Below are 70,541 nucleotides of genomic sequence, written 5' to 3'. Positions count from 1 at the left end.
TTTTCTCAGAGTCCAAGCATCCAGAACTCTCTGGTAAAGGGATGTGGCTTTACCAGAGGAAGAGGCCCGGGAAGAGGCTGCTCACAGGCAATGACCAAGGCACGGAGAGGAGGATTTCGTACTCAGGACTTCTGGGCTCAGTGCAGACCATCCTGAACACCATGAGGTCCATGGTGCTACCACGGCAGAACCACACCATCTACCAAATCGCATGAGGAGTCCAATATGTTTGTACAAACCCATACATAGTAGGACATTTTCAACAATGGGTGGTGACTCAGAGGGGTTCTGTGGTCACAATGCTACCCTGAACCCCGTCTGGCAGACACTGCTCTGGGTGCTATCTGCTGCACAGGCCTTCTCCACCTCTGCTCCAGAATTCACACGCTCCTCCATATCTAGAAGGCACTTTCAAGAAGCTTGGCATGTGTGGAGAGAAGGACCAGCAGCCAAAGAAGGTAGAAGAGGGGTTCAAAAAATCTGTGTTGTGGTTTTATGCAAACCTTGACAGGGAGCTGATGGACGAGCTGCTGGAGACACAGACTGGCTAATCAAGGTTCTTTAGAGGGACAGAGTTCCCCACCCCAGGTGAAAGCTGAGCTCCACACAAGTAGGTCCAGTTTCATATCAGGATTACCCACATTCCTCTTGAGCACACTCAGCCTGAGGAATCCCTAATGCCTTCTACTCAGAAGCCAGCCCTCTCCTGGACAGTGGAGTGAGTTGTTTCTTCTTTCATCTTCTCTCCTTTGGCCCTGGTGTTTTGAAGAGGTCTAGAACGGACACAGTCCCTCCTCCACACTTTGGAACTACAAACACTGAATTTCCTCTACATCTCTCCTTTAGCTCTTTCTGAGTGAAACCCCTCCCCCACTTGCCCTTTGCACTGGTCCCACCTCTGAGTTCATGGAGGCATGAATAAAGTGAGCCACAGATTTCACAGACCTGAGGGGGAACAGATGTCCACCATGAATGATACTTGAGTCTACTAATTTGAGAGGCGTGTTGTTTTTGCTTCTGCATCTGGAACTCTTAGTTTAATATTTTGCCACCATGAAACAACAAAGAAAAGGGAGGAATGAGCAGTTTCTGCTCCAAGAACTGGGAACTCAGAGACTCCAGATTCACTAAGAATAAATCTTCCCAGCTGGTTTGCTTATTTTTGCAGATTTATGAAAGTGTACCCGTCACCAATATCTCTTGTTGTACAAACAAAATTTAAAACAGCATTTGCCTACTGTGTAAGCTAGTATTAAATGTCATTAGAGGACCATCAAGTAATGGGTTTGTGCATGCTCCTGAGTTAGGAATGGTGTCAGCATACATGTCCCATGCAATGACATATATACTATAATTTACTGCTAATGGCAAAGCATTACTGATGGGAAATACTAAATCCTAACCACATGTTCTGAATGAGTCCATAGAGGAGATGACACAAATGACCCACAGAGTTTGACAGTTCCCTTCTTGAGTAACATGGTGCATTTCTAGTTGTGAATTCCAGAAGAAAATGATACGTTCTCTTGGCTCAGAGTAACTATAACATGGTTAGTTTAAGTCTGGCTATGAAACAGATGACCATTGGAGGAAAACCAGGGGCTGGAAGGGCAAGTGTGGCAGACAATGTTGGTTTAGCTTATTCCTCTACTTCCAAGCATGTAAGGAAAATGTGTAAGAAGCACGATCTCCCTTTTCTTTGAAATCCCTAATGCCCTTCCCAAATTTTGATGTGGGGACCCCTCTTGCAGGTCATGAACCAGCTTTAGGACGCTTTCCATTGTTTCCTGTGATAGGCATCTCTTACTTCTGCCTTTACTTACCTCTCACACTATATCTAATTCTGGCTGCTCTAAGTAAAAACCAACGTGATCCAAGTTTGGCCGGTGTTACTGCTGTGTTGCCAGGGAACCACAGTTGACGAGAGAGTTCACAGCCTCACTAGTAAAGAATTCTCATGTCTCTAAGAGCCAGCAGAAATTCCTTCTGATTTCCTAGCTACATTAGTCATGGTAAGATAAGTTTGAACCTTAGATAATGGCAGCTATATCTTCTAACCTATAGGGCTGACTCCATTGGACTAGTGTCTATTATATTGGTCTCTGTCTCCTGGATTGGAGAAGTTGAGGAAGTGGAGTGACTGCTTCACTGTGAGAGGCTAAGAACTTGGGAATCCTCAGTCCTTCCTACACCCCACACTCATGCTTGAACACCCAGAGCTCCCCAGCAGCCACCTAGGTAACCTGAGTTCTTTTGCTGGTCACCGAAGCTCTTTGCATCAGGACCACCCCACTGACTCCCTCTCACCAAATTCCTTCTGCCTTCTTTCACTCCCTTTTCTCTCACTGCCCCATGAATTGGAATGCCTTCACTAGATTTCCAGTTAGCCACATTTTAGCCCAAATCCTCAACAGATTCCACCTGGAATCCCATGACCTCTGTGAAACCATTTCCAGTCAACTTGATTCATCATTTATTGAAGATCTATTCTGTGCTTGGCAGATGCTGTGGTTTGAGGGGGTAAAAAGATGAATGTGGTAGAAATATGTACTCATATATGAAAATGGAAAAATGAGACCCACTGAAAATATTCAAGGAAAGGGGGAGATAAGGGAGAATGATGAAAGTGGTGAATTCAACTATGATATATTGTAAGAACTTTTGTAAATGTCACAATGTATTCCCAGTACAATGATAATAGGATAATAAAAAATGTAAAAAGAAAGTTTATATTGAAGTAGGAACAATAGATTACATAAAAGGAGAAGGGTGAGAAATTCCTCAGTGTGGGATGTCGCTGGGCCCAGTGGTTAGTGTATCAGATGCTGGGGCCTCCACACTCTGACACAGGATCCTAGAGGGCCAGTGGAAGGACCTGGAGTCCCATACTTTGGGAAGGGCCTGCCATAGGTCATCTCAGCTTGCTAAGGGCTCCTGTGGGGCTTCACACAGTTGCAAATGATCTCATTACTGAAGTTGATTGCTCTCTATGAATTCTGGGAAGAGATGTGCTATATGGACCTCAGCCCTAGCAAGGTTATAAGCATCATATGACAGGAAAGTGTCTCTGTGGGACTTGTTTTGTTATGTAAATGTGGCCCACAAGCATGTCTACAGGTTGGATGAAGGTCTGTGAAGGAGCTGATACCCCAGAAGAAACCAAATTGCTACTTTATTTTAAAACACCTCTTTTCAACCCAGAGATAAAATGACTTGGAGTCTCTGTTATAGCAGGCACAGGAAGTCAGGTGTGGATGATGGGAGCCTCCTGGAGTGCACCACTTGTCAACACCCACTGCCCAGAGCCCTGCTTCGGTGGGTCCATGCTTCAGGGCATTTGTGTCTCTGCTTCCTCAGTGGTGTTTTCCTGAGAGATCTCAAATTCTGTTACAAAGTCATCTTGGCAACTGGGCACCTTGTGTTCTGTCATTTCAGATCTCTTTCCCTCCTTGTCCCACCTTGTCCCAACTCAACAGCCCAAGACTGGCCATCAGCCCCTTAAAAGCAAAGGCTGGGGCTGTTTCAAGGCACATGAGCACCATAGCTCAACTAGTCAGGATTGGTGCATCAATGCCATGCATAGAAATGACTCCAGCGAGAAGGTTCATCTTCCTTGGCCCTGTTGTCTGTGCTTTATATCCTGAATATCACATTCTACATTGTGCCTCACTCTGAAGTGTTAGTGTCCTGAATGCCAGGGTCTCTTCACATTCCTAGATGAGAGTGAGGAAACCTGAGTGAAATGAGGATGACAAGGACATTGTAACATGTTTGTCTTGAGGCAGTTTTATGTCCTCTGAAATAGACAAACACCAGCATGATAAAAATTACTCAAATGGTAGTACTCTGTGTCCTATGACTGTTTTTAGTTTCATGTTTCCCCAAAATCAGTTCTTTGTTTTGTAAATAAACATGCAGCCAGACAGCTATTATGGAAGACAACTTCTCAAGAAAACAAAGTCATTAAAACATTTCCACAGGAGATTTTGCCACAGGACATCCTAGAAGCCAGCTGCAGACAAGCACATGGATGGGTGCATTAGCCTCTCAGTGCAGCCTAGGGCTCCCTGACTCTGCCCCCTGGCTTGCCCCTTAATGTAAAAAAGCAAAAGCAGTTGGTAACTTGATTTACATTTTAGAACAGAAGGCAGAGGTTCAGGACTTACACTACTGTATTAATATAAATCTGAGCCAACCTACCAGTTTACAAGGTGGGCATCAAAGCGGTCAATTCCATTGTGGAATTGAAAGCTCACTAACATTAGGCTATCATCTACTCAGATTTAAGGTTGTAAAATGCTAAGATAAGTAAAAATTCACTAATTCAAAGCATTTACCAAATGATCAGAAGAAAAATCTGAAAGTCAACAAATAGGCTGATGGCTTCCTGGGTGAAATGAACCTGTGTTCTGATGGGGCTTAGATTTCATGGAATAGCAGGGTAGCAGTCCTGGGGCTGCCTCCATGGTGAGTTCTGTGAGGCAGGTGGGGATCACTTGACCCTCATGAAAGATGCCGTGCCAGTATCAGGAATTGCCTCTGCTCCAAATCTGCCTTTCCTGGCCTTGCTTTATGGATTTGGACCTTGTACGCATCTCACCATCTGGCAATTCCAGATTTCAATAGTGGTGCTTCGGGGAACTGAAAGGCCATCACAGAAGGAAAGAGGATGAGGGTGGTGGTGCCCTGGGTCTCCAGCAAGGGGCCCAGGCCTGGCGCTTTGTGCTCTTGGAGAAGCCTGTCCCCTAGAGACCAGGATATCTGCTGCAGTGGGGGTACATTTCTGAGTTAATAGTGTCCTCACTCTTCATTCCCTTCTATCTCTACCACTTGCACGTGACTTTTCAGCCCTTAAAGACTGCAAGTTTAAGTAACCAAGCACCTTTACTAGGACAGAACCATAAGAAAAATTTAAATTTCCCTTTACAGATCAGTTTCCAGAATGGTGGAGTAAGGACCTTAAAAATCTGTTCTTCCATAAAAGCACAGATTTTTATCTGTTGCAAAAGTAAACTTTTTTGAGACTCTAGAAATTAAGGCCAGCCTTTTGTCAACTTCAGGACAATTTATTTAGGAAAAACGTCTCAATTGTCACAGAGCTTTGTGACATTTTAACTTTTCCTGTTCCAACTCTCCTCTATCAGCTCTGCATAGTATAGAAAACCAGCAGCTCACAGACATGGCTGATGCTATGAAAACCAGAAGCTCACAGTCATGATTGACCACTGTGAAAACCAGCAGCTCACAGTTATAATGGACCACTGTCAAGACCAGCATCTCACAGACATGACTTACTACTGTGAAAATCAGCAACCTAGAAGACACTAGAGGAGTAAGATAGGTTTGGGGTTCCCAAGGTCCTGTCTCCAGACAACTGTGATAGCTCTGTTCTTAGGACCCTCAGCCCCATCCTCCTGTCTTTCTGTGGCAGCAGCTCTCTGCATGAAACCCTAACCCTACCATGTGCGGGGGCAGGTACTTGAACTGCACAGTCAGAACAGATGCTGCATGACAGAGTTCATTTACCTCAAGCTGGCTTGGAACTTGTATCACTGTAGTTTCTGCTCTGTCCTTGGACTGGGGTGAATGGCTCAGTGATAGAACACTTGCCTAGTTTAAACTCCAGTGCTGCCAAATATAAATAACTAAATAAAAAAGAAAAGCTTTTTACTCTGCCTGTGAATGTTTACCCATGTGCTCCTGTCTGTCTTGATTTGTTTTAATGCACATTGTATATATCAGATTTTAGCATTTTTTTCATTACCACCACATGAATTTACTATCCCTCATCAGTTAAAATAATTGAAATAGAAGTGAAAACAAAACTTATTATAAATGATACTGTATTGTTGTGAAAATAGCTTTCTAGGGGCCTCAACTAACATTAATTCTATCATTGCTTTATATAATTAAATCTAAGAATTTTATTCCTTTAAAAATACCCCATAATTCATACATTAGCTTCATTAAGTGGGACTTTTCCTAGTTACTGCAAATTAAAAATTTAATCATCCTCACCCAGGGAGTCTTTCAGAATTCAGAACATCACAATGCTATTGAGGAAGAAAACACTTCCTTATATTTGAACTATTTGGCTGTAAATTGAATATTTCTCTTTGCACTACATTGTGAATAGTTTTTGGCACCCAAACAAAAACACTTCTGAATGAAAAACTGCCAGGCCATTGTGCCAGAGAGCTACAAGACATTTAGGACAAGATCTCACACCATTTCTTTAAAAGTAATTTTCTATGGAGTAGCTCATAAAGTTATATTTGAATATAAACACATTTATAATTCTCAGGAGCTTACCTTGGAGAAATAATAGCAAATTTGTATGAGTTTTCGAAATCTTGGGGTGGGTGAGGCGAGCTCCTGGTGATCGGCACCAGAGCCAGTGCATCCCCATCTGGAGCACCTGCACTTATTCAGGACCACTGCCCCTGCCTTCTGCACCTGGGGACTGCTGTATCCCAGGACTGCTGCAACCAGGACCATGTAACATACTAGACTACTGCACCTGGGATCTCTGTACCTGGGGCAGGGATTGATGCATCCCTGGATCATAGCATCCAGGACCACTACATTCCAGGACCATTGCATCCCAGGAGCCCAGCATCCAGGATTATTGCATCTCAGGACTATCTGGCATCCTGAACCACTGCACCCGGGACTCTGCACCTGATGACCATTGCATCCTAGGACTGTTGCATCCCAGAACCTCTGTACTTAGGAAATGCTGCATTCTGGGACCTCAGAATTTGGGTCAGGGGCCGCTGTGCCCAGGGACTGTTGCATCCCAGGATTGTTGCTCTCAAGGATCACTGTGTCCCAGGACTGTTGAACCTGAGGACCATTGCTTCCTGGAGAGTAGGGACAACTAGGACTTGTGGTGGCTGTTCTGGAGGTTCAGATGGAAATGGCCTTGAGAAGAGAGTTTAAAAGTATTCTTTCCATTACAAAAAAATTCCAGCTAATTCATGTGTTTAGGAAAGCCCAGTGGCCTAGGAAAACAAACACAATAAACTCCTTTAATTTAGCCAATGTTGACAGTAATGCTCTTTCAAAGAACTCACTCATGTCCAAACTAAATTAATTTCCAAAATTCATTTTGATAACCAACCAAACTCACTGAGGCCCTAAGCACAGGAAAAACAAGTGAAATGAACACCTAGCAGAACCCTGTGTGTGCTCATTAATCCCACAGAGGCAGCCACCTGTGACACTTCCTCAGCAGAGCCCCTGGAGGAGCTGCAGTGCAGTCTTGCAGACGGGATTCAGGAAAAGGAAGTACTTAATCTGAGTAAGGACTCCTTTGAAAGTGGGGTGTTGCCCCCTTCTCTTCACTTGACTAAGGGCTTCCGGCCTTGCCCATACAGATGCACAAGAAAGAGATGACCTGTTAGCAAGATGCTAGTGGAGGGGTTAATTCCACCAGAGTTCAGATCTGAGCAAAGAATAGATCTGACCAGAACTGTCAAAGGGAACTGAAAAAATTCTGAACATTTCTCAGCACTTTTAATTTCTACCACTAACAAATTATGGTTAATTGTGAGCCTCCTATTAAATTATTCCTGTGAGTTCCACTTCCTACTCAAAACTCTCGAAGTCTTTTACAAATTATAAATGTCCTTTGTGGTCTGACTTATAATCAGTAAGGTTTCTAAGGGTTTTAAAAAGCTGAGTGCTTGTTGCACTGTCAAACTGTGGTTCTGTGTGGCTGGGTTGATCTTTTAGCTCTAAGACTGTTTGCACCCACACCTAAGTTTCAAAGCCAAAGCAAGACCCAGCCTGGCTGACGGTCACCAGAACCACGTGATGGCGCAGTCAGAACAAGCGATGCTCTTCCACCCTGACAACCTATTCCAGTCAGTCAAGAACAGGTCAGATGGGTCTTTAAGTTTTGTTTTTACTTGTTGGAAATTCCTCCCTGGTATTGAAGCAAGCACTAAGGTAAATGCAGAATTAGAAATTAAATTTGGGGTGGGGGTGTAGCTCAATGTAGCGAACTTGCCTAGCATGCACAGGCATGTGTTCCATCCTCAACACTGCAAAAAATGTTTTGAAATGCATAGTGGGTTAGGACTTGTAAAGACCTATTTAGAATAATTCAAATATGGTAAGCTAACATTTTCATATTAACCAGAGAATGCATTACTAGTCTGGGAGATATTGAATAGGAAAATCTTCATGTATAGATTTATGTATATATTTTTTGTAAGCAAGTACAATTATTTAATTATTTTTAGATATTTATGTGTACAGACTTTTTTTTAGTAATGTTTCCTTTTCATTCTTATTTAATTGCAAATACACAAATAACAGTAAAAATTATGTTTTATAAAATGTTGTAGATACAATATGAAAAACATAATCCATTGGGCCCTGAGCTTTTCTTTGATAGGACTCTTATTACTGATCCAGTCGCCTTGCCCATTACTGTCTATTCAGATTTTTTATTTCTTCCTGATTAAATCTTGGAAAGGTGAATGTGTTCAGGGATTTGTCCTCTTCTTCTAAGCTGTCAGATATGTTAGCAGGTATTTGTTGATATAGAAATACAAAATCCTTTGTATTTCTGTGGTATCAGTTGTACTGTCTCCTTTCCATGTCTATTTTTGAGTCTTTTCTCTTTTTTCTTAGTCTAGCTAATTAAAAAATGAGTAAGTCTCCCACAGTGAGAAAAAACATAGCTTCCCACTCCTGGACCTTCTCACACATTTATACTGTTTTTTTCTGTCCTTCAATTTACAGGTACTGAAATATCCTGGAGAATAAATCCAGGTGCTCACTGGCAGTTGGAAACTGTGAGAAGCAGGGCCCAGAGCTTCATTTCGTGTGGAACCATTCTACCTCACCTGCCTCTCTTTCGTGCTGACATTCAGCCCCACCTGTGCCCATGGCAAGCTGGCTTCTAAGGCTGCATCCATGTCTGAGGTGAGGCCACTGGCAGAAGTATTCCTAGAAAAGCAACCTGGGGCCTCCTCCAAACATACCTACTCATGATGCATCTGAAGTTACCATTATAGATGGTTATGAATACATTCCATTTGAATTTTAAGGTATTTTATGTTCAAATATTTTAAACCCATACCTGCTCCATTCCCCATGTTCCATTTTAACTGGATTGGTTGGAAGTAGGTAGCTGGGAGACCAAGGAATGGGAGTAGAGATAGGTCCATCAGTGAGGGTCTCAGGCAAGCAGAAGCAGCCCAGAGAAATGTCCTATGCTTTCACTGACCAAGAATGACCCCTGTCTGTAAGAGTTCAAGAGAATCAGGTTGAATCATAGCTATTCTGGCTTCCATTACTACTTATAGCCTGCACTGCACTCCACAGACCTCATTTCCTCAGCATTCTAGGGAGTCTCTCTGGTCTCACATAACTCGCCTTCAGGGCACTTGCCAGGAGCACCCTGCTGGCCCATGTGGCTCTCATTCATTCCTGTAACCTCAGCACTTGGTCCTATGCCTGAAACATGGTGTGATAATGGACACAAGGCACATGGTACAACTGTGCCTTCCAATTGCTCACACAGCTATCCATTGGTCAGTCATCTCAACTTCTTCATCTTACGCTCACCTTCATCATATTGCAAGCTCTACATCTTAACAGTGACCGCGTGGAGCAAACACACCAGCTTTCCACAAGGAAAGGGGCCTTCTCTCCCAAGGACAGCTGTGACTACAGTTCTCCTGCCAGTTCTAAGCCACAGAACTCCATGTGGCAGTTGTGAGATTCAGAGAGCATCACTAGTGGCTTAGGCCCTTCAGTGTTACTTTTAGAATCACAAGGGATGGCGGTGGCTTACGAGCCCTGCCCATGACCTGCGTGGGTGTGCTGCGTGAACCTGACTAAGAGCGGCGGGGGAATGAGAAATAAGACACACACAGACATATAGACATAAAACAGAAAAGCTGGGGATGGGAGACTGCATGTTCCTGAAGGAAAATGTGAGCACCTACCTGAGCCAGAGTGTTTATTTTATAGGTCAGTACAAGGAAAAGACTCAGGTAAAAATCAAGCTTCAACAATTCTTTGATTTCAGGTAAAAGGAATGAGGTTTGGTGGGTTAATTTTCCTAAGGCTAATGAAGCTTAATTGCAACACATCTGTTCTGAAATAATCAAGCACACAGGACACCTTACCTAAGGTATTGATTAATCTGGTATCAGGGAGTCTCCTAACAGTTCTGGTACTTTATCTAGTTTTGCATCAGGGGGCTGGTATGCAGACACAGCAGGTTGTATTCTTCAAGGAGATATGAGAACAAAGGTCAAGACACCAGGTACTGGGAAAAATATGGTGGGAGAGGCTGTGCAAACTTCTACCATGGAGAGGCTGTGCAAACTCCATTATATCCCAGTCCAGGATTCATGCTTATTCTCCAACATCTCCCCCTACTCTATTTCTTAAAAGCTTCTGATACATTTCTATGTTTAATCTGAGGAGTCACCTTTTGATCTTTTGAGTTCCGACAAGCATTTTATTTGACCCCAAGTTGGGGGAGTAGATCCCCAGGTTGTTTTACTGTGTTTGTCAAGGTGATGATGTTGCCCCTTGTAGGACCTGGTAAGGGTGGTTCCTTATTGCTTTCAGTGACAGGATCTCCGTTGGTTTGGTTTTCAGCGGGCTTGGGCTCCTGTCCTCCTCCATCAGGTGGAGCTTCTGCATCTGATGGCTGATGGGTTCCATGCATCTTCACAAACCATGAGGGTACCCAAATTGGGCTTTCTGCACCTTAAGGAAAAGCACAAGCATGGCCTCGGCCCCATAACAAGACTGGGCTAGGGCCTTGCCAGGCCCCAGTCATTACATCTTTCCACAATTCCTGCGGCAAATGTTGTTTATTACTATGTTCCCAGTGTTTTTCAGCTGGAGTAAAGCCAGATTCAGAGCAATTTAAAAAATTTAAAGTAAAAAGAGCTTGGTTAATTTGAGTGGCTGGGGAGCTGTCTCCCCCTTCTTGTCTTTGTAATTGAACTTTAAAATTTGGTGCGCTCGTTTCACTATAGGTTGGCCTTGTGGATTGTAGAGCATGCCTGTGGTATGAAAAATTTGTAGGAGGAACAAAAGCCTTGAAGGTAGTAGATGTATAGCCTGGGCCATTATCACTTTTAATATGGAGTGGCTTGCCTATCTCAGCAAAGGCGGCTAAACAGTCATCTATGACATGGCCTGTTGCTTCCCCTGATCTTGGAGAGGCAAAAACAAAACCAGAGTAAGTATCAATGACAACATGCACATAATACTGTCATCCAAAAGACGGAATGTAGTAACATCCATCTGCCATAATGATAGAGGATGAAGACCATGAGGGTTAACTCCCTTTCTGGGCACAGGCAAATGAAGAGCACATTTTGAACATGACAACAATTTGACGAGCTTGTTCTGGGGTGATATGAAAATGTTTATGAAGAGCTCTGGAGTTTTGGTGGAACTGAGAATGACTTTGTATGGCCTGGTTTACTGGTGATGAGGTATCCACCTGTAAAATTAATGGAGAAACCAAGGCATCGGCCTGGCAATTGCTTTCTGGCCAATGGCCCAGGAAGGCCAGAGTGGGATGGGAGATGGCCACAAAATAGGGATGTTGGCGTTGTTGTAATAAAGCCCTTAACTCATGGAAGAGATGAAAAATCTGTTCATCATTAGTAGGTCCTATATAAGCAGTTTCAGTAGAGTTAAGTACACCATAAACATATGTACTATCTGGATACAAATTAAAAGGAACATGAGCAAAGTCCTGACAAGCCAATATAACTGCCTGAAGCTCAGCACATTGAACAGTGGAAAAACCTGTTTGTATAACCTTTTGTCCTTGAGAGGAAAAGTAAGCAGTGTTTCCAGAACCTGAAGCATCAGTAAAAATCACAAGAGCCTGAGGCATGGGATCCTCTTGGATATTGTGAGGAAATATAAAAGCATGTTGAAAAGCAAAATTAAGAAGTTTAGAGGAAGGCAAATGTTCTCCAAGCTGTCCCGTAAAGTTTGCCAAGGCATTTGCCACATGGTATCAGTAGGCCATAACCAAGCCTGTTGTTCCTTGGTAAATGGAACAATAATAAGGGATGGTTCTAGTCCTAGCAATTGTACAGTGCAAAAACGTCCCATGGCTATTAATTTTGCTACCATATTATGGTAAAGAGTGATGACTCTAGCAGGGGAGTGAGGTAAATGTAGCCACTCTAGTACTCCTTGAGTCTGCCAAAGAGCTCCTGTGGGTAGACTTGCAGTAGGTAAAATAAGAGGTTGTTCTGGTTGAAAATAATCAACACAAGTTGTCTGAGAATTATGAATAGCTCGTTCAACCTTAGCCAGTGCCATACAACCTTCCGGTATAAGATATCTAGGAAATGATGGTTGAGTGTCTCCCTGTAAAATTTTAAAGAGAGGAGACAGTTCATGGGTGGTAAGTTTTAAGGCAGGACGTAGCCAATTTCTATCACCTAATAATTTTTAAAAATTATTTAAAGTTTTTAAGTTATCTTTATGGATTTCTATTTTTGGGGGGCAGATAGTACATCCCTCAATAAGCTGTCCCAAATATGAAAAGGGGATTGCTTTTGTACCTTATCTGGAGCTACAATAAGGCCCATTTGGCCAAATTATAAACAAGAAAAGAAGTTTAGAAGAAGTGGGCTTACCTGGCATCCATTTTTAGTTCTGTCTGGACTATAGATGATATCCTGACAACTTAAAAATGCTGCAGAATGTCAACAGACAACAGTTAAAGGTTTTGAAAACAGTAAATATTTAGAAGGCCGACTCAATTGAAAATAGGTGTTGGGTAATTGTAAATGCTCTGAAGAAGGACCAAGACTGAGAATGAAAAGACTTAGAATAGCCATGGTTAAAATACTGAAAAGTAGTTTGGGAATTGTTAGACATTTGGTTATTTCCATTGCAGACTGTATTTTTAGGAAAATAATTATGACTGGTAGTATTAAAATAGCAGCACTAAATGCTCTTTGTTACAATTAGGAACACGTGCACACAAGCTTGTAAAAGTCTAGCATTGTTAACTTTAGATGTCTTTAAGTTATGAGGCCAATGCCTGTGATCCCAAATAGCTTCATTTTTGATGTACGATTACATTTTATACATATACAATAACACTTATTTGACTAAAACTAACATAGGTCAGGTTTTAAGTAGCAAGATTGCCCAAATGGCAAGGTTTTACTGAATGTTACTGATTATAAACAGCACATTTGCCAAAAGTTTCATTAAGCATTTTATATGTCAAAGGCTTAGATGTAATGCTTTTGGATAAAGAACTTTAGCTGGTCAAGTTAAATGTAATGCTTTTGGATAAAAGAGAGCTTTAGCTCATCATTTTACATATACTAACACGTTTAACTTTGTAAATGTTTGTATCATATTTAGATAAAGTATAGACACAGAGCACAGTTAAAAGGTGGTCATTTAAGAGACCTTTGCATGAGCAAATAGGTAAATGAACTCTGATTTAGTAGTATTTAAAGCTTGACAAAATCAACAGAAAACACAAGTAATTACTTTGATAAAATCTTCCCTATAACATTTTTTTTGCAGATGTTACTCAGGGCAAAATAATATTAAGATAGCCTTGTTATTTTATGGACATAGAGAATTAGATTTTAGTTTGACATGACCCTAAAAAATCTTTTAGGCAATTCTTAGGTTATAGTCCACTCTAACCGAAGCTTTTATTATACACTTATACAACTTACTCAGACCTTCATACAACATTCCGAACCCTCTGGTGGTTTTACCTTAACCCTCTTCTCCATATTTGGAACAATCTTTAGGACAAATCCTTCTTTACAAAGTACTTTCTCATCCAAAACATTCCTTTTTCCTCTAACTTTTCCTCAAAAAATACATTCAATACCTATCTATATCCTTTCTACTTGTTCATTTTGTAACTTGTACTTTTAAAATAACTTTTAAAAGAAATGTAAATTTAAATAAAATTGGTTTTTCAGTTAGCCTTATTTTTAAAGACATCTTTTGTTAATAGATCTAATTATAAAATAATTCAATGTAAATTACTCCTATGACAAAATGAAACAGATTAAGGTTACTGTCCATAAAATAATGCCTGTAATTTAGTTAGACCTGATTGTGACATAACCTTTGAAAAACTGGTTTTTCTCAAAAGTAGCAGCAGAAGAGGTAGAGGAGAGAAGAGAACAGAAGCCTTGTATTTCCTTACATTAATTTTATTATAAAAATCCTCCTAAAGATGTTTAAATATACACGCATATAAAAAAGGTTCTACATTAGGCATGCCATAAATGTCAATTTAAGTGCACATAGATTCAAGAGCTCAAGAACATGTAAAAATTTACTAAGTGGCCACAGTACATTGATAAGTTATTTTTAAAAATTTTTAGGAGCAGATTGAGAAGTGTCCCATTCTGTTCTTTTAGGATTCGTTTTAACAGCTGAGGCAAGAGTTGATTTTAGGAATAGTGTTTTGAGTCAGTCTCAGTTTTAAATAAGATTGTTACCATAACTATTAGATTTTTGTCTCTAATAAGTTAATCATACAATAGACATACACAAAACTCACACAATAAAACACAAAACAAATACATTAATATACACAAAATTTACACAATGAAACACAAAACAATTACATTAATTTTGAGTGCATTGTTAGACATTGAAGACTTTAGATTTACCTTTAGTCTTAAGCATACATACACAGAGATCTCTTTCCTTAGATCCAGTTTGTCCCATATTTATTACTCCCCACTATATTCAGAATTGCGCTCTGCCTTTACCTTATTTTCCTTATGGATGCATCCTTCAGAGAGCATTCCCTCGCCTTATGCAATGAGTTCTCCTGTAGTCAGGCCACAAGAATGGGCGCCACTTGCCCACGACCTGCGTGGGTGTGCTGCGTGAACCTGACTAAGAGTGGTGGGGAATGAGAAATAAGACACACACAGACATACAGACATAAAACAGAAAAGCTGGGGATGGGAGGACTGCACGTTCCTAAAGGGAACATATATAGGTCAGTACAAGGAAAAGACTCAGGTAAAAATCAAGCTTCAACAATTCTTTGATTTCAGGTAAAAGGAATGAGGTTTGGTGGGCTAATTTTCCTAAGGCTAATGAAGCTTAATTGCAACACATCTGTTCTGAAATAATCAAGCACACAGGACACCTTACCTAAGGTATTGATTAATCTGGTATCAGGGAGTCTCCTAACAGTTCTGGTACTTTATCTAGTTTTGCATCAGGGGGCTGGTATGCGGACACAGCAGGTTGTATTCTTCAAGGAGATGTGAGAACAAAGGTCAAGACACCAGGTACTGGGAAAAATATGGTGGGAGAGGCTGTGCAAACTTCTACCATGGAGAGGCTGTGCAAACTCCATTATATCCCAGTCCAGGGTTCATGCCTGGTCTCCAACAAGGCTCTGCATGTGCTCTTCACCTCCCTTCTGCTCCTGCCCCTTATCCATAAGCTCCAACCACACAGATCTCTCCTTTCCTGAGAACCTCTGATCCACTCCTTCCTCACAGGTGTTCTCTCCTTAGAGCAGAAACTTTCCCACCTCCAGAAGGAATGGTGTCCTCCTGCTTCAGTTTCAGCAGAGGTACTTTCCCCAGAACACCCTCATGCTCCCTGTTCTGTGGTTTTTATTGAGAGACTTTCCACACCGATTCTGAAACTCCTTCTCCGTAACTGTGTGTTGGCTATACATATACACAATTAGAAGATGTTCTCAGTGTGTTTTTATTTCTTTGTTTAATGATTCTTCCTTGCATGAGTGAATGTGGGCTACAAGTCTGTTTTGTTCATCCATGTATCTCCATGGGCTAACACTGCCTGCAGTGTTGCTCAATGTTTGTTGAATGGGCAAGTAGTGAATAAGTGGGTGGTAGAGGCTGCCAGTGGCAGGCAGCCTTCTTATGCACACAGAGCCTTTAGCTGTGCAAGATGAAGGTTGAGCAACTCTCCTAGCTCCCAGATGTGACTGGAATGGTGCCCTTTGCTCCTTGCAGACCTCCTCTTGCATGCAGCAACTTTTACACAATCAGCCTTCACACTGCTGAGTGATAGCTGCCCACAGGGTCCCAGTTACCTCACAAGGTAAGTGGAAACAGAATAAAGACTACAATAGCTGGGGCTTCTGGAAGAGGGACTGATGGTATTTGGACCAAATTCCTGGTGGCTGACTCTGCAAGTTCAGGACACATACATATCGAGGCTTTTCTGAGGACTTGGCATGACAGTTAAAAGCAACTCTCTTGCATGGTGGGATTATTATTTTTGTTACTGGGGGGTTGAACTCAGGGTTTCATGCTTATTAGGCAAATACTCACCCCTTGAGCCACTCTGCCAGTCTTTTTTAAAAAAATTATTGTACTGGGGGTACATTGTGACACTTACATAAGTTTTATAATACATCATAGCTGAATTCACCCCTTCCACCATTCTGTATCCCTCCTCCCCTATTCTTGGAATAGTTTCAACAGGTCTCATTTTTCCATTTTCATATATGAGTACATGATATTTCCACTATATTCACCCTCCCACACCCTTTCCTTATATCTTTTCCCCTCCCACTGGTGGCAACTTCCAGACAGGACTTATTTTATCCTCCTGTTCTCCATTTTTGAAAAGACATTTTTATTTGTTTAAGATAGCTATACTGGGAGTTTCATTGCAATATTTCCATGTATGTATGTATTATATCCCTAATCGGTTCATCCCCTCTATTTTTCTCCTTTCTACCCTAGTCCCCTTCTTATGGTGATTTCAACAGGTTTTAAAATTCTATATTCATTTTAGTCTAGAAAGCACATCAAATTTGAAAAGACAAAGCAAAGCAAATAAAAAACTGGACCCCAACAAATAGAACCCCTGGTGAATACCAAGCAGCATCTTCATATTTACTGCCATGAAGAAATCTGTGGACAATGATGTGAAAAATCCAGAACAAGGAGAAGCCAGACAGAAAGGCTCCTGGAAGCCAGGGAGGAGGAAGAGGGTGATGGGGAGGGAAGGCTTAGGGACTGAGATTTGAGAAAAATGTCCTCAAGAGGATGGTGGAGATGGCCACCCAATCTGGAGAGTACCTTTGTGTCACTAAAGTGAACATTTGAAGAGAGGAAAACCTGAAGTTGTCTGAACAAATGGGAAGTGGAGTTTATTTTATGACACATGGATAGGGGTGGAGTAGGGTGTCAGAGCCAGGGTCTGTAATGACCTTTCTTATATTCTGGACTATTGGAAGACAAAAACAGATTGTGATGAAGAAGTTGCTCAAGATGGAGAATTTCATATGGACTTGTGAGCACTGGTTTTTCCATAAAAACTTTTATTTTCACCAGCCTTTTATTGTGATGGTTTTTTTGAGATTAGGTCTCCACAACTAATTGTCAAGGGTTGCCTTTGAGTTGCTAACCCCCTGATCCCTGCCTCCCGAATAGCCAGGATTATAAGTGTGAGCCACCAGTGCTCAGCCTCCTTCAAATTTTTTGGCCACGTACAGCACGGATGAATAAGTAATGATAGGGGTAACGAGTATGAAAATGCTGTTTGGTAATTGCCAGGGGTTCTATTGGTTGGAGTCCAGTTTTTTTCTTTTCTTTGTTTAGTTTTTTTTTTTAATTTAAAGAAGGGGGGAGGGCTGGCAAGTGACTCAAGTGGTAAAGTGCCTGCCTCGCAAGTGTGAGGCCCTAAGTTCAAACCCCAGTATCAGCATATAAATAAATAAATGAATAAATAAATAAAAGAAAAAAAGGAAAGTACATCAACCATATTCACTTTCTTAACTTCTTTCTTTTAACCTTTTTGCCTGAGATTGCCAGAAGGACTGCCATCCTTCTGTTTGTGCCTCCCCAGGTAGCTGGGATGACAGACACAAGCCATCACACCCAGCCATTGGTTGAGATGGGGTCTTTCAAACTTGTTTTCCTGGCTTGCTTTTGAGCCATGATTCTCCTAATCTCTCCCTTCCAAGAAGCTTGGATTACAGGTTTCAGCCATGGCACTCAGCCATGTGGTGGGATTTTTAACCCAACATGGCCTTGTCTTGCTCACACTGGGTTTCCTTGCTTTATAGCCATGTTCAAGCCAGCATAGTCGAATCTTATCAAAGCATTCCCTGGGGATTTTGATTGGGACTGAGTTGAATGTCCTTGGGGGTCCAGCTCACAGGAGTCCTGAATCTCAGAATTTCCCTCTGGGTTGCTGTTTGCTCTTTTTGGAGTGTGACTTCTTAGTGGCAAGCTCTTGCTTTCTTTTATTTTTTATTGTATACGTATAAGGTGTACGATGTGATGTCGTGATATATGGGTACGTGGTGAGAGGACCACTTACATTCAGCCAGTGAACTCGCCATTGCCTCACTTACTGTGTTTGTGTGTTGTGGGTGCCTAGAAGCTGCTGAGGCACATTTCCCATACCAAAGCACTCTTAGCCACAGCCATGCTGACTACAGGCTCTAAAAATGCCTTCTGCCTGCCTTCATTTCAGAAGGGCAATTGCTCTGGGTTTATGGTTCTAGGCTGAAGTTACCTTCTCTCAGTTAATTGAGGTTCTTGTCAGCGTCCCTTAATTCCAGTGTCACCATCAACATCTGCCAGAAGCTGAGTTCATTCCTGTGTGCACCACCCCCTTTCATTCTTCAGCTGCTCTTAATATCTTAATACAGCACTACCCATCCCAGTATGACTCTCTCTCTCTCTCTCTCTCTCTCTCTCTGTCTTTCAAGTCTTGCTAGACATTCAGTGTGCTTCCTAAAGACAGAGCTGAGTACACTCTGTAACTCATGTTGCTCATTGTGTGTGACATGCTTTTGGGGGCGTCTCCTCCCACCCACTTCTTTGTACTCTCATCTGCCAGAATCCAGTCATCCAAATGCTGGGCCCTCTCCTAGTCTTTGTGCTTCTTAACTTCACTATGCTTTCTGTCCATTTCTTTTTGTGGCAAATTCTGGATAGCTTCTTCAGATGTATCTCATACTTTACCAATTTATGTTCTTTTCAATTCTTGTAAAACTTGCTCAGTCTGTTCATATCTTTTTATTTTATTCTAGCTATTAATTTCTGGAAGTTTTTTTTAAAAACAGAACTATTTGGATCTTCATAGTTTTTATAGTCCTTCATTTATTGGTCATGTTTTCAATTATTTTAGTCTTCAAATACTTTTGAGCATTTTAATTATATATCCTGAACTGATTCTAATATCTTAAATTTTAGGTGACTGACTGATTTGTTTTGTTTCTTACCTCATCCATAGTTTTTTTTTTTCCCTTGTATATTTGATGGTTCTTCATTAAAAATCTATATTTAGCTAACTTGACCTGGAGAGTTTTCAGGTGCCTGAACTGAGAATCTAGTTCTAAAGAGGCTGGGTGTTTTTCTTCCAAGCTTCTTTTGGGCATACACGAGCAGTGGAATTGCTAACTCACATGTAAACCTATGCTTAATGCTTTGAGGAACCATTGTGCCATTCACACAGCAGCTACACTATTTTATATTCTCACAAGCAATGCAGAAGTTTGAATTTCTCTACATCCTTGTCTGTGCTTGTATTTTGTTTTGCTGACAAAAGCCATGCTGACATGTGTGAGGTGGTATCTCAGTGATTTTAATTTGTATGTTTCCTAAGAATAAGTGACATGAAACATCTTTTCCTACACCTATTAGCCATTTGAATATCTTTCAAGAAATGTTTTTTCAAGTCATTTGCTCATTTTTAAATTAGGTTTTTTGCTTATTGTTGTTAACTTCGAAGAGTTATTTATGTATTCTGAATATGAATTCCTAATTAGATACATAGTTTGCAAACATTTTCTCCCATTCTGCAGGTTGCCTTTCACTGTTAATAGTATCCTTTGATACACAGAAAATTCTAAATTTTGACAAAGCCTCTTTCTGTTTGTCTATTTTTGTTGTTGCTCTCTGTGCCTTGGATGTCACACTTAAGAAATTATTGTCAAATCCAATGTCATGAAGCTTCTCCCTATACTTTCTTCTAAGAGTTTTTAAATTTTTGGTCTTACATTTAGGTTTTTGATCCATTTTGAGTTAAGTTCTACATGGTGTAAAGCAGGAATTCAACTTTACCTTTTTTGCATATATATATATCCACCTTTCTCAGCACTGTTGAATACTGCCCTTTCCACAATGAATGATCTTGGCACCCTGTCAAGCATCACATATATAAAATAGCTACTTCCCACCCCCACACCTTCAGTTTTAGACTCAGCATTGCCTTGTAACCAGCTCCCACTGAATGCTGAGGGCTGCAAGTCTCCACCATGGACTGCAAGTGCCACACCATGTCTGTGCACATGTCTGCTTCTGTTGCACATCTTCACCCCCTCATCCTCCAGCTCTTCTGAATTTCCTGTTGTGTTGTGTCTTTGTCACCTTGGGCCCATGCTTGACCTTCCCACCTGATCCACCATGCCAATTTAAAAGATCAACTGTGAAAGGTAAGTAGGGCTGAAAAGCTCCCACCACAGCAATTTAGTTTTGTTGTTAGGAAACTCCTTCAAAAGAGAATATTGGGTATAATCTTTTGTCCACAAACAGCACTTGGCAGAACTCAGTTGTGCAGGAAGGTAACTGTCTTGTTAGTATCTTGGGTAATGCCAAACCATTCAGTCCATTCTATCTATCAAATGTGTACTGCATGTTGGGCAATGTTTCAGGGATAGAGTAGGAGAACAAAGTGGGCAAAACCCTTGTTCACAGGGGTCTGATGTGCTGGGAGCAAGGTTTAATAAAAGAAGAAAATCCCATTTGTCTTCAACAGGACAGACTTAATACTTCAAAATATGAGCACTTCATTCTGCCCAGAATCAAGGGTCTCAGTCATGCACCTTTGTCACACACTTAGTGAGTTTCTTGGTGATAAATGATCAAATGTCAGTGTTTTCTTATGTCCTTGAAGCTGTTCTAGAAACCCATCAAACTGGAGGGTGGTCATGGAACCCAGAGCTGTAGCTGGTTTGTCAGAGGCATAGCTCACAGCCTGCACTTGCCATTGGCATCCGAGGTTGGGTCTGAGGAGGGGCGAGTCTTGTGGGACTGAGCCATCTCCAGGCAGAGTCAGAACTGGATCAAGCTAGAGGACACCAAGGTGGATGCAGAGTGGAAAGCCACTCAGGGGTGCAGGAGGCAATCCTCCTCATTGCTGTCTGAAGCCCTGAGTGTGGGTGTGAGATCAAGAAAAACACTTAGGTTTTCTTGCAGGTGTCTCACAGAGATTGTGTGAGTAAGCACAAGTGGAAACACTGGAAGAGAAAATTTTTACTCTTCCCCAACAATGTTCGAAGTTGTTGAAAAGTTTTTTTCCATTCTTAACTAAGATTTACAGTCATCAGCATATTTCAATCCTTGCCTTTTCCCCACATTTTCTCCTCCTTTCCTCCCCCAACACATTCACATTGTGTCTTGGATGCTTCTAGGAGGTGCACACAGGTCACTCTGGGCACAGGTGACTTAAAGCAAGAACTGGAGGCCAGAGTGACCTAGGGAGGAGTGGATTGGTTTCAGCAGGATCAGGGCCCAAGGATCAAACAAGAAGCAAAGAACATGGTTCTGCTCAGGGCTTTCTTGAGATCAGTCTTCTAACTTGGGAGTACACACACTCCTGCTTCTCATGACAGGGACAGCAATTCAACTCCTAAACAGGCCTCACGTGGGATCTGAATGCTTTCCGTGCACATTGCCAGGAGTCTCAGCTGCTTAAAGTTTTGTTTACAGATTTTCTTTATATTTCTAAGCATAGTTCTGAGAAAGAAAATCCAGGTCTTTACGGAAACTTATTATCATCCTCTCAAACATAAATTGATTGCTGGCTACCATCACAATGGATCAATTCTCTCCTTTTTGAAAAGAATGTTTCTTATTATACATGGTAGAAAGTGTGAGCCACCAAGTTCCTTCATTAACCTGAATTATTTGTGGAAAATAAAGAATGTAACAAAAAAGGCAGGGGAAGAAATTTTTATTTTAAGACTGAGAAGATGTTTCCAGGAGACATAGCGGGGTGACCACATCATGTTAGTGGGAGAGGTCATCTAGCTCCATAACACTTGCCTTGAATTGTCAGGAACCTAGTGCTGGGCCAGGACCTTATAAACTTGGGTCCCTCTCCCAGGCAGCTCTTGAGCGAATTTGTGGTCTGTTTAAGTTCTTCCTGTTCTTCATTTGATTTGTGGAAATAAAGTCACCTCTACAGTGTAGTGTGCAGGCTTGCTATAAGGTCAAGTCATATAATGCAGAGACTTCCCAACGGAGAAAAGAGAAGGACTTTATGGGGGAAACACAGGACACTTTGTATCTGCTTTGATTTGGTTTTTGTCATTTATTTGGAAATTAGAAGATCATTCGGAGCATTCATAAGTTGTGTTTTTCAAAGTCCTCTGTATAAAATGTTTTAATGTGAAAAACATTTTAAGCATTCTCTTAAACAAATGAAATGATTTTTTCTCAATGATCAGAGTGAGACTCAAGTACATTACACTTTATAATGAAGACTGCTCGGTTGGGAAGCCATTGATGACCAAGTGCACCTGTGCCTGAGGCTCTTCTTGTCTTGCTGTGCTGTGAACTATGCTGACCTGAAGTCTGGGCAACTTGGAGTGATCAGAGGAGGCTGGCCACACTGGTCGGGCCAGGAAGGTCCCTCACTCCAGGAGGCCACCTTTCTTTCACCTCCCATCAGTCGTACCTTTCCAGACTTCTGCCTCACCTCCCAGGCCAAGGTCTCTCTCCCTCTTGTAATTAGATAAAGTGCTACTGGCTCACCTGGTACTCTCTAGGAAGGGCTCAGTTGAAGGGGAGCACAGGACCTGGTAGAGGACTTTATCTTCCTGCTCCCTTTTCCCTGACCATATTCAGCTCTTCCACCTGGCATTGCCCCTGGGCATCATGCTCTGAACATTCTTGAGTGTGGAGTTGCTCCCTGCAGAAGTGTTCAGAGGTACAACTACATCCCAGGGGCTGTGCCAGGCCTGAGAATACAATACCAACAAAAACCTATGAAGTTTCTTGTCCACGACAATGTGCGAGTTAGTGGAAAACACACTAAAAAAGAAAGTTTAAAGTGGAACATGATGTGGATTTATTTGGGGGATTAAGACAAGGAGAACTAGACTACCCTTTTCCTCCTTGCCTTGTTCTCCTGCAGTCAGGATTTGTCCTGTTTCTTCTCCATGTTCTCTCCCCCGTTCTCCAAACACCCCAAGCTTGAATTCCTCTCACAGATGTACTTACCACTTACTGGCAGCTGAGAATAGGGCAAGATTTTCAAGGGAATAAACAATTGCTTAACTTATAAGTGTTTTTCCAAGATTGCTTTTAAAATTACATTCACAAGTGATAATGGGAGACCAGATTCTCAGCCAAATTACCAGCTCTTCAGTCACAGCCTGATCTCTGGCAGAACTGCTGAGGTTTGGTCACTGCTTGTGCAACATCTGGAGAGGCTTCTTGTCCCGTGAGCTTGCATACACTTGCCCCATCATCTGACCTCCTTTCTCCCTGCAGGGCTCCCAGATGAAGCTCTCCTGCTAGAGTCATCAGCAACCCAGCATTTCAAGCCATGCGGCTGCTTCTGCTTTCACCAGAGAGGGAGGTCTTGAAGGTGACCATGCAGTTCTGATACCGGACTGGATTGTTGCTCCGCAAGTTCACATCCTGGTGCAGTCAATGATTGAAGGTGCCGGACAACCAGTTAAGAGTTAAAACAAATTCATGCCATAGACCAGGAGTTAAAAGTAAAGAAGCACAAAGTTTATTGAAAGGATGGCAAAGCACCCTAATGGGTGGGACTTAGTGAATGAGCTAAACTGAAGTCCATCAGATTACACAGAGGCCAAGTTAGGGACCCCTCCCCATTCTAGCTTCAACACTGTGGCTGTAATTGACTATCTAATTGACTCTTGGTCAAGCCTGAACATCTAATTGCCCCCCTCTCATCCGTATCAGATTGGACATTCCAAGAGTGTCCATCTGTCTTTGGGACTTATCACCTATACTTTATGACTACTGCTCATTGTTCAGGTGAGACCCCTTTTTGTTTATCTTGGGAAAGTTTGCTCTGTTCCTCTCCTTTTAGGGGTCTCTATCTCATCCCTTTAGATGTCTGCCTTTAGGAATGTTTTATCTTATTTTCCTTATCTAGGAAGAGAAGCCTACTGTGCCTCAGCACCTGAGTGCAAAGCTGGTTTCTCAGTCTCTCTAAATGTTTTGTTTTTAAATATGCCTTCTTTATCTAAAACAAGGTTACTTCTGCCATCTGCCCTTTTCATCCCAAGTGTTATTTCTATCATTTGTTCTAGGGACATTTCTGTTGTTTTATTTCCCCTCACACTTGTCCTCTTTTCCTCCTCTCCAGAGGTAGTACTGACTTCTGTCAGGAAAAGGGGCATTGGCTCTGTTTGACTCTTCAGGCTGAGAAGGCATCATGGTCCTTCAGTCAAGGCCTCTTCCGAGATGGTGGGGACTCTGTCAAAGGGTCCTTGGTACCAGGAGGGGGTCTTTGGTGTGTGGCTCTGCTTCCATCATCATCTGGGGCTTGCTTGTCTCCAGCCTTGATGAAAAAAGCTTGACAAGCAGATTGAGACTGCATGGACCAAAATTTAGTAAAATAATTATTGCAACCAGAGGGTTAAGCAAAGGGAGGAACCAGGCTAGAGATGGTAGCCAGGACTTAATTCCCCCCATATTTGCCCAACAACTTGAGTATTTATTTATTTTTCCTTTAACCATTTAGCTTTATTGAAAATTATTTCAGTACAAGAATCCACTTGTCCAGTGGTATTGATGTACATGCAGCAGGAGGTGTTGGCTAGTGCACATACTCATCCTTGTTGGGCTAACATATAATCCAGGGCAAACCTGTGATCCAAAACCATATGGGCCAGAGAGTTAAGGGACTTTTGGAGGTCCTTAAAATTAAAGCCTATCTCTCAGGCAATCTCACCTACCGTCTCGGTGACACTGGACACTGGTAGGTGTCAATGATGCCATAGGCAAGTCCAGCAAGTACAGTTCCAGTGCCACAATTCCTACAATGATTAAAGAAGCTGGCTCCCTTTTCTGTCTAAGTAATATGTTGGTGCCAGAGAAGATGTGTGGGGAATATAGATTTTCTTTCACTGTCTGTTTAAGAAATAATATTTCTTCAGGATTAGGAACTAGTTGTTCTATTCCTCAGCATCCTTTAGGTTTTGAAGGATGCATACAATGAACACCCCATGCTTGTTGGGTTTATGTCCTATAAAAAACATTTGCCTGAGTAAGCATAGAAGGTGTCTGCAACTCATGGTGAGGCCAACGTGTAGGTTAGAGGAGATATTTAGGATGTTTGGTACATTATTGTTGATAGTTCTGTTTGCAGTTTTCGGAGTGCTCCTCAAATATTTAACAGTGAGCCCCTCTCCACCATTTGTGGCATTGCGCTCACCTTGTTGGAACACCTGAAATGCTTGCTCACTGCTAAAAGTTGTATACATACTGTTCTCAAAAACTGAACTACACCTCCATGAGTTGAATTGAGGGCCTAAGATGTTTGTGTGGCAGAAGATTCTGCCCATACCTACACATTGAATTATCTGACCTTCCCAGGGGAGATTATTTAAAGGAATAATTCTTTAAGTAATTTAAAATAATAATTCTTCTCAAAGAAGGACAACACATCCAGTAATCTGTAAGAGAACTGGCAGATTCTGTTAATCAGATTAAGGTATTGTCCTTATTCCATCCACTTCCTGCCTCTGCTCCCACGGGCAGAAGAGGCGTTAAGAGTAATAGAAGTACAGCCATTAAAAAAGACTGTTCACAAGGAGAATCACACAAATGAAAAGGATATCAAGATCTTTTCTCCAGGCTCCAATTTGCAAGGGAAATGGCTACTAGGCAGACCATGAACATTGAGCCTACTGCAATGAAAGTTATGAGATAGAGGCCACTGAAGAGGCAGACTATGTAAATAAAAAGGAATGCAAACAGAGCTTTTTCCCAAATACTCCAATCTGCTGGGTTCATAGCCATGGACCTACACTGAGGTGCACAGTGAGAATTCCTCTAAGACTCCAGGATACAACCGGGGCCCCCAACACTACTTATCTGAAGAGTCTGTGGAAAGTTGCTTTAGATCTCCTTTGGGATCACCAGAGTATGTTGGTTCAGGAGACTTGGTCTCTGCAGGTGTTTTATTTCTGAGGTTCCATTGCTTGACTCGAAAGTGATGAATCCAGGAGTCTATGTCAATGACTTTGGGTGTAGTGGGAGTAGACAAAAGAACAGTGTATAGTCCTCACAAGAGCTCCATAGAAGGTTCTGTGACAGGCAGAGCCTTAATAAGAACTAAATCACCTGGCTGAAAGATTGGGGTTCCTGAATTTCTGGGGTGTCCTCCCACCAGGTATTGAAGAGTCTGTTGGAAACTGGCCAGCCTGGTGATTTCTTTTACCAGTTCAGCTGTTTGCCTATCTGCTATTAGATCAATGGTGAGGAAGGGCCAGCTGTATAGCTTTTCAAATTGGCTCAGTCCTAAATCCCCAGGAGTATTCTTTATTCTCAGCAAGGAGGTGGGGAGAAGAGAAGACCATGACATGTGGACTTCCTGAGTTAACTTTCTCAGATGGCATTTAAGAATATTATTAGCCTTCTCTACTTTCCCTGAGGACTGTGGTCTCCAGGCACAGTGTAAATGGTATTGTATGCCCAGTGCCTTAAATACTCCCTGTGTTACTGCAGCCTTGAAGGCAAGTCCATTATCTGACTGGAGGGTGTGTCGTAGTCCAAACCTAGGTATAATCTCATGAATTAAAGCCTTGACCACTCCCTGGGCCTTTTCAGTCCTACGTGGAATAGCTCCAATCCATCCTGTATGTGTCAACCATATCAGGAGGTTTGTAATCCCCAGGCCTTGGGCATATGGGTGAAATCAATCTGTCAGTCCTCTCCAGGCTAAGTTCCCTGGTATTGGTTCCCAGGAAGGGCCAGCCTCTGGGGGTTAGGATTGTTTCTCTGGCATATTTCACAGCTCTGGGTTATCTATTTAAGAGTGTCTAGGAGGTTTGTTCGCTCAAATAAACTTTGGGCCATTTGATGGGTCTTGTCTGCTCTCAAATGGAAGGTTTGATGTAGGCTCTTAATGACCTTCCCTTGGTCTACAGCAGTAGCAGCAGATGGCGTTCAGCGTTCTGTAACCAACCAGAATGCTGCATTGTAAATCCCTTTGATAAAGCCTCAGCAAGTTCTGTGGGAGAATACTGGGGTTCAGACTATGGCAGGGGCCTTCCCACACTAAGGGGGGTCTAGAGGTCTGAGTTTGTAGTTTTACTTTGAGCTGGTCTTTTGGCCTCCTTATCTGCCTTTTGATTTCCCTCAGAAACCTCATCTGTGCCCTTCTGATGCCTCCGGCAGTGTATAACTGCTGTGGCTTTTGGAAGGAACACTGCCTGTAGGAGTTGCTGTATTTCCTTGTGATATTTAATGGGGGACACTGTGGCAGTTAGGAACTGCCTCTCTTTCAAATAGCTATATGAGCATGCAGGACAAGAAAAGCATGTCTGGAATCTGTGTACAGATGTTGACCCCCTTTCCCTTACTTATCTCCAGGGCCCATGTTAGAGCGCTCAGTTCTGACAACCCGGCACTTGTCCCAAGTGGTAGAGGTTTGCTATCTTTAACTTTCTCCCTGGTCACTACACTGTAACCTGCTCTCTGGATTCCTGCCTTCATGAAAGAAGTCCCATCTGTGAACAAAGCCTCCTCTGCCCTGGGAGTGGGCTGTCTGATATGTCCTCTTTGGCTGAGTATGTTTGAGATACTATTTCCTCACACTTATGTTCCATTTTCCATCCTTCTTGCAGGAGGAAAGTAGCTGGGTTTAGGGCTGTACACTTTCTGATTTTTACCACAGGTCCTTCTAGTAAGAGAATCTGGTACTTAAGAAGGCAGCTATCCAACAGCCACAGGCTGCCTTAGAGGTTAACAACCTGCCACGTGAGGAGGAGAGAATACAGTAAGTTCTCTTCCTAAACTAAGCTTAGTAGCCTCTGGAATGAGAATGGCTGTTGCTGCTAGGGCTCTAAATCAGGTCAGCCATCCTTTGGCTACAACATCTAGTTGCCAGCACAGGTACCCCATAGGTTATTGGACAAGGCCCAGAGGCTGTGTTAGCATCCCCAGTGCCATGTCCCCCTTTTCATGGACAAACGGATGGAACTTCTATCTGGTGGGGAGTCCCAGAGCTGGTGCCTTAGGGCAGTTTTGAGTTGGTTAAAGGATGACTGGAGCGTGGGGCCCTAGGAAAAAAATAGGGGTTTTTTGCTTTCTGGGCTTTGCTACTGCCCAGTAAAGGAGTTTGGCTAGCTCCTCATAGTCAGGTATCCATAGGTGGCAGAATCCAGTAATGCCCCAAAGCCCTCTCAACTATTTGAGTGACTTAGATGTGGGGTATTCTAGGATGGGTTGTAATCTGTCCATATTCAAGCAGCTGGTGCCTTTACTAAGAGACAACCCTAGGTATTTAATATTTTCCAAACAGAGCTGGGCTTTGTTTTTAGAAACCTTGTATTTTTGGCTAGAAAATTAAGAAGCTTGACTGTATCCTATTCGCAGTACTGCTTGGAGGGAGAGCAGAGCAAGATGTCATCTACATACTGAATAACTGTGCTCTTTGGGACCTTGAATTGTCACAGATCCTTGCTAAATCTTGCCCAAATAAGTGGGGACTGTCTCTGAATCCCTGGGACAGTACAGTCCAAGTTAACTGTCCCAGCTGAGTCTCCGGGTTCTCAAAGGCAAACAGGTATTGAGAATCTGAATTACAGAAATGTAAAAGAAAGCATTCTTTAGATCTAGTACTGTGAACCAGGCAGTATCTGGCAGGATATGCGATATTAGGGTGTAAGGGTTAGGAACCGCAGGATGGATGGGAATGCCTGCCTCATTAACTATCCTCAAGTTTTGTATGAGTGTCCAGTGCTTGCTTAGTTTTTTAACTCCAAGGATTGGAGTATTACAGGAACTGCTGCAGGGCACTAGAAGTTTTTGATGCTTTAACCTCCTTATTATCTTAGATAAGCCTTCCCTTGTCCCCTGATGAAGGGGATATTGTCTCTGATGAGGATCTACTGCCCCAGGTTTAAGATGTATTTGTACTGGGGCAGCTCACTGTGCACTGCCAACCTGTCCTCCATCTGCCCAGACATTCGAGTCAATCTCAGTCTCCACCAGAGGCATTAACAGGTTACGGCTGTATCCTATCAGGACATGAGTTTTCATTAGAGCTAAGATGTCTGTATCTAAGAAAAGAGTAGGACGTATGTCCTCCCTCATATGTGGACATTAGATCAAGGGCAAACACAACAAGGGGATTGGACTATGAGCACATGATAAAAGCGAGAGCACACAAGGGAGGGGTGAGGATAGGTAAGACACCTAAAAAGCTAGCTAGCATTTGTTGCCCTTAATGCAGAGAAACTAAAGTAGATACCTTAAAGCAACTGAGGCCAATAGGAAAAGGGGAACAGGAACTAGAGAAAAGGTTAGATCAAAAAGAATTAACCTAGAAGGTAACACCCACGCACAGGAAATCAATGTGAGTCAACTCCCTGTATAGCTATCCTTATCTCAACCAGCAAAAACCCTTGTTCCTTCCTATTATTGCTTATATTCTCTCTACAACAAAATTAGAAATAAGGGCAAAATAGTTTCTGCTGGATATTGAAGGGGGGGAGAGGGAGGGGGCGGAGTGGGTGGTAAGGGAGGGGGTGGGGGCAGGGGGGGAGAAATGAACCAAGCCTTGTATGCACATATGAATAATAAAAGAAAAATGAAAAAAAAAAAGACAGGACTTAATGGTGACCCTAATAAATACCATAATTTTGTAAAAAAAGAAAAAAATAGAAAGGAGTAGGAGCTTCAGGCATTATTAGAAAGGAATGTGTGAATAGGACACCATCCTACTCACAACCAAGGGACAGGGTAAAATAGTGAGTTAGTGACAGGCCAGAGACTCCATGGACTGTTGCCTTTCATGTGGACAGCAGTCTGGAGTAGGAGATGATTGAACATTCAGCACCAGTGTCCAATAGGAAATTAATCACATTTCACTGCACTTCAGTAAGTACCCAAAGTTCCATTTTGGTGATTTCAGACTGGAACAGAGGGACCTCATGAGGTAGGGACCTCGGGCCCTGTCAGTCCTGCCCCTGGACCATTATGGAGGAGCCAATCCTTCAGAACTTTTGTCCCTTGGGACAGTCTGTCCTCCAGTGGTCCCCTTGGCAAATTGGGCAGGGTCTGTGAGGACACCCGGTGCATTCTTTGAGGAAGTGGCTAGGCTTATTACACCAGAAGTAAATGGGATCTTTCCTTTGTTTGAAACCATTTTCTCTCAGGGCTGCCACAAGTGTCTCTGCTTTTCCTGTCTGTTTAAGCTTCTGATCCTGCAATTCCTCCTCTTCCCTAGAGTAGAACACCTTAGTAGCCAATTTTAAGAGGTTATCCAAAGTGTCCTCAGGGCCTCTGGGGGACTTCTGAAGTTTCTTATGTATATCTGGGGCAGATTGGGTTATGAACTTATCTTTTAGAATCAATTGTCCCTCATACGCATCAGGATTAAGGTTGGTGTGTTTAATGAAGGCCTCCCTCAATCTTTCAAGAAATGCAGAAGGGGTCTTTTCTACCTTCTGTTTAACTAGAGTGCCACTTGACTAATTGAGAGGCTTAATACAGGTTCTTTTCACGCCTTCAACGACTCAGTTGACGGGCTCACCATAAGCCCTCCCTGGTGTTATAAGAACATCCAAGGTCTGTTTTAGGGACTGCCTGATCACCAGAGGAGTAGGGAAAAGTGTCTCCCTTCTCTGAGATGCGCCCTTCTTTCTCAATCACCTCTGAGGACTTGGTGACAGCTGCGCTGCATCTTCTTCTGGTTTGTGTTTTACTTTGGGATCTAGTGTCCTCCTGAGGAGGCTCTGAGAGTTGGTACTCAAGTAACCTATTTCCATAATTGATAGCCACTCCCAATGTGTCTTCCTGTTCAGTATTCATGAGGGTGTGAGCTAAAATTAGCATGACATAATGCCAGGTGAGGTAAAAGACCTGGCCAATCTATACTCTATATACTTATCAGGGTCATCAGAAAATTTGCCAAGGTCTTCTTTGCTCTGATTCATATCTTGGAGGAAGAAAGGATGATATTCTGGGATACAGTTTCCCTCACTATCTGGGGGATGTTCCTGAAGTGGCAAAATAGAGGGGGTTCTACCTTTTTGATTAGTGGCTGATAAGGAGGAGGAATTGCCTCTTGTGGGAGTGGAGGGTATATTGAAGGAAACTGGTTGTGGGGGGAGCCTGTGGAATCTTGGTCCTCTTGGGTGCCCCTCTCTTCTAGTGGGGAGCTGATTTCTTTGAAGAGCCCCATGAGACTGGCCTCACCAGGTGGTCCATGGTTGTTTCTTTTGGAGAGTTCTTGGTCCCTGTTAAGGTTTTTGGGCTTGCTGGAGGGCTTGCCTCTGCCTCTGCTTTCTCATTTTTTCCCTTTAAGTCTTTCCCAGGAATCAGAATCTGTAAGGCAGCTAATGAAAAGGTATCTACATAACACTTTCTACAACGTTCTGGTTTTTCTCTCACCACAAAAAACAGTTGTATGTACGGACCTCACACCACTTGCCTTCCCTTCTACAGAATGAATCTAGTTGTAAAATAGTAGTATAATTAATTCTTCTCTTTGAGGGCCAAGCCTCTCCATTCCCCAGCTGGTATTGGGACCAGGCGTGCATGCAGTAGAAAATCAAGACTTTTTCTCCTAAGCTTTGCTGTTAAACAACTTTCTAGTTCTTAAGAATATAGCCCGGAGGAGTGCACAAAAGAAGGCATCACAGAAAGGGGGTGTGCTCCCAGTTCTGTGGAAATAAGGTTTTCTGAGGCAGGCGTCCCTGTGAGTGTTACCCTTTCCCAGTGGGTGGAGAGGGATTTCTCCCTCCCCCTGACCACTCTGTGTAGGTGGAGTAAATGGATGGTGTGGGTCTATTCAAACTGCCCCACCCCTACCCGTTTGACCCAAGACCCAGTCCCTTCAGTGTGAGTTTCTTGCCTGTCTTTGGCCTTAGCTGCAAACTCCTTTCCCATGGGTCACTATGTTCTTTCATATCTCCCATTGAGCCTTCTTGAGTATTTCCCCTAACCAGAAGGCTAGAACTTCAACCTTAAGGGACAGAAAACTTGCTTCTGTTTGTTCCTAGTGGGAATTACCAGTCACGTGCCCAAGGGTTCTAACACAATGCGACTGCCTAAAACATCAAACTGCGGGTCTGGGCAGAAAGATTCCTTCTCCTGGAGTATGGTATTTAAGCTATAGGAAATGGGTGGGTTTTTCATTCTCATTAGGGCCAATAAAGGAGCCCCTTGCACTAATAGGTAATACTGAAAATGCTTAATAACAGCTGGGATCTGTCCTAGATGGCAAGGACCCCCCCCTTGCGTTAAATGTCCCAGAAACTGAGTCAGAAGTCTTTGAGGTTCATCCAGGGGCTTGTGCCACTGGGGTATATAACCATCTCTAGGAGTTCAATCCACTAATTTTCAAGCTACATGGAGAGGCCTCAGATTAGGTTCCATAATCCTGCAGAAAAATTCCTTGCAGTACCTATATGTAAGAAAAGTGCCCCATAACTTTTGCTGATTATAAAGTCCCTTTTCTATTTCCCTGCACCAAGGACAAGAGGACAGGGAATGCTTCAAAAGCCTAAGAAAAAAGGGTGGGCAATTTCCCTTTGCAATAACTTGTAGACAGACCAGCGAGAAGAAGGAAGGTTGTGAGGGGTCCAAAGAGAGGGTGAGGGAGTGAGCGAGAGGGAATGAGAGAGTTGAGAGAATGACAGAGTTCCCAGGCCCAACACATGGGGGATTATAAGCCACCACTATTTCTCAGGTTGATCCCGCTGGAGGTGGTACAGGACACTGAGAGCAAGGGTAGCCTTCACTCTGGGGCCACAAGAACTGTGAAAGAAGTGCAGACATCTGACTGTGTGGCCTGGGGGGTCACTGGAGGGGCCTTAGGGCAGACGAGAAAGTTATACCCTCAGCCTTCAGATTCCATCAGGGATTTGCCCCAGCCAGAGGACCGTTTCAGCTTGAAGGGAGACTTTCCTTTCCCACTGGCCATTCTCAGATCCTTTCCTTAGTAAGTCAGATCAGAAAGGAAACTGGAGTGAAATCAGGCCAACATTCCCTCACCTTAGCCGGAGGGATTGAGCTGACACACTCCAGCAATGCCTCTCACCCAGCATCTTCAGACTGACCTGCAGCTCCTACTATTCACATGTAACTGGCTGGCAGGTACCGGTTTTTGATATTCAGTAGAAGTCTTTGTCTAAGCTCCAGGAGGGACGGAAACAAAAATTGCAAGACAGTGACAGAGTCCCGGTTCTGGGCAACTTACCCTTCATGAAATATCCCAGATGAGCCCCCAGTTATAATACTGGACTGGATTGTTGTTCCCTGAATTTGTGTCCTGGTGCAATGATTGAAGGTGCCGGACAAGCAGTTAAGAGTTAAAACAAATTCATGCCACAGACCAGGAGTTAAGAGTAAAGAAGTACAAAGTTTATTGAAAAGATAGCAAAGCACCTTAATGGGTGGGACTTAGTGAAAGAGCTAAGCTTAGGATAACTGAAGTCCATGAGATTATATAGAAGCTAATTTAGGCACCCCTCCCTACTCTACCTTCAACACTGTGGCTGAAATTGACTGCCTAATTGACTCTTGGTCAAGCCTGAACATCTAATTGCCCCCCTCTCATCCGTATCAGACTGGACATTCCAAGAGTGTCCATCTGTCTTTGGGGCTTATCACCTACACTTTATGACTACTGCTCATTGTTCAGGTGAGACCCCTTTTTGTTTATCTTGGGAAAGTTTGCTCTGTTTCTCTCCTTTTAGGGGTCTCTATCTCATCCCTTTAGATGTCTGCCTTTAGGAATGTTTTATCTTATTTTCCTTATCTAGGAAGAGAAACTACTGTGCCTCAGCACCTGAGTGCAAAGCTGGTTTCTCAGTCTCCCTAAATGTTTTGCTTTTAAATATGCCTTCTTTATCTAAAACAAGGTTACTTCTGCCATCTGCCCTTTTCATCCAAGTGTTATTTCTGTCATTTGTTCTTAGGGACATTTCTGCCATTTTATTTCCCTTCACCCCTGTGCCCTTACAGTTCCACTCAGACTAACCTGAGGCTTGCAGGGCCTCCCAACAGGAACTCGAGATATACCCCAACAGGGTGCCTGTGTCCTAGCCACAGACAGGAAGGACAGTGAGGTTGGAATGCTCCCTGTAGTGCTTGTCCTCATGTCCAGCTGTTTTTCATACCACTTTCCTGATGTTGGCCTGTTGATGTGTGTGTGCCAGAGGTAGCCATCTCTGAAGCAGCTTGCTCTTCTCCATGTCAAACAGAACAAATCCACTACTGAGCAGAAGTATGACCTCCAAGGCTCCAACACCTCCCTGTTGCTGAGACCCTGGCTGCTGCAAGGTTAGAGGTTTACCCTGAATGTACTATTCTTGTCTTAATGTAGTTTCTACAAGTCTTCAAGAATGGAAGGGAGCCTAGAGGGAGTGGATTTTCCGACACCAGGTGAGGCATGTTGGTGAAGAAACTACTACTGTGAGCATGAGAATGGGTGAGTAACCTCCTGCTCACGAACATTCACAGAGTGTCCCAAGGACCTGGGAGACTTAGGAGGGTGGCTGGCAATGGCATCTTCTGTTTACATGCAGGTTCACAGGTGTACTCCTCAACCAAGTGGAATATTTTAAATGTGTCTGTATCCATGTTCCTGCCCCTCTGCAGTAAAACACTGGAAAGGTGATTCTCTAGGTGTGGAAACTAACACTAGCAGCCATAGTACCCTGTCGTTGGAACTGAGAGCATGAGCACACAGGACAGAGCACTGGCATCAGCCCCTCTGTGTGCCAGCTCTTTGTCATGCAGCTGCAGATCCTTCATGCACGGCCAGTGGGACACAGCAGATGTGTAGTGACCAAAGGCTTGAGGAGGGCTTGCCCTCCCTGCTTCTGCCTTGACCCAGAACAACTGGCCTGACTCTGAGATTGGCAAGAGGAGAATCGTAGATGTTCATTCAAAGTTCAAAGTGTGAGGGACCGGCAGTGATTGCTAGTCTCAACAAGTATATGACATATGTAGGAAGAAATCTAACAAATTATGTTCAAATTTTTCTGAGCAAAAGTGATATAATTTTATTAAAATTCATTTAAAAGTCTCTAAATAGAAAATGTACCATGTTTCTGTGTAGGAAGAAAATATCATTAAAATTCCACAAATACGTGGGACATTTTTTCATGTATTTTTGTTAACCATTTATACTTTTCATTTGAAAAGTGTTCAGCTTATTCATTCATTTATTGATTCAATTATTAGTTCTTTTGGTGTTTAATTTTTTGATTTCTTTATATATTCTGGATATTAATCCCCTGTCAGATGAATAGGTGGCAAAGATTTTCTCCCATTCTATAGGCTGTCTCTTACTCTGTTAATTATTTTATTTGCTGTCCAAACGCTTTTTAGTTTGCTGCAATCCCATGTGTCAGTTCTTGCTATTATTTCCTGGGCTATTGGAGTCCTAGTCAGAAAGCCATTGTCTATGCATAGACCTTCAAGTGTTTCCCCTATGTCTTTTTTCATAGCTTCAAAATTTCATGTATTACAATGATTTTTGTACAGGATGAGATTCCATATCATTCCAGTAAGAATGGCTATCATCAAGAAAACAAAAACCAAAAATGCTGGTTAAGATGCAGGAGAAAAATGGACTCTTATACATCATTGGTGGGAATATGAATTAGTGTAGACACTATAGAAATCTATATGGAGGCTCCTCAAAAAACTAAAATCGGAAATACCATATGAGTCTTCTGTACTGCTCTTGGGTACAAACCCAGGAGAATCACAGCCAGCACACAATAGCGATATCTGCACACCCATGGTTACAGTGACACTATTCACAATAACCAGCTCATAGAATCAGCCTAGGTACCCATCAACAGGTGAGAGGATAAAGAAAATGTGGCACATATATACAATAGAGTATTTTTCAGCTACTAAGAAGAATGAAATCATGTTGTTTACAGGAAAATGGATGGAACTGGAGATCATCATGTTAAGCAAAACAAGCCAGTCACAGACAGACACATTTTCTCTCGTATTGGAATTTTAACAACAGCAGCAGCAGCAACAACAACAAAGCAGATATCAGAGTAGAAGGGAAACTATTAGGAAATAGAAAGGGTCCAGCAGGAGCAGGAAGGGGAGGAATAAGTTATAGAACCAAATATGACTAAAGTACCATATATACCCATATAAAATGTTGAAACTCACTATTTTGTATAATTAATATACACTAGCAAAATAATTTATGTCTTCAGAATAAAAAATACACTTGTTCCAGTTCTAGCTCTAATTAGGGGAAAACATGGGCCAGGGACTTGTCTTTTGCATTTTAATGCCCTCTGCTATGGATTGAGGGTGACATTGTATCCTTCCTCAAGAGCATGTTTGGAGGTTCTAGTAGGGGAGCACAGTACTAGCATATCCTTGGTTGAAAAATGGTCCTCTTCTATTAAAGGTGGTCACCCTCTTCAACCAAGCATGTAGTTTTGGGAGGATGCACATGGAGTGGTGAGGGAGATCAGCTGGCTATCAATGGGGTGACACATGTTGCAGCCACATTGCCCTCACATCCTCACCCTTCCTTAGAGAGATTTTGTGAAGGCGGAGATTTTGATGTATTTACAGCAACAACCAGCTGGTACTATCAGCCAGCCAAATGACTACTGAAAATGGTATGAAAAGAGCAACTCACAATCAAAGCAAATCTGAACAAATCCTCACCTTACCAAACAGAAATAATGTTTTATTGGGGTACAGAAGCAATGTAACTGGAATTACAGACAAAATAATCTGGAGGAGTTTCACAAGCATATTCTGGAACAGTGTTTTTACTATTTGTTGTAAGTGTATCACAGGCTGGGTGAAAGCACAAAGTAGATGGAGATTATTCATATAAAATCAAGGATGAAATGTTACCTCTAGTGGGGAAAGAAAAGAGTAATGATTAAAATAGTTTATGTTGAGAGCCTTAAATGTTGGTAATATTTAATTTCTTAACTTACATCGTGGAAAACTTATTTATTGTGATTTTTGTATATGAAACATTTCAAATGAATTTTAAAGTCATGGACCAGGCACTGCTCTTGACATTGCTATTCTCTCTTGATCACATAAAGCTTGTGATCAGGTGTCATAGAAATGGTTATGGCTTAGTTTTTCAGCTTTTCCACCTTCTCTTTTTGGTGGGGATGGAACCACACACTGCTGACGTGCAAACGCGATGGACATAGTGCACACTGACATAGATGTTCACCTTCTTCTTCCCACTTAAATTATGGGGCCATGAGATGTTGGCCACATAGTCTTTATTGCTATACTCTATGCTTTTTAAAGTGTGGTAGGTGAGACAAGTGGAGGATAGAGCCATAGGTAGAAGATATGAGCCCATCTTGTCAGAGTCCAGAGTTCCCTTATTTTCCCACAAATGTGTCTGATCCAGCAGAACAGAGACAGTTCAAATGAGCAAATTCCTTGAAAGACACAAATTACTGAAGTACATTGAAGAACAAATATCACATTAACTGCTAGAGAAAATTTAATTCATATTAAAACATTTAAGGAAGAAACCCATCCCTGTCTACCAAACATTTAAAAACTCACTTCTAAACAAACCCTTCCCAAAAAGGAAAGAGAAAGAAATACTTCATCTCTAGTTCATGGGCTTATAATTATCCATATAGCAAAACTAGATAAAATCATTATAAGAGAAGAAAGTTGCAAGAACTTGTATCCCTCATGAACATAGAAAGGGCCTTAACAAAATTAGCAAACTGAATACAGCAGGGTGTAAAAAGGATACTTCTTCACTTTTGTGGGATTTTTCCCATGTTGTTTTTACAACATTCAAAAATAATGTACTTCATGATATTAGGAGACTAGAAATAAAAAGACAAAAATATACAATCAAACCAAGAGATGCAGAAAACACCATTGTCATCATTGCAATGTAGCTGACTAGAAGTAGAAGAAAATTTCATAATATCTACAGCTAACTTTCTTTGAACAGTGGCAGAGTGGTTGCTTTCCCCCCAAGAACAGGAATTGACAGGGTGTTTGTGCTCACTCTTTTACTCAACTTTGTACTAGAGTGCTGTCCAGGGCAAGAAGGGAAGAAAAAGAAATGAAGCACAAAGAGGGTGGAGAGACACAGAACCCTGTTTCTCACAGACAACATAATTGTCTGTATGTCTCACAGAACCTGTTACAGAAGTTATCGGACTTAAAAAAAGTAAGTTTAGCAATGTCTCAGAATACAAGGTCAATATGCAAAAGCAATTATATTTCTATACGCTAGCAATAGCATTTGGAAATTAGAATCATTATAATGATGCTATTTATAATAACATCAGGAAACAGAAAATAGTATCAAGGACAGATTTAACAAAGCTTTACAATATCTGTACACTGAAAACAGCAGATATTACTGAAATAATTTACTGACCCAAACAAGTGAAGAGAGACGTCATGTTAAGCCACTGTTCTCAAAGTGATCTACAGATACAAAAGAACCTCAGTCAGATTCCAGCAGAGTTTTTTGGTACAAATTTATAAACTGATTATAAAACTGCATGCTAATTCAAAAGATGTAAAACAGCCAAAAGAATTTGGACAAGGTACACCTTGGAGGACTTACAGCACATAATTTTAGCAAGTATCGTAAAGCTGCACTAATGAAGACAACGAGATATTACTATGAAGATAGATGTGTAGGCAAACAGAACTAGAGACCAGAACAAACCCACACAATTTGTTTTTGACAAAGGAGCTAAGGTAATTTAATGGAGAAAAGATAGTTCATTCTATTTATGTTGCTAGGACAAATTGGATATCTATCCGAATAAAAAGAATGTCTCTTAACTTTACATCACACCCAAAAAAATTAAGCGACAATGCATTATAGACCTAAATGTAAAAATTCAAACTATAAAATTTCTGAAAGAAGTCATGGACCTTTTTGGGCTTGGGTTTGGCAAAGGTAAGCTAGATATGAAACTAAAAAACATGAATAACAGAAATAATTGTTGAAATTGGTATTTCTTTAAAAAGCCTAACAAATGCTTTAGACTAGGAGAAAACCACACCTCACACTCAATAAAGATCACTCAAAATCCAAGGAGACATACAACCTAATTTTTAAAAAGATGGATAAAAGATTTGGACAGATACATCACCCAGAAAAGCAATAACATAGGCAATAAAGAATAAAGCACTTGAGCAAATGTTCAACATGCTTAGTCACTAGGAAGAGTAAATAAAAAGCACAATGAGCCACCATTTAGCTAGAATGGGTAAAATTGAAAACCTGAAAGCCAAGAGACGAGGATGTGGGAATTGGCATTCACCCACTGCTGGCAGGAATGCAGAGTGGAGAGTAACAAAGCAGCTTCCCGAAACGTTTGATACAGTTACTATGCAACACAATAACTCGACTCCAGGCACACAAGGCCCATACAGGAGGCCTTGCTCACATGTATGTAGACTTACATAATAGTCAAACCTAGAAATAGTTAAATGTCTTCCACTTGGTTAATGAACGAACTAATGGTATATATTCAAATTACTCTGTGGTGTGAATGATGCAGCAGAAAAAAGAATGGAATACTTGACAGAGCATAGCATTGTGTTACATGAAGAAGAGACTAACACAGGATTACACAGTGTCCGATCCCATTTATGTGGCACTCTGGAGAAGCCAAGGATGCAGCCATAGAAAGCAGACAGGCTGCTGCTGGGGCTGGAGGGAGCAGTGATGGGAATGCTGTCTTCATCATGCCTGTGGCCACAAGGCTGCTGCACACAGGTCTCAAAACTCAGTTAAGTACTTAAAATGAGTGAACTATATTGCACACAAATTATATGACACTATAGGTGATTACAAAAGAAAGTATATGTTATTACATGAAAAACTGCTAAAATGTTTCTAAAAAAAGTTTGGTATACAGTTTTCAGGTTGTTTTTGTGCATAGGCACCAAATGTATGGCTAGATAAGCTTTTTCATGTAGTGACACACTGTGAACAACATTTTGTGCCAATAAAGACTTCCTACACTGTCATCTCCAAGGGCTGTATAAGAGTCTAGTCAATTTGCAAACATTGTTTAGCAAACCTCTGCTGTTGAACACTTAACTAGTTTCCATTTTTACATTGTAAATCACATTACAGTTTCAAACAGTCTAAAGTTCATCTTGTAATCCGGGGGGCAGAAGTGGCAGGCTTCTCCACAGTCATGATAAAGGTGCAGAAGGTTCTCGGTGGTGACAGTGTGTTTGGTCTTGGGCCAGCTCAGATTTTAAAAGGATTCATGTGAGGTTACAAAGAACCATGTGGAGAGATATTCTGGATCCTAGGGTTTTACCTACTTTTATAGTCAAACAGGTGGAAGTAATCTCTTCAGGTCATGCTGAATAAGGCAAACTCAGCAGTGTGTACACACACTGTGCCAGCTCTACTTTCTGGCTTTGCTGTTGTCCTGTGGCACACAGGACCTTGCTGTAGTACCATTGGAACCTGCTATGAACATACAGGTATTTCAAAATATATAGCAAAAAGTTATTTAACATGGGCAAAGGACCTGAACATTCTCAAAAGAATACATACAAATGGCCAGTAGGTACATAAACATATCAAACATCACTAGTTATTAGAGAAGTGCAAATTAAAACCACAATGAGACATGAGTTTACATAATGGCTATCATAAAAAAGATGAGAGATGGCAAGTATTTGCAAAGCTGTGGAGAAACGGTAAGTCTCATACCCTGTAGGTGGGAATGCAGTAGAGGCATTATGAAAAAGTGAATGGAGATTCCTCAAATAAGTAAAAATAGAGCTGCCATATGACCCAACAATCCCACCACTGTGCATATGTCCAAAGGGATTGAAATCAATATGCCAAAAGAGACACCTGCACTCCTGGTTCACTGCACCATTATTCACAATAGCTAAGGCATCAAAGGACAAATGGATAAGAAAAACGTCCTACATCACACAATGGAATACTATTCAGTCTTTTAAAAGCATCTTATCATTTGTGGCAACATGAATAAACCTGGAGGTCATTATAGAGTGAAATAAAGCAGACATAGAAAAACAAATTCTGGATGATCTCACTTATGTGTGGAATCTGAGAGTCAAACACAGCAGCAGAGGGTGTGATGCTGATTTCTGGGGCTCAGAGTAGAGGTTGGGAAAAGTTGGTCAAAGGACACAAAGTTTCAGTTAGGAGAATCAAGTTTCAGAAATCTGTCACACAGCACAAGATATGGTAATAATGTGTTGTATTTTAAAAATTGCTAGGAGTAAATTTCAAATATTCTTACTACAAAAATGATGAGCATATGAAGCAAAGGCTCTAATCATTTCAGCATATATATATACCACAGCAATCCCTTGTTCCTTATAAATATGTATATGATTCAATAAAATAAATATGAAACATAATCAACAATAATTCAAGAACAAGTAGAAAGAATAGTTAGGAAAAATAACTCCTTAAAAATACCTAGTTATTTTATACTCAGCTCATGTCTCTAAAAGTTCTACTCACAGTTCTTGTTTTGCTTAGATTAAACACCAAAGGAGTTGTAGTCAATGAAAGTAGCTTGTGATCACTTTTCAGCTTAGTGACAGGTCACCTCAGGTATGTGTCTGCCTTCACATTAAGATGCAGTCAGTTTGCTCAAGAGCTGCCCTGGAGCAGCATGCACATCTGTCCTAATCTTCATGATGACCCCATGAAGGAGGACACACTTACCACCAGAGTGCAGATGGGGACTTACTCACTGGAAAATAGGAATTCCACATCATTTCCTACCCAGATCTGGGATGGTAGTGCAGCCATCTCAGCAAAACTTCATTCAAAACAGGATCATCTTTTACAAAATGAAGTCAGACAGCTGAGTCCTGCTGGTTCAGATGAGGGTTTATTTTGGTTTGCATTGTCCTGACGTTTGTTATGTGTTCCTTTACATGTGCTGAAAACAATGCTAAAACCAGTGGAATGCTGCTCTGTCTTCCCAAGGTCAATTTTGAACCAACCTAAGTAGTGCATGGACAGGCAGAGATTTAGGTGTCCTCAGACCATTCTGTTCAGCAAGTTCCAGGAATCTTGGACTTTCTGGCTGCCAGAGATAAATTAGAAAGTTGTGCATAACCTTATTTCAGTTGACTTCTTAGAGAATAGAAATGGAAAACTTTTGGACAGCCAACCCACAGATTCTGAGACTCTGGCTGCTGGATCCCAAGTCCTTGGCTGCTCTATGCCCTATGACAGGAGAGAGTGGCCCACACAGATGAGGTCTCCAAGCATTGATCTGCTCTGCCTGTGGGAACTTGGGGCAAGATCTCATTTCCTCCAAGAGATTCAATATCTATTCATGCCACATTTTTTCTCAAACAATGAATCAAGTTCCTGATCAAATCATAGGATATTTACATTTTGCATAACAGGATCATTTGGGGAGTGAATCTGAAGGAAACCTGGCATAGGCAGCTAGACAAATGTTCCACCAAGACTTCTAGTGTTTACGCCAGAGAAGACAATGAAAATTTTAAATTCTTAGTTTTCAAATCTCCTTGTGGTCTTTTCCTCTGATAAGGGGAATTAGCACCTAGATGTCAGCTGAGCCTTGCATCTGGTGTAAAAATCAGTATTTGGACAATCCAAATTGTGTTTTTATTTACCAAAGACAGAGTTTTACTTAAACAGATGCTTGGGCTTGGCAGTAAAATATGAAGTCAAAAATGATTAATTTTCTGACTTTAGCTTACCACTGTAGACATCAACTTTCCAATGCAAGTTATGGTTGGCAAATATGAGGGGAAAGTGTTCTTCCCAATCTGTGAGATGATTAAACCTTTGTGTAAGACACTCTTGTGATCTCAGCTTCAATGATACCTTCACACACAATAAGCAACACCACATTCCTTTCTTTGGATGAAGCCCATGTGTCAGGCCAGTTTGAGTTACTGAACATGGAACAGGTGCTGTCCTGGAAAGGTGGTGGCTGTCCTGGGATAGTCATCAGGTCTGTGGAAGCCAGGCCGGTGGGTCTCTTCGTGGGCATGCAGTTAGATGAAGCCTGGACAGTTTGTTTTTACTCAGTGGGAGCACTTCAGGTCTTATTACCTTCAGGTTTTATTAGCTGAAGAATGTGTTAGCCTTTAGCATCATCAGTTCCATTATTGCTTAACTAGCATGGACAAAATCTGTGTGTGCCTGACTCATCTTCCTTTTTTTTTTTTTTGGTCTTTTCTTTTTTAGTGCTGGGATCAAACCCAGGGCCTTGTGCATGCTAGGCAAGCGCTCTACCACTGAGTTACATCCTGGCCCCTGAGTCATCTTTAAGTGTGTTTGACTGGTTGCAAGTTAAGACTGGGTGATTTGTGTTGCTGTCCCTTCACAGTCTTGTAAGACTATGGAGAGACCTTTCCAAGCAACAAACTTTAACTTCATAGACTACATGCAGTTTCTCTCCATGTCTTCATGGTTAGAAAACCAAAGCTAATGGGATATTTGTTTGTATTTCTTCTTCCTATGCCATCTCAGCCACAATTGCTGCAATTTGTGTGGGTGGTACACAGAGAAAAATTGTATAATAGGTGTAATGCATCACTGTGTCTATATTTCTATGAGGAAGAACCAGTGTGTAGTGTATGACCTGTGTTCATTTGTTTTGTCTACACAAATGTAAGTATTTAATACTAGCATATTTTTGTAACTTCTACTCTTTTCAAAATTAAATAGTAAAAATAAAAGTGAACTGAATTGTTCCATGGTTCAAAGGGTTCATTCTTATGTGTCCACCTTAACCTTTCTCTCATTAGATCCATCTCTTCCTTCTATTTCTGGAACTCATTGATTTGCTGCTTGCTCCCCTTTTTATTCCCCTTCAGATCTATACCTGGTTGTTTGTTTCTTCTTTACCACCTTTCTACATTTCACCCTCAAAATGGAGATTCAAGATGTCCTCAACCTGCTGGTTTCTGATCACCTGGAGCCTCTTCTCATAGGAAGCAGGACCTAAATTTACCGCCTGGTCTCCTAAGACATCTGACCATTCTCTGTAAATATTTTGAATTGTCAAATGTGAGAGAATGGTTTTTAACTCGTGCTAAGAGGTCTCTTTGTAATGTGGGAAGTCTGCAGATTTGAAACCTCAGGTTTTTTTCATGCCCTGTTGTGCCAAGGGTGGAACCCCAGACTCAACCTCAGCTGCTCCATGGAAAGGCGCTTGTCAAGGTCACCACTGACTTCTACTTTGCCATATTCGTAGGTCTCGTCTCTGTCCTTGGCCATAAGACTCTCAGCAGCATTCAGCGGTTTGTCACTCTGCTCTTTCTCATTTTATCCGTCCTGAACATTTTTTCTTTGAAACTTCTCCACACCACACCCCTAGCCTTTTATTGCTTTAGTTATTTCTCAGATGGGGGGCCCTCATCTTTGTCCAGGGTTAGACTAAGACTGTGATCCTCCTACCTATGTCTGCTGTGTAGATGGGACCACAGGTGTATGCCACCATGCCTGGCTTATTTGTTGATATGGGCTCTTCTAACTTTATTCTCTGCCCCTCAGCCTCGAATGGCAATCCTCCTAATCTACACCTTCTGAGTAGCTGGGATTACAGACACGAGTTACCACACCTGGTTAATGTGCTATTTTCTATAATGCAAAGTTACCTTTGATCTCATAGCATAGATGTCTCTGCAATTTGGCTTTTTGTTATTCAACTCAGATGACACCCTGGTTTTCTATTCTGCCCCTCCATTGACATCAGAGTAACCCACCATTGCCATGGTTTCTGTGGTCAAGGCACACACATCTCCATGCCTTCCTTCTTGCTGTTTATGACAATGTTGAGTGCCCCCTCCAAAGAGTTTGGCATGGATATCTGATCTCTGCCATTCTGGAATCCTGCCATTCCAACAGATGCCAGGACACCCATGTGCACAGCTCCATCTCTTGCTGTCAGCCCCAGGTCTCAGAGGTCAGAGACCCCAAACCATTCAATGACCTCCTCAGCAGACTTCCTAGAATCCTGGGAAGAATGTTCTCCAGGCTTTCCTGGTAGGAAGTTCACTCTTCTATTTCTATCTCCCTTCATCCAGAGGCCAGGGTGGTGCCAGCCCAAGGCAGCAGACCAAAGAGCCTGGGAGACATCTTCTGCCTTTGTGAGGTGCTGCCAATGGCACAGAACCTGACAAGGAGCATTGGATATGGCATATCAGAGTCAGTCACACAAGAGGAAAAGACACAGATGCTTTTTGTGATGCATTCCACCTTAGAGACTGCCCAAATTCCCTTCCCTTCCTCAGGTCACATATCTGTGTTTTGGGAAGAATGACCTAGATCTTTGACCCCAAGAATAGACTTATCTTGAAGTTTCTAAAGCCCCACTTACCCATGCTGCAGAAGCTCCATCCAGATGTGGACTTGCATTATGAACTCCATTGGGATCTGATGCAGTTAGTGCACATGCTGTCTGCAATCAAGGGAAGTGTAGCCTGTGGTTCCTAGATCTGATGAAGAGCTCCTTTAGACAGGATTTGCAAGAAACAGTAATTTCATAATGGGTGACAGAGAGCAAACAGATACGCAGTTCACACAACTTTCATGGGCACCAGTTTTGTTTTTCCTTCAACAAGGATCAAACCATTTTCTTCATTCTTTTTTGCAAAGTTTAATGAACACGTATTAAGCATATTGTATTTGTTAGATGTGAATGATCTGTTAGACATTGATCTTGTACTCTGAGGGGTAAGAAGATACACAGAGGACTACATGACAGCTGTGAGCATGTAAAAACAAGGGAACAAGGGATAGGCAGCAAGAATGGTGGGAGTGCAAAGTCTATAGGTTCTGAAGAGTAATAAATCACTTTTGCCAAGATGTTTGCCATAGTTTATTAATTTACCAGCTTTGCTCACAAGTAAGGACAGAGGGAAGGTGACAGGTTCCTAACAGGACGACCTGGAGCAGAGGTGGGGCAGGGGCATGCCAGGCCCAAAACATACTGTGAAGTGGACTTGAGAGCAAGGTGAGCATCCCAGGGCATCAGTCATGCAGAAATAAGCAAATTTATAGTGCTCATTGAATTGTTGCCACAAGGACATGGATGTCTGAGGAACTCTGCTTTAAGTTAAAATGATGGCAACTTTAAATCTTGATATGGTCAAAAGATCACTCCAAGCTGTGGGGGAATTCTTACCACCCTGTCCCATGGACCCTGTGTGTGGGAGGACTTTTAGGAAATGAGGCCTCCCTGCCTTCCCTCCTTGGGACACCACTGAACTGAGATGCTAGCTTAGAGTTTGAAAATTGAGAAAATTTTGTGATACCTGCAAGAACTTCAGCAGGAAATCAAACTCAACTCATTTATTTGTTCCCCTGAACAGAGATTCACACAAGACAGACATCGGTTTCTGGCTCCTGATGCTGTACCCAGCAAGGAGAGGAAACCTTCACCTCCAGTGCCTGTGGGTCTGTGTGTCTAGCTCTGGGTTGCACCTAAATCCTGGAGAAGGAGGTGGAGGCAGCTTCTCACCCTGTCTGTCAGGCCTCCCTCCTCCCAGGTCTGGTTGGGAGCAGGAAGTGCAGACCTACACACTTGGCTTCCATTTCAAACTGCCCAAGTCCACTTGGCAAGCCTGTGGGCCCAGAACAGTGTCTGGATCTCTGACCCAACACTGATGGATGGTAGAGGCTGCCTGGCAGTTCTAGGAAGCCATGCCTCTGCCATGGTACAGATGAAACCACAAATGCTCTTATGTGCAAACATGGAGCCCCAATCACTTCATCATCGAGCCCACTCCCTTCAATCTGTACTCCACTTCCTGAATTGTTAATTTTCCTGGAAAACCAACCAGACCCATTAGAAGGAGTGGAGAAAAGAACATAGCATGAAAAAAAAAATAAACCAAAATGAGCAAAATTCTTCCACTTAAAAGGAGGGGAAATGGGATTCTGGTACCTTCAAGGATAATGTGATTACCTTATTCCTATCTTGGTGTTTCTGTTGCAAACACTTTCACGATACACATGAAATCAGCTTTTAAAAAATTTCCATAGAGTTATAGCTACTTCCTAGGGACAACGTGGGTGTCACCTTCCTGCAGGCAAGATATTTTCACACAAACTCACTGTCTTGCTGTGACTCTCAAAAGTAAATGCTGAGAAAAAGTCTGAATGCACCGACCTACTATCAGGGAGATAAGAAATTTAGCATCATTATGTTATCATCCAAAATGCAGCTTGCCATGTGGTGAGAAGTGTAGAATTTGCGATGCTTACCTTGTTTTAAGGCTTAACCACACAAGTGCACTGCTCTAAAAGCTTAGTGCCTTGTGCAAAATATACAATTAGGAACCATGGAAACATTGTCTTTTCCCTTGATTCAAACAGAGAAAGAGCTCCAAAGATGATAATGAACTGAATAAAAGTGAGATCAGGTGGCTTCCTGAAGAAAATATGCATGTGTTTGTGAAAATATGCATGTTTGCCTTATAAAATAGACTTTCATATTTATCACATCTGTATAATAAACTTAGGGCTAAGTTTAGCCTTTTAAATACAAACATAATATAAATGACAGGCATGGGTAAGGAGAACAAAATCATACAAAGAACCTCAGATAAGATTGGTGGTAGCAAGTCACAGTGGAACTGAGGCTACTTTGTCGTTAGAAATATGTCATGCTTTCTTCACACAAACCATTCTGCTGAGGTGGGGAAACTCTACTACGTTCTAAGGAAAAATTCCAATAAGACTCCTCACAGGAAAATTAAAAATAAAGGGTCCAAAAGCACTGAGCATATTTATTTATGGATTTCCTTGCTCTGTCCTTTCTTCCTCCCTCCGTCCTTTCTCCCTCCTTTTCCTCCCTCCTTCCCTTCTCCCTCCTTTTCCTCCCTCTCTTCTTCCCTCTCCTCCTCCTCCTCTCTCTGTCTCTGTCTGTCTCTCTCTCTCTTTTTTTTTTTGGCAGTACTTGGGATGAACCCAGGGCCTGACAAATGTTAGGCAAATGCTCTATCACTTGAGGAAAGTCCACAACCCTTCTATTTTTGAGATAGGTTTCATTACCTTTGCCCAGGCTGGCCTTGAATGTGTGATCTTCCTCTGCCTCGAGAGCAGCTGGGATTACAGAACTGTACTGCCACACTGGGCTTGAATTTGTCTTTTGAGGATAGTCAGGGTTGTTTACAGATAACATACCAATGTGTGAAAATGGCAGATATAGGGAAAAGGGATGAAAGATAAGAGCCACAAGCAGGGATAATTTGAGTGGAAATGGGAGAATCTTCATACCAAGCACATCACCTTTCTGGTTCCCTGAACTCCTTAGGGTTCTGGCTCAGGCACCTGGATTGGGATGAATGGCCTGGTGAGGGTTGCTCTGAAGAACTGGACAGACAGCTTCAATTCTGGACTGTACAAATCAGTTATGTAATATATATTTTGTTTTGTCCATAGTTTAAACTGCTAATTAAAAAATATCTAAAAGAGCCCTTTATCAAGCATTTATACTGGGCTTCTTATAAACTCTGCATTTTATTCTCCCAGAAAACTATGAACTCATCTCATAGATGAGGAAGGCTGTGAGAGGCTGAGAAACCTTCCAGAGCCCTGGAGCAAAGTTAATGATGGACTTGAGATCTGAAATCTGTTCTTGGTGCTCTGATGACCAGGGTACAATTAACATGTGGCATCATGCCAAGCTGATGACTACAGTTCAAAGAACATGAAACAAACAGTGCCGTTTACTCCTATTTTGGTTCTGAGTTTGGGTCAATTCAAGTCTTTGGCAATTTATCTTGAATTGCTATATTCAGAAATAAATGTAGTCATACTCATAACAAAAACTCCGTCATTCACATCCTGTATCTACAGATTCACATCCCAGATTCTACACTCTTGAATCTGGGAGAAATATCAACAATACAATTTTTTTAAATACAGAAAATCCTACAGGAGAAAAGTGATCAATTTTCCACAGAGAAATTGAAAAATTCCAGGTTCATTCTTGAATATAGAGTGGAGAGTTGCTAGAGAAAGTTTCTGCCTTCTGGGCTGCTTGTCCCACATCAGGGGCTCCCATGATGCTGTAGCAGCTATGCTGACTGCTGGCTATTGTCAGTCAGCACCTGTCGGAGCTCTGCTTGTTAGAAGCACTGCAGTGGCACTATTTGGAACCATAATTTTATCTGGGATATAGTTTCTGACTGATCAGGTCTGCAGTGGGATTTCAGCAGCCATGAGACCAAGTTCCACTGTGGCAACTCGGGGCTGGGGAACAGCTCAGTGGTGGAACATTGTCTAGTATGCCTGAGGTCCTGGGATCAATCCTCAGAACCATAAAAAAAGAAAATAAACACACACTGTGGCAAGTGTGACTCAACCTCAGCCTCCCGTGGAGCCAGGCAGGTCAAGTCACTAACTTTCCTGCTCCCAAATCTGCATAGGTCTCCTTGAGCACAAAGGAACTCTTCCTTTCTGATGCTGCTCCTAGGAAGTCCAGGTGTCAGAGAGAGTTCACCCACAGCTGAGGATGCCTCTTCATGGGTGAGGATACAGGAACATGCCTGCCATGCCAGGTCTTTCAGGGTTCTGAGTCCTGCAAGTTTTGTTTCAAATTTGCCACCAAACCTGCAGTCTTTTCCCTTTTACTAAAGAAAATGTTAACCTTCGATATAAAAATGAGCAATCATGCAGTGAATGTGTCAAGCATTCAAATGCATAAAATGCTTGACTCAACAACTGCTCTAGTACCCTCCATCCCATCTGCCTAGATTTTAGCATGATAGGTCAGCTGACCTGGCACCCGGGTTAACAGCTGCCACACAATTGGCAGAGGTTTCTGAGACTGATTTCCATTTGGGAAGAGTTCATCATCTGTAAATTATTGCTGAAATTCTTGATAAAAAATTTAGCATGTTTAGATACTTCTGAGAAAATTTAAGGTAGGAAAACTTGATATTCTGGGAAAATTTCAAGTCAGTAGCTCTCAGTTTTGAAATACTGTATGAGCAAGTGATCCTGATTTTTCATCTATGTGTATGTTGGGCATGACATGAAGTATCCATATATAGGATAAGGAAGGGGCCAGGGATCCTTTTTAGTCTAAAAGTAATGAGACAATTTTTGAGAAAACAAAGCAAAGCTGCAAGTCAGTATGACAGATAATAATTGTGGTTAGCTCTGGATGGTAGTAACATAAAGATTATAACTTCAATTTCTTTATCATACCTTTAAATATTTTTAAATTTCACTATTTTAATTAGAAGCCCAAATAATAAATATTTTAATCTAATTTTTTTAATAATCCAAGCCAACCAAAGTATTTTCCTGGGCTCTGTTTATCTCACTATTTGCAGATTGCATTCAGGACTGGCTGATGGATTTGTGGTGCAGAATTGGCCTGTGCACCCTCTGCTCCTGGGCTTGGGTCAGAAGGCAGCAGCTCCTCCTCTGTTACAGGACCTCTACCCTGTGAGTTGGCTCCATGTTGTGTCTACAGAATGTTTTCCTCTGCTGTGCAGAGTTGCCATGCAGGACAGTGATCCCCACTGCTTAGCCAGATTCCAGAGTGAATTCAGGTTTATCAACAGGACAAGGCACAATATGCCTTGAGGGGAAAGAGTCAAAATCTCAGATTTATCTACAAAATACTTTTATAATTGGGAGTTTTACAGTGTCTTTGGTGGATTTCTTCTGCTTGCTCCCTAAGGAGCATGCTGAAGGTCACGTGTTCTTGGGAAAATAAGGATTTGAATGGACTTGAGAAAGCATGGGGACTTGCTGCACCACAGAATTCTGCTTGTATGTGTTTCCTCAATGGTGTTCTTTCTCGGTACTCTCAATCTTTTGCACTAGATCCATACAGATGTTTCTCCAGCATTCCAAGGTTTTGTCAGAATCTTCTTCGTGGAGGAGAAAGTCGTCTTGATGTCACTCTCTTTGCCTGCTCCCGTTACTTCCCTGAAGATGCACAAGTTCTTCCCTGGGCTGTGAGGAGGCAGCTGGGTGCTCAGAAGAGGCCAGTGTCTCCCTGCATAGCACGGAGGACTCCAGTGGCCAGAGAGTCCTATGCTCCCTTTCTCTGCATGTCCCTTCCTCAGCAGCATATGAACTCTTCTTGAAATGAATGGCAAATCACTGAACTTTCCAGGGGCATTTCACAGAGCCCAGGACTAGCACTAGACAGCAGTGTGCATAGGCCAGGCCTGGCTCTATGGGTATGACTAGTTTTGCCTTAGAACCGAAAGGAATTTCAACTACTACCACACAAATTTCAGTACAAAGGACAAAATTTTTTTTAATTTCTAAGTTCCCAAACTTAATAAAACTGAATATATTGTCTGATTTTGCACTGTCTATAGTCTGTTTCCATGGCCTTTTCAAATGTATAAAATGACCAAGGGGGCATTTGAACTTCATCTTGACAAGGCTGGGGCAGGTCACTTAACCTCTTTTACCTCCATTTCCTCCAAGGATCAAATATTTTAACCTATGTAAAACACTGTGGTCAACACCGGGAACATAATACATACTTCATAAGCATCAGTCATTATAACTCCTCATGACCAGTTTCAAATTATAATCTACCATGTGAAAATACACAATACACATCAGACAAGAGTAAAAACAACTCACCTTAAATTCTTTCTAGATAATAAAGGATGCTGGCGGTGTGCCTATACTTGACACTGAGACTGTTTTTTGGATTGGTAATGACTGGGGTGCATGGATGAACATCAAGTTTTTTGGTGGTATTGAAATTTGAACTCAGGGGTTTGTGCTTGCTAGGCAGGTGTTCTACCACTTGAGCCACACCCACAGCTCAAAAAAAATAGGATTTTTTTTTTTTTGCAGTACTATTGTCGGGCTGAGTTGTCTAAGACACTAGTCCAGAGGATTCTACGTTCTTGTGTCAACTGAACAGAGAAATGGACAGAAACACAAATTGCAAAACAGTAGCAAAACTTTATTGAAAGGAAAGGAAAGAAAGAGCAAGGGAAAAGCACTGCAAAGGAAGCAGTGGGCCTCTGCCATCATGGAAGCATTGATCTCTTTGTTTAAAGATCAATTTGTAAGTTGGGAGGCAGGAAAAATCTGGGCAGTCCTCAGGGATGGGCTAGGGTGGCTGGCAGGTTTAATTTCCATAGCCTTATCACACAACTTGGGATATTCCGTGCATGTTCTTTTGCTAATTTTTAGGTCTTCAATTGTATGTATGAGATGGGATCAATATTCATGAGTTCCTAAGTAGAGGATTTGGCTTGAGAGGTTAAACTGTGGACAGATCAAGCAAGTCATACCCAGAGGCATCTGTTCAGATACAACTTAGAGGGGATTTATTGCCCTAAAGATGGCTCAGGTCTGTGCTCCGGGATGTGTATTTGCTTAAAAGAAGGGAGTCCCTTGTGAGTTATTTTCCCTGTTTGCTAGCCTGCCTCAGTACTGGGGTTTGAACTCAGGGCCTTGAGATTGCTAAGCAGGTGCTCTACCATTAGAGTCATCTTCCAGTGGAATCAAGTTGTTTAAAGCTAGAGTCTGAAGTGACAAGTTGTAAAGACAGAAGCACTTCGATAATGATCTTCTGAGAAAGAAAGATATCCAGCCATGTTGTGCTAACCAAAGATGGTAAGTGAAGTCATAGCAGGCAAATGAAACATTGCAGAATTCTAAAATCTTAGGTACATTATTTCCAGAATATTGGTCCTTAGTTCAGTGGGGCAGGTGGCACATGAACTATGGTTGATATCTGTCCCTGGGTGACACCTCTCTTAAGTGTGGGGTGGACCTAGTGACTTGCTTCCAAAGAAAACAATAAGACAAAAGGAAGAGGGGGTCCCGGACTCTTCAGCATTTTATGAGGGACTTGAAACAGAGGTGCCAGCTCAGTCACAGATGGATCCCTGACATACAGGATATGTGAGATGAATGGCTGTGGTTTCAAACACTAAATCTGGGGTGATTTGTTATGCAGCAAATTTAACTTTAGCTGAAATACATTGCTAGTACAAAAGCATTTTATTTTGTTTTGCTTTGCTTACAGACTTTTACAATCTTTTGTCTTAAAAAGTTTAGTCCATAATTATTTTAGAGTATCTTAAATCATTAAAAGTGAGAGCAATAGCTTGAAACAGTCATACCATAGTTTCATAAATAAAAAACTAGCAAATGTGATTTTAAAAGAACATTTTTAAGAGTGTTCTCCTGACATCATGTAACAGAAAATGAGCTCTAATTTTATTATAAAAAGTTAATTTGTTCACTAAGACCCATTTTTTCTGGGTTTAGTCATGAGTGTGAATGCAATTTTAGTGAATTCAGGTGAGTAATTCAGAGACTCACTAACAGGTTCAGTGTAGCTTGACCTGGTTGGTTAGCTGCTTTCTTAGTCAACTGAACAATAGACTTTTCATTAGTACAAAACTATTTCAAGTCCATGCATATAAGTAAAACAAAATTCCCCTTAAAATAGCTCAGTACTCAATTATGAAATCGAATTAATCATTTTTTCTTATCTGAGTAGTAACACTGTAGGCTCATGTAGTCTGATCAAAAGATTCTCAATTTTTTTTGTTTCCTGCAGGAAGCATCCAGGCAGAACAGGGAGAATAGAATTTATTAAAGGGAAGAGAAGGCATCACAAAATGCTGTGGTGGCCTATCTGGCCAGGTGGGCCAGCTGGGATAGAAGCAGGAAGTAGAGAACCAGCTGCCTGTTTCAAGCCACAGATAAGCTTTGAGTGGTTCCTGTGGGTTAGGGTTAGGGTGCTTGACAGTTACTCTGTGCATGCACTTAAGCTAGCTCTTAGGTATTTTAATCATATGCATGGGGTGTGATCAATAGTCATGTTTTTATCTTAGAGATCCAAGGCTTTGAAAAAAATTTTATTAGCATATAATAGTTGTGCATATTTACATATATACTTACAATATTTACCTCCTTCATTGTTCTCCCAATTCCTCCCTCACCCCTTCTTAGAACAATTTCAACATTTTTAATTCTTCTGTTTTCATATATGGATACAAAATGCATCCACCATATTCACCCTCATTCGCCCTTTCCTTGTGCCCCCCAACAAAGTTCCCCACCTCCCATTGGTACCCACCCCCAGGGAAAGACCTATTTTTCCCTCTGGCTTTTCATTTTTTTAAAGTGTATATTGAGAGTGTGTGTATGGGGAGTGGTTGCCTTGGTACTTGTTGGCAAGGATGTGGGGAAAAAGGAATACTTCTACACTGTTGATGGGAATGTGCATTAGTGCAACTGCTATGGAAAACAATATGTAGGTATCTAAAAGACTAACAGAACTGCCACACAATCTAGCGATACCACCCTTAGGCACATACCTGAATGAATGTGCTCCAGAATATGGTAGAGTCACTTGTACACCCATGTTTATTGCAGTGCTGTTTACAATAGCCAAGCTTTGGAAATAGCCCAGATGCCCTAAAACTGATGAATGGATTAAGAAAATGTGGTATATATACACAATACAGTTTTATTCACCCATAAAAAAGAATGAAATTATGTTGTTTGCAAGTAAATGGATGAAACTGGAGAACTTCATGTTAAGCAAAGTAAGCTGGGCTCAAAAAGTCAAAGGCCACATGTTTTCCCTCATATGTGGAAGCTAGAGCTGCATATATTGAACAAGAAGATTGTCTCAAGCAGGCCCTAGGACATGAGAAATTGCTAGTTAAGCCATAAAGTGAGCCCAGGGCCAAGACAAAAGCCCCCATGTAGGGATAACTGCCCATTTCCACCTTCCTTTGTCTCCTTCTATAAACAAACTTTCCAAAGCAGACATCCCCTGCTGCTCCTGTCTAAACAATCCCAGGTCTCTAATATAGCACTGGCTCACCTATTAACAAGTAACACATTCCTTGTAACCTGATGCCCTGCACTGCCCTTTAAGAATACTGTGAATTCATTGTTGGGGGCCCAAAATTTTGAGTGTGAGCTCATCTGGGACCACCTGCGTAAAATAAAATCTGAGCTCTCCACTTCTCTGAGTGTAGCTTGGTTTCTCAACTGACAATATCGTCACAACAATATGATCATATATTATACACACACACACACACACACACACACACACACACACACACACATTGTATTAGTGAGTCTGCCCGGGGAAACTACGAGAGGAGGGAGGGATAAAAACAATATTATAGGATGAAAAATATTGAAACAACCCATCTATATGTGAATGTAATATATCACACTGTACTGTGAGGTGTTGAATATTAAGGAAGCATGGTGATAGACAATGAGTAAGTAATGATGGTGGGGGGTTAATTTGGTTAAACCCCAAGGCTTCTTGACTCACAATTTACAACAACAAAGGGTAGCACTGGGCTGAGATAAGGAGTTTAGCATGAAATGTGCTGCGAACAAGTTACATGGGGTCTGAAGAGTTCCAGGCATCTTTTCCTATGTTTAGCCTGCCTCAGTAACAGTTTTCAAGTCATCTTACAAGTGAAAATCACATGGTTTTGTTTATATTACATGTTAGAAATATCTTTAAGATATTGGGGTGTCACGAGAGATACGACACTACTCAGAAGTCAATAGGTCAGGCAAAACTTTCTTCTGCAGAAGGTGCACACCAGAAAGTCTGGGCGGGGAGTCCACAGGGGTTTTATCTGACACCATGCTGTTCTGCTCCTGCCCCTGGATTAGGCAGGTTTGGGGCTCACAGTCTTCATGGTTGGCTAATTAGAAAGGGGCCAGGTTTGGAGGAGGGCTTGGGAAGAAAGAAGTTTAAAAGTTCGGGGAAGCAATGACTGTTTTTGGTTATCACCACTGAACCAGGGCATCTAGCAGAATTCTTGCTCTGGCCCAGCTGAGGATAACAACCCTTTGTTCTTAATAGAAACTTTTATCGTATTAAGTGAAGTCCATGAAGCGAGTGTATGGGAAGCGAGTTAGTGAGGTGGTTATTAATGATTAAATTCTTTGACAGAAAAGACCTGACCTAAGCTGATTCTTACATACACAAGAGAGCCCATTTGGAGCCTGATGCCTGCACCGCTCTGCTGTTCAGTAGTTAGAATAGGGTTTGTGATTATCTACCATAACAGCCTGTTCCCGTTTCCCTTGCTAAGTATGCTTAATAGTCTGAGAGCTTTTAAATATTGATTCTATCTGGATTTATTTGCTGAAAAGATGTTTATAAAGTTTGAAGTAAAGAAACATCAACACTTCCTAACCCTAATTATTTTGCCTTTCTGGACAGAGTAAGCAGTGATGGTGAGTAAGAACCCAGTTTGCTAGAGGACAGGATATGATGCCAACAGATCTGCTCTGGACTCATCTGGAGGTCTGCCAGGTGCCTTGCCTCATCTCTGTACCTCAGATTAATTCATTTGTTAAGTATTTACCAGGTATGTACAGTGTACTGCTCAATGAAGACAATAAGTGTAAGAAGAATGGCAAATAGCTTTATATACAGCCATCATCTCTGGAACATATATACATTTTAATTTTCCAGTTGAATAATTTAATATTTAAGTGAAAAAAAGCAGGGGAAATGAGTGTGTATGTAGACTTCCATCTATCTAAGAAAAAGGAGAAGGATACAAATCTATAACTGCATTTGATAACATTTTTAGAAAAAAAGCAATAATGGAAAACTTTGAAAAGATAATTAACAATAGAGGGGAAGAAGAAAACAGGTAGAAGGAGATGGAGCTATAAATTAGAGGCAGGTTTCTCTTAATGTGTTTCATTTCTTGATTAGACTCTAGAACCACATATTATTTTTAGATTATTTTAAATGAGAAATTCACTCCTGTAATTCTAGCCACTTGGAGGTAGAAGAAAGAGGATCAAGAGTTCAAGGCCAGCCTGGGTAAAAGGTGGTGAAACTCTGTTTCAGAAATGAAAATAAAAACAAAAGGGCCATGAGCACAGCTCAAGCAGTAGAGCATTTGTCTGTCATGTGCAAGGCTCTGGTTCAATTCCCTGTACTGCAACAAAATAAATAAATAAAAATCAGTGCCTAAAAATCAATATCAAAAGAAAGTAAGTATCAATTGCATTGTGACAAACTACACAGGAACTACTTCAAAGTTCCTGTAAAACATAATAATTTGGTTGTATATTACTATAGAGATATACTCCAAGATCAAAAGAACTACAATATCCAACTGTTTACAGAAACAAAATTATTGAGAATATTGCTCAACCTCCTATGTGCATATAACCTCTCATGATGAGTTATAAAAATGATTAATCATACTATGTCATTGCGAAAGGTAAAAATAAAAATAGACAAATTCCAGAGAAGATATCCAAATTACTGTATTTCTGAATTTAAACTGAGACCATCAACAGGAGCTCATGTGTTATCTACATGGGCAAGGTGTACACTTGCACTGAAAAAGCTTCAGGACAAGGATTAGCACAGCAGCAATTCACTCCCTTGGTGACTGGATTACGGCTTCTAACTCCTATTTCCCTCTTAAGGGAACCAGGCTTTTCAGAGAATGATTTCAGGTTTGAGTCACAAAGTTTAAAAGGCATAACTGAAACCTATCTTTCACAGCAAAATGTAAGGAATCTACAAACCTACTGAGGATGTGCCACACTGGTGCAGAACCCCACAGAGGAAGCTTCCATTGAGTATCAAGGAGGATTGAGCACAAAGAATAATAGCAACAACCAATAAGATTCCTCAGTATGTTTAAATATATTCTTAAAATAATAATGTCTAAGTGTCACCTTTGGAAGATGCTAGATTACTGTTATGGTTTGGAATTGAAGTGTTCCCAAAGTCTCCTGTATTGAAGACTTGGTTCCTAGATGGTGGATCCAATCACTGGATCCATTCACTTCCCAATGATTGGATCAGGAAGGCTCTGACTTCATCAATGGACTAATCCACTGATGGATTCATAATATGATGTCATTATTGGGAGGTGGTGGAATTGTTAGGAAGTGGGGTATAGTTGGAGGAAGCAGACTATTGGGGGCATGCCCTAGAAAGATAAAACTCATCACAGGTCCCTTCATGTCCAGTCTTCTGCTTCCTATCTGCCATGTTGTGAGCTGCTTTGCTCTGCCATGATCTCTGCCTCAGCTCAGGCACAAAGCAGTGCAACCAGCCCACCATGGACCAAACAAAGCCCCTGAAACCGTGAACCGAAATAACTTCCTCCTCCTTAAGTTGTTTTTTTAGGTAGTTCTTACAGTGACTGAAGCTAACTAACACAATAACCAATTCATAATTTTGAAAACTGGTAAGTTTCAAAAAGTTTGTGGAACTTTAAGTGGAAAAGTTTGTGTGATTTTCTTACTTTTTTGTATGAACAATGACTCAGGCTTACCAATACTTTGAGAGGAAGTCTCTATAGAATATTCCAGTTGATATCTGAAGAAGAAAAAATAACAATGATAAGGCAAAGTTCATCAATTACTTCCAACATTACAAAAAACCAGAGACAAGCAGACATTCTATTTCCCCTAAAACATGTGAAAAAGTCAACTTTGGGTTTGATCACCCTGCTAGATTGATCCCTAATTCACAGGAGATGCTGTAGAAGAAATTACCCCGTTTCTTCAGCCAAAAATTGAAAAGTCTATGAAAAGAAAGACAATTGCAATGCATGGGCATTGAATGATTCTAATTCAAACAAATTACTTCAACATTTATGAAAATCAAGAAAATGTGGGAAATGACTAAATTTACAACACTGCGGAATGATTTATTATTTTAGATGAGACCATGGTAATTGAATTGCTTTTAAAATAGTTTCCCATCTTTCAGCAATGCATGGTGAATTATTTGGAGATGATGTGGGATTTGCAAATAATTGGGGAATGGGTTGATGTATAAACAAAACAAGGGTGGCTAAGAGAGGGTAATTATTTTATCTGTAGAGTGGATTGATGGGGATTTATTATATCACTCCTTTTTTAAGCAATTAAAAATATCTCTAATAAGCTCTTGAAAACAGTTGCCATCCTTTTGGAATATAAACTCTTTTCCCTTGTTTTTGTCTGTGTACATGCTCCTAAAACATACTGAGAGCTGATTCCAGTTATTAGTCTGGAAGCCAAGAAGGATATGACTTGAGAAGAATTATTCCATATAAGGAGACCTTTGCCCTCATAGGGTCTCCAGAAATGACTAGTCTCACAAAAAGAAAGTGGGTATGTGGCTAAGTGGCACAAAATTTCCAGTTCTACCTCTCAGGATCACATCTAAGTTTCACAGAGGAAAGCTGGTGACACTGAGGCTAACTAATGTTATAAATTGTGAACTTGTCACTTTACTTATTTAGATTCTCAGTTGTGGTGAGAAACAGCTATCCTCCTCATGGTTCTTGTAATTCTCATTTCCATCTAATGGTCTATTGACACAATAACTCACCTACCAAAGTCATGTCTTCAATGAGAAATTTATTCCATGCGATTGCAGTTTATGACTGCATGAAAAGGCTGTGGAGCAGGTGTCAGATTGCCACTGGAACTAGTGAAGTCAGAGCACATCACTCTGTGACCTGAGGGCCTCAGACCACCAGTCATTGCAGTGAAACCATACCTACCTACTAGCTTCAGAAAGCCACTGTGGTGCTAAGCCCTTTTCTTATGAAAATTATAGGATGATCATTAATACCAATGCAAAATTTCTTTTTAAAAGCAAAAAATAATCAGTAACATACAAAGGATAAGATACCATGATCACATTAATTTGACTCAATACAAGTTTGGTTTAATAGAGATTAAGGGAGAAAAAGCATATAATTTTGTCATTAGGCTCCAAAAAGGAAACTAATAAAAATGACATCTATGACTTAAAAATCCCAAAAAAACAGGAAGAGAAAATAACCTCATAAGGAGAAATTTTCCAAAAAAACCAAACATCATAGATAGTAGTATGCAAATATCTGAGTTCCCTTTAAGACTAGGAATGAGCTATGTGTTTCTGCTACTACACATTTAGCTCACAATTGTAATCGAGGACTTGACAAAAACAATAAATAAGAAAAGGAAATAAAAATGTATATTTGGAAAGGAAGTAAAGCATCATTATTCATGGATCATGTGAGTTGTCTCAGTAGAAAAGACCAAAAACATCCATAGTATTGTTAGAATTAAGAAGCATGGGGTTCCTGGATACAGAACTAATACACAAAAAATCATTTGTATTGCTACATACCAGCACCAAATGGGAATTTTTAGAAAAACGAAATATTCATTTTACAAGGGCATAAAAATACAAAGAACCAAGAATTAAATCTAACAGAAGACACTCAAGTACATTATAGAAAAATATAAACTGTTGTTCAAAACATCATAGGATATTTAAATAAATTGAGACATACAATGCCATACTAACGGGATGTAAGACTCCATAGCATGTCAGTTCTCTCAAAATTGACCTACATAGTCAATGCAGTACCCTGTGTGTGTGTGTGTGTGTGTTTGTGTAAGTTGCCAGTCTAATGCTAAAATATTTATGGAAAATAAAAGTCAAGACACTTTTATAGACTTGTTCTGTCAGATACCAAAACCTTTATAAGACTAAATGGAGATACACATATACTACACTCTTGGATGGCATGCCTTAGTAAAGATGTCAGGTTCCCCCAAATGTATCAAAAGTTTTTAATATGGTTTTGGTCAAAATTCAAATTGGGATTTTGGAAAACTTGACAAAACAGTTTCAAAATATGTTTGGAAGATAAGAAAATTAAACAAGAGTTCTAAAGGATTTATACCATCTAAGAACAAAATTTGCCATGAAGTTATAATGAGTTATATTATTTTGTGATTCAACTATAGCACATAGCTCAGTGTACTGAATATTTAGCTCAGAAGTAAAGAACTAGTTGCCAGTATAGCCAAGTGTCTCTTTTGCTCACTGTTTGAATGGAATGTGTTTTTTCTTTCTTTCACTTTTGACCTATGTGTGTTCTCAGTTCTGGAGCAAGACTCTTCAGACAGCATTATCATTGGGTTTTGTTTTTTAAAATTTATTCTGTTCATCTGTCTGTTGTTTGGGGAGCATAATTCATTTGCATTCAAAGTATTTACTGATAGGGAAGGACTTACATTTTGTTATTTTTACTTATTTGTTTTCTATATGGCTTTCAATTTTTGTCTCTGGTTATCTCCATTATTCCCTTCCTTTTGTGCTTATTTTTGTAGTAAATAAGCACACATTTTTATTTCCACCTCATTTTTTTTGTGTGTATTCTATAAATATTTTCTTTGAGGTTACCATGGAGATTACATATTATACACTGAAGTTCTAAATTCTACTTTTAACTGACAACATCCTGAAACACATATAAAACTCAATTCCCTTACATTTCCACCCTCTTTTGTTACTGATGTTGCAAATTATATATTTATACTGTGTCTAATAACATGAATTTATTATTTTTACACTCATCCTTTAAAATTCTGTGGAAGAACAAAAAGTGCCACTCCTACCAAAAGTATGATAATACTGTTTTTTTTATCTGCTATGTATTTACTTTTAATGGAGAATTTTGCATTGTCATGTGGCTTTAAGTAACTGTCTAGTGTCCTTTCATTTCAAATCGAAACATTTGCTTTGGAACTTCTTGTAAGGAAGGGTTCATGATAATGAAGGCCCTTGGTTCTCATTTATCTGGGAATGTCTTAATTTCTCCCTCATTTTTAAAGAACAGTTTCTCCAGATATAAGATTGTGAATTGCCAGGTGATTTTCTTTCAGCACTTTAAATATTATTCTGCTAAGAAATGCATTGATGAACACAACAAATCACGCTTTCCCAGTGTTTCCAAGCTTCTCCCTGTTTCTCCACGTATCTTAGTGGGTCTCTTTGGATTTATCCTACTTGGTGTTCACTGAACTGCTTGGATTTGTATGTGTCTATTTCTTTCTTCAAACTTGGGATTGTTCCCAAGTCATTTCCTCCTATGAGATGTCAGCCGCTCTCTTTTCCTCCTCTTCTCCTTTAGATGTTTTGAGCAGATTTAGGGTAGTTTGTTTTGAAGTCTTTAGTAAGCACTGTTCCTGTGTTTCTCATAAAAGGTTTCTGGTGATTTGTTTTGTTCCTTATATCAAGGGCCATATCTTCCTGTTACTTTGTATGTCTTTTGACCTTCTGTTGAAAATTAGGCATTTGAGAAAATAGCTGTTTTTCCTAGTGTTTGCAGTCTGGCTTCCACACAAGGGAAGATCTTCAAATACATCCTTTCCTTTAGAAAGATTAGAGGAAAATATCAATTTTTTAAAGTTAAAAAAAGTGTATTGGAATGTAGTAAGTGCATTACTAGAAAATCAAGTAGGGGAGGCAGATGGGCATTGCAGTTTTTAAAAAGGATGTTGAGGAAAGTCTCCAATTTTGTCAGTGACGTAAATCATACAACAAGTTATGACTGGTTGACATGGAAAGAAAGCTATTTTTCTTTCTCATTATAAAACAAAGTAAATTCTAAATATATTTAAGGATGAGTAAATATAAATATTCTCAGAACATAGAAAGTCTTTCCAAAAGAGGAAAAGTCACAAACAAAAGACTGATAAATTTTATTACATAATATTTTAAAACTGCTGTATATATACAAATTTTAAATTATAAGTCATTTTTAAGCAATTTCATAAGCCCCAAACACTTGGGAGATAAGACAAGTTACTCTCAATGAGAACTGATTACTTAGGCAAGCCTGGGGTGAGTGTGAATGTTCCCACACTCATGGCTAAGAAACACTAAACAGGCAATTAAAGCAAAAGATGAAAAATTGCACAATAAGCATATAATCAATATCATGGTAATCACAGAGCCACACCTGTATGTCCACCAACCCACATTTTTACCTAGAAAATCAAGCATAAAGTCCATATAACATCAAATACATGGGAGGGTACAGAGAAGTATATATTCAGGTTGGCAGAACCAGTGGACATTGAAGTAGTTTATCCATGGTCCAATAATTCTACTTTAGGAAATTATCAGAAATATGTACATTGACTTTTCAAATGTCTTAAACAGTGAAAAATTAAATGTTTTAAGTAGTAAAATCAAAATAAAGACAATCTAAAATCTAATTTATGACTGAATATTTAGCTGACTTTTACAAAGATAATTTTCAGGATAAATGAACAAATACACAGTATTAGGTTAAAAGAATGATTTAAGTCCATATAACATTATATCCAAAAATTTAACTGGTTATATCTGAATAGAAGAGTTACCTTTGCTTTTTATGCTTTCTTTGTCTCTAACTTCATTTTCAGTTATTTGACCATGAACTTTTGTATAAGTGACTTTAAATTAATAAAGAATCACTTTAATGTGCTCTTCTCAGATGACAGATTTCTATTTCAATCTGGAATCCTGTATTTTTACCCCTGAAGGGACCTACAGAGGGAAAAGCGACACCTGCTTATTCCTGGGTTGGAATAGAGGGAGGGCCTCTCACTCTAGTGACTTAGAGCCTGTTTCTAGTATCTGTGAATCCTAGTGTGGATCTGGCAAAGAGGTGCTAGGAAGCAAATACCAACCCTCTTCCAACTTTTCTTTGTATGAGAAGTTGTCATTTCCCATTTCACCTAATCTGAAAAGTCTTTCTCTGAATTTTTCAGCATTTACCAGCTCCATGAGGAAACTGAAAACTTTAATTTCAAAGCTCACTGACTGAAGATTAGGAATACTTCTTTCTATTAATTTGTGGGTATTTTATTTCCTTACTGCAGATGTGTCAGTTGGATTCATAAACCAAGAAGCCTGCTGACAGGCTGATAGAGGCATGTACCTCTTTTCTCAAAAAAGTAGTCATAAAACCTGAGATTCAAAACATCTGAGAAAGATCTTTGTGGCCATCTACTCCTGGTCTTTTTCTCATGTGCTCACCATGAACACAAAAACAGGGCACGTCTGAATCTATGTTGGAACTTCCCACTACCCATATTTCTATTCCTTTTTTCTACAGGTCATTCACGAAAAAACAAACAATACAAACAACACAACGTGCACAATCTCCATGCCAGGAATGTGGGGTTTGTCTTCTCTCTATCCTTCCCTGTCTGTTGCTGAGAGTTTGAGGAGGACTGGCCTCCATAAGCCATCTCTTCTTCAGAATACTACAGAATAAACATCTCATTAAAACAAAGATCTTCATCGCATCTGCCCACTGCACACATAGGCTGACATCTCTGCTCAGGATAAGACAAGGTGAAGCCTCAACAACCAGCCTTGCATTAGACAGCTCTTCAGGGTCTACGTCACTTCCAGTTCAGCTGGATGCTGACACCAGCCTCGGATCCTGCTCTCTGCACATCTCAACTCCCAGTCCTTCCCGAGCCTTTTCAAGGACAGTTCTGCTACGAAGGGACATGTCTTCCTACAAATCACTGCACTTTGCAAAATTGCACAATAAGAACCACAGGGTTCAAAAACTTCATCAGTGACACCAGAAAGTGATGAAATCCAGTAAAACCACTAATGACTTTATATGTATTATATTATTAAGAAACACACTTATATAAACACTATAATAAATACAGCATGTTAGCTTAAAAACTGTAGCCTGTTTGTTGATGTGGACTTCAGAGAGCTGCAGCTGTGTTACTGGGAATTACTGAAATATGACAGGAAAGTTGTGACCCAGAGGTGAAGGGTGACCCTAACACACGTTGAGGCTGGTAGGTATGCTAGGTGTGTGCATTTGTGTATTCAGACTGGTTCAGTGGGACACAGTCTTTGATGTCAGCCTAGTGTTTCTTTCTTATGGATGAAATAGAGCATAAGCAAATATAAAATCAAAAAATTCCCACTGTGCTCTTTGTCCTCAATACATCAGTCCTGTCAAAACAAACCAGCTCTGACCTGTTTCTGCTCACACCACTTTTGAAACCAGATGTGTGGGTGTTTACATATTACCAACCAATTCTCTAGGTGTATGGATCCCAGCTGGGTGTCCTATAGTTCAGTTTCATGCTGACAATATCTGAGTTAGCATCAGACCTCACAGGCTAAGGATTCAGAACTGTCCCCACCTCAGAAGCACGTGGAGTGTCCCACTTACCCACATTTCCCAGCCAGTTCTCACAAACTCTCTCAGGTTCAATAATTTTCTACAACAGCTCACAGAACTCAGGAAAGAACTTTACTTACTGTGACTGGCTTATTACAAAGGATTTGACTCAGAAATAGCTGGACAGAAGAGACGCATAGGGACAGTTTATGGTGGTGTGACATGGTGTTTCCTTGCTCTCCCTGGGCACACCATTATGTCGGCATACCACTGTGCCAGGACCCCTGTATGTTCACTAACCTAGAAGCTTCCTGGACCCTGTCGTTTAGGTTTTCCATGCTGGTTCCATTACACCACCGGCCATTGGTGATCAGCTGGACCTCAGCCCCTACTGTCCCAGAAGCCAGGGGTAGATCTGGAAGTCTCAGCTGTCTAGTCCTGTCTTGGTAGTGCTGGTGGTCAGCCCCTTTCTTGGGGCTGCCCGGGGCCCAGCTGTCAGTAGTCTTGTTAGTGTACAAGAAACACTCACCACTGCAGAGATCCTAAAGAAGTTCTGGAGTCAGGAATAAAGACCAAATATTAGACACAAAGTGTTCATGTCCCTCCCACTGCCAGGAAATGCTCAGGGTCTTAACTGTTTCAGGAGCTGGGAAAACCAAAAAAAATTTCTTATTACCTTGTCACATAACATGATGCTTTCTACTTACCTGTGTCAGCAGAACCAGCCTCTAAGTCCTCTCACCTTTGCCTTTCTACCTGTGCATCTCCACGTCTCTTTCCTGGATTACTCCTATTTATCATTTAGACATGATCATATATATTAATTCCTAAAGATATAATTTCCTTACAGTTCCCACAGCAATTTATTTATACCATAAGAGAGAATATGTAACACGCTAACATGATTTTTCACATCTTTGTCCTTCTAAAGGCCATAGTCACTCTGATGTCAGGAGTCTTATTCATTTTTGAATATTTGGTAGGTAACACAGCATGGAACATATTAGATAGTTTATGTTTTTGAAAAGAAAGAAGGGAGGGAAGGAAGAAGAACCCCTACCCCACAAAAAACAAGAGTAGAAACAAAAATTATTATAGGCCCAGCCTGGAGCAGATGAGTGTGAAAGACATGAAAAGTGAGCAGTGTCCAGCTGACTGATGTGGAGTTGCCAGTACTAAGAGTAAATGCAGAAGGGCAGTCCATAAGGAGGCACATGCTTGCAGGGTGCAGCCTCTCAGTATAATTCCTTTCCAGCTGCCCTGCTGGTGTCTCACAAACAAAGACCAGCCATGCTCCCTCCAGGGCTGTTTTGGCCTAAGACAAGGAGTTTCTGCTGTACTGCTGCTTGTTCACTACAGGACTCCAATGTGTGTGAGCTGTACCCAGGTATGGCCCAGTCACTCATAAGCTTATGGGTCTAATTCTTTATTTTGAAACTTGAGAAGATGTGAGCACCTCTTATGGTACTCACCTATTCTATTGTAATTTACTGGACTGAAGTTCTTGCCTCCTGCCATCTAGCAGAGGGCAGTTGAAAGAGCTTTACCTCCTCTGCTTTATAACTGACAGGGGCAGGTCAGCCCACAGTTCATGACTCCAGTTTCCAGAGAAGGACTTGGAGAGATGGGGACTGGTATTAGGAATATGCAGCTAGGCCATCAGAAACCATTCTGTTCACCTGATTTAGCTTTTCTTCCAACTTTCTCCTATGAGAAACAGGTGCTGTTGGCATTTCATGTCCTTCAAGAGCATAATGATGACAAGGTGTGTTGTAAATCAGAATTCAGAGAAAATTTGTTTATGATAAAGACGAATTGAAATGCATGTGATGTCCCAAGTGTAATTAACATCTCACTCACAATCTACTGAATAGGCTCAGACACACACTAGCCTGCATCTGCACAGACACAGGCTTAGTTATAAACACTGTGAACACCTTAGGTAGTTTTCTAAATACCTGTATCTAAAAATGCTGACAAAAGGACACATTGTGGGTATGGTTTGTTTGCCCTCATGACTGCATGGCTTCTTGGGAGCTGCCATGGCCCAGAACCATGATATTCAGAATATCCTGTTACACAGCACTAATCCAGGAAAAAGGTTAAAATTCAAAGTATGGTCTCTACTGAACGCAGCTTGTTTTCACACTATTGCAAAGTGGAAAACCTATAAATTGAACTATCCTAAATTGGGGACTGTGTATACTCTTAAAAGTGCATTTTTCTTTATTATTCCCCTTATTTCCCATTCTAAAGTGATCCTTTCCTGGCACATGAAAGATTTAAAAAAAGTAAACTGACATTTAATGAGCATTATGCTATGCCAATAGTACTTTCATCAACATATCATTACCTCAGTCCTTAAAAGGCATGAACTTGTTTTACAGTATAGAAAAATTGAGACACAAATAATTTAAGCAGATTTCCTCAATGTACTCACCGAGGAAACAGCAGAGGCAGTGTTCAAACTCAACTCAAAATTTGGGAGATAGAGATTGGAGTGGGAGGGAGGAACAGGGCCCTGGAAAAGGAGCAGGTATCAGATTAGCTGATGGGCAGAAAACAATTCTGCCTGTTGAGTAACCACGAGGTTGCCAGGGCACGTGCTTCTGTCCACACACCCTTTGGTGTCCGTTTCTGACACTGACTGGCCACCTGCAAGGGAGGGTCTTTCTGAGAACACAAAAGAGGAATCTGGCTGCTGCTGAGGATACCTCCCTGGAGGCTGTTTTAGGGAAAGCACACCTCTAATTCCTGGCTGTACACAAAAGGTGCAGAAAGTGGTTTATTGAAGTTCAACACCCATCCATTATTTTTTTGTTTTTATTAGGATATATTCATTGTATAGAGAGATTCCTTGTGACAATTTCAAACAGGCTTACATTGTATATTGGTTATAATACCCCTACTATCTCCTCCCCTGAAACCCCTTTCTGGTCCTCTTAAACCAATTATAAGAAGTTTCATTGTACTATATTGTATATGTATATGAAGACCATCAACCATATTCCCTCACCTTCATCTCCATTCACCTCTCTCCCCTCTTACAAGTAACCCACACACACTTTCTATTTTGCAGCCCTGTTTTTCATTACTTATTCCAAAGTCAGTTTTCAAAGGGTTTTCTCAATGTATCCCTGCTGTGAGCATACTCTATTTTGGTCAGTTCAACCCCTTCCATTACTCTCCCTTACCCCTTCCCTCCCACCTCTCATTATTGAACAGCTTTCATTATTTATTATTGTATCCTCTACCTGCACAGATGTAATGTATTTCAATACTGACTCTATCCTTCTCTTTTCCTTTCCCTCCTTCTCCGAGTTTCATAGAGTAGTTCCATTATATAAAAATGTTCTACATATAGTTCATATGTGATCATGTTTGTTTTTGTGTATAAGTTTACATTTTGGATATATCTTCCACATATGAGAGAAAACATGAGACCTTTGTCTGAACCTGGCTTACTTCACTTAATGTGATGTCTTCCAGTTGCATCCATTTACCTTCAAACCACATGGTGTCATTCCTCTTTATGGCTAAATAAAACTCCATCATATATATACCACAATTTCTTAATCCATTCACCAATTGTAGGACACCTGGGTTTTATCCATACAGCAGCATGGCTGTTGTGAACAGTGCTGCAATAAGCATCAGTATGCAAGTGTCTCTATTATATCCTAACTTATATTCCTGGTAGATGCGCAGGAGTGGTAACACTGGATCATGTGGCAGTTCTATTTTTAGCTTTTAAAGGAATCTCCATACTGCTTTCCATAAAGGTTGTACTAATTTACATTTCCACCAACAGTGTATAGGGTTCCTGGTTTGCTGCATCCTTGCCAAAATTTGTTGTTATTTGTGTTCTTGATGATAGCCATTCTAACCAGGGTGAGATGAAATCTTAGTGTAGTTTTGATTTACATTTCTTTTATGGCAAGGGAAGCTGAACACTTCTTTATGTATTTATTAGTCATTTGTACCTCTTCCTTTGAAAATTCTATTCAATTCATGTGCCCATTTCTTTATTGGTTTATTGATTCTCTGGGGATTGAGTTTTTTGAGTTCCCTGTAGATTCTGGGTATTAGTCCCTTATCAGATGAATAGATAGCAAAGGTTTTCTCCCATTCCATGGGCAGTCTCTTAAGTCTAGTGACTTTTTTTTGCTGTTCAGAGCTTTTTAGTTTGATGCAGTCCCATTTGTTCATTCTTTCTCTTTGTTGTAGAGCCCTTGTAGCTCTATTTAGGAAGTCATTGCCTATGCCTATATATTCCAGGGTATTTCCTACAATTTCCTGTAGTTGTTTCAAAGTTTCAATACTTATATTAAGGTTTTTGATCCACTTTGAGTTGATATTGGTATGGATCTATAGTATAGTTTGAAGTTAGGTATTGTGATACCTCTAGCATTGGACTTTTTGCTAAGAATCATTTTGGCTCTTAGAGGTCTTTTGTATTTTCATATGAATTTTGGTATTGATTTTTCTATCTGCAGAGTGTCCTTGGAATTTTGATAGGGATTGCATTGAACATGTAGATTGCTTTTGTTAGTATACCATGTTCACAATGTTGAGTCTGCCAAACCACGAGCATGGGAGATCTTTCCATCTTCTGATGTTTTCTTTGATTTTGCTCTTCAGTGATTTGTAGTTTTTATTGAAAAGGTCTTTGGTTTCCTTTGTTAAATTTATTACTAGGCATTTTTTTGAGGTTATCGTAAATGGGATTATTTCCCTGATTTCTTATCTCAGCCTGTTCATTGTTGGTATATAGAAAGGCTGCTGATTTCTGTATGTTAATTTTGTATCCTGCTACTTTGCCAAAAGAGTATGATTTCTAAGAGTTTTTTTTTTTGTGGAGTTTTTAGGATCTTTTAGGTATAGGATCATATTATCTGCAAACAGGGATAGTTTGACTTTTTTGCCTTTTAGAATACATTTTATTTTTCTTGCTCTTGTCTGGTTGTTCTGTCTAGGAATTCCAAAACTATATTGAATAAGAGCAGAGAAAGTAGATATTCTAGTCTTGTTCCTAACTTTAGCTGGAATGGTTTCAATTGTTCTCCATTTAGTATAATGTTGACTCTAGCCTTTATTATAAATAAAATCATTTTGGCTGTTTATTATATTGGATATATAGCTTTTATTATGTTGAGGGACATTCCTTCTATTCTTACTTTCTTCAGTGATTTTATCATGAAAATGTGCTAAATTTTATCAAAGGGGTTTTTTTGCATCTATTGAGATGATCATGTGATTTTTATCTTTGCTTCTGTTTATATGCTGTATTACATTTATAGATTTGAGTATGTTGAACTATCCTTTCATCCCTGGAATGAAACTGACTTGGTCATGATGTATGATCTTTTTGATGTGTTG

At 40.8% G+C, this 70,541-nt stretch overlaps 1 long non-coding RNA gene across 2 annotated transcripts; it reads left to right on the top strand.

The window, feature by feature from the left end:
- The first annotated feature begins 15,949 nt into the window (after nt 1-15,949).
- LOC141416919 (uncharacterized) lies at nt 15,950-51,465 on the top strand. 2 transcript variants are annotated; one of them, XR_012441549.1, is made up of 5 exons: nt 15,950-16,095; nt 23,517-23,702; nt 34,564-34,668; nt 50,544-50,658; nt 51,043-51,465. It is a non-coding gene; the product is annotated as an uncharacterized lncRNA (long non-coding RNA). The 2 variants fall into 2 exon arrangements; XR_012441548.1 differs by having other exon boundaries at nt 23,517-24,032.
- Nucleotides 51,466-70,541: the final 19,076 nt, after the last annotated feature.

Source organism: Castor canadensis, chromosome 2, assembly GCF_047511655.1.
Source record: "Castor canadensis chromosome 2, mCasCan1.hap1v2, whole genome shotgun sequence".
In the NCBI taxonomy this organism is placed as follows: Eukaryota; Metazoa; Chordata; class Mammalia; order Rodentia; family Castoridae; genus Castor; species Castor canadensis.
This window is presented reverse-complemented; position numbering and strand designations above follow the sequence as displayed.